Source organism: Miniopterus schreibersii (genome assembly GCF_964146895.1).
Source record: "Miniopterus schreibersii genome assembly, chromosome: 3".
NCBI classification, from domain to species: domain Eukaryota; kingdom Metazoa; phylum Chordata; class Mammalia; order Chiroptera; family Miniopteridae; genus Miniopterus; species Miniopterus schreibersii.
The window spans coordinates 56,293,580-56,365,668 of NC_138103.1; the positions used below are offsets into that span (position 1 = coordinate 56,293,580).

The 72,089-nt window shown below is 38.4% G+C and overlaps 1 protein-coding gene and 1 long non-coding RNA gene across 3 annotated transcripts; one reads left to right on the forward strand and one right to left on the reverse strand.

Moving 5' to 3' along the window:
* Window positions 1–18,606: 18,606 nt before the first annotated feature.
* Window positions 18,607–37,141, reverse strand: LOC308554310. The gene is made up of 7 exons (XR_013998390.1): window positions 37,063–37,141; window positions 33,905–33,980; window positions 30,936–31,041; window positions 28,903–29,032; window positions 27,934–28,068; window positions 19,801–19,861; window positions 18,607–19,561 (listed from the first exon to the last, which is right to left on the reverse strand). It is a non-coding gene; the product is annotated as an uncharacterized lncRNA (long non-coding RNA).
* A 97-nt stretch (window positions 37,142–37,238) lies between these two features.
* On the forward strand, window positions 37,239–51,878 carry ARRDC3 (arrestin domain containing 3). 2 transcript variants are annotated; one of them, XM_081131445.1, is made up of 8 exons: window positions 37,239–37,788; window positions 41,682–41,763; window positions 43,572–43,719; window positions 44,795–44,897; window positions 45,420–45,676; window positions 46,015–46,177; window positions 46,454–46,608; window positions 49,118–51,878. In XM_081131445.1, exons 1-8 carry the CDS (start codon window positions 37,509–37,511, stop codon window positions 49,172–49,174), a joined length of 1,245 nt encoding a protein of 414 aa, XP_080987571.1. In that variant the 5' UTR covers window positions 37,239–37,508; the 3' UTR covers window positions 49,175–51,878. The 2 variants fall into 2 exon arrangements, 1 of the variants encoding a protein (XP_080987571.1); XR_013998389.1 differs by having other exon boundaries at window positions 37,282–37,788; window positions 46,416–46,608.
* Window positions 51,879–72,089: the final 20,211 nt, after the last annotated feature.

Below are 72,089 nucleotides of genomic sequence, written 5' to 3' on the forward strand. Positions count from 1 at the left end.
AACCTATTCAATAAAATGTTTTAAGAAGCAAATTACAAAATACTATCTATATACAATATCATAACATTTTAAAAGACACATAATCACGAAAAATAAATACTGGAAAGAAATTCACCAAAATGTTAATCATGGTTATTTCTGGCTTTGGGGGTTCTTGTTGATTTTTTATTTTGTCCTTAATACTTTACCACATTATCTATAATAAACATAGTATTTTTGTAACCAGTACAAAAAGAAGGAAAAATCTGGATTCTAGTGATAGCTGAGTCAGCTCAGCAAGTTGCTTAAGCTCACTCAGCCACAATTAGTTATTTAACCTAAAAGAGTGGGCCAATAATTGTGCCAACTTCACTGGGCTGGGTAAAATTAAAATAAATGATATAATACATGTAAAATTCTTAGCTCTGGTACATGAGTAAACAGGAGTTTGAAAAGACAATCTTAAGGGACTGTACAGGAATTTCAAGTTTTCCCCTCTTTTTTATTCTTAATTATTTTAACTATCAAGCCAGCCTACCCTTGAGTTCAAACTCTCCTAAATCAAATAATTGTCTCAATAACTTGTGGGAGTTTGCAGAGCCAAACAGATAACTGGCTGTGGCCCATGCTGATATTTTCCACAGGCTGCATTACACACTGGTGGTTTCAATAAATGGTCATAATGACCAGCAGGGGAAAGAAAAGAATTATCTTCTGAATCCACACTCTTTGGGAATTTTACAAAGGAAACATATAATTACTAAAATTTGGCTGGCATATTGAATCTGGTGTGTTAAGAAAAATCATGGGAATTCTAATGATAGAAAATGGTCCAGACCTTGGGTTTGTATGTCATCAAATAAGAAATAAATCCTTTAAGCACAGCACTATAATGAAGCCATGTTTTACTTCTGGGTATACTTTAGTCATTTTAACTAGAAAAATATAGTTGCTCTGTATAATTATTATATTTTCATTTTTCTTAGATATATGTATCATTGTTAATCAGGTAAGTAGTCTGATTGAAAACATTCAGAAGTTCAGAGATGCCCTCATTCCTTTCCTCATTCACCCAACAAATACTTACTGATCACTTATTATGTGTCATTCACTATGTAGGTACTGAGGAAACCAGGAAGGTCTCTTCTCATGCAGCATAGAGCACAGTGAAAAAAAGTTATTAAAAAATTACACAAATAAATATATAATTATAATGTAATTGATACCACAATGGAGACGTAGTATGATGCTAGGTGAAGAGTAGGGGGTATGGAATTAGAAGCATCAAGCTTTTAAGGTGCTGAGAGTTCTCTAACATGATCAATGTTTCTCTTGCTCCCTTTCCCTCCTCCCCTCCCCTCCCCCTCCCCTCCCCTCTCTCCCTCTCTCGCTCACTCTCATGGCATATCCACACCCATGCTTTAATCTAATGAGTTGAAAGTGATAGGGGCACATATTGTTTGCAAGGGCGCCCATAACAAAATGCCACAGACTAGGTGGCTTAAACAGAATTATTTTCTTCGCACAGTTCTGGAGGCTGGAAGTCCAGGATCAAGGTGCCAGCAGGGTTGGTTTCCTCTAGGCTACCCTCCTTAGCAGATGGCTGCCCTCCCGTTGCCTCTTCACATGGCTGTGCATGCCACCCCTCGTGTCACTTCCTCTTCTTATGACACCAATCACGTTGGATTACAGCCCCACTCTAAAGCCTCATTTAATCTTAATTACCTCTTTAAAAACCTTATCTCCAAATAGGGTTATGTTCTGAGGGCCTGGAGGTTGGGATTTCAAAATGAATTCTGGGTGGACACAATTCAGACCATAACAGGGTTGGGAAGCAGTGGCCACATTTAGCTGGTCCAGTTACGCATTGCTCAACTCCAGAAATAGGTCACCCACATCACAGTTATCAAAACTTTGTGTATGTTTTAATTAAAAATTTTCCTGAAGAAAGTTTTATAATTGAAAACTTCCTGGAGGAAAGTTGACGGTTTTCTGTTTCCCTCCCAAAGGACCCTTTGGACTAGCAGGATGTTTTGTGGTAAGAACCTTTCCACATGGAGGGAGCCCACTAGAGTAACACCCCTGGCCTCCATTTGCCCTGCCTTCCTCTCACTCCTCCCTTGAAGAGTGTGTATTTTGGATGATTAATTTAGAAAGAGCTTCATGAAGGTCTTATGTCCACACTCACCTAATAGAGGGAGTGTGGGATGCAGGTTAAACAAGCAGCTTCTTGAATAAGATGACCTAGGCATAAGCTCCAGTCCCACCACTGTGTGACCATGGGCCTTATTTTACATGCGTGTGCTTAAGATTCCTCATCTATAAAACAAAAATCATAAATGTACCTACTTTTTAGGGTTGTTGTAAGGATTCAATAAGATTATATCTTTGTATAAAACACTTTGTATGAATAAACATCCAATAAAAAGCTTCTCTTACTATTTCTGCATAGATTTGGGGATTGCCCTTCCATCTCCCTTCCCACAAGCTGAGGAGAAACAGATGAGAGCCACACTGATAATGATTTAAATGTAGTTCCAAGAGAGCTACAACTACACTCTATTACATACCAGATACCTGGCTCCTGGCACGGAGCAGATATTCTAGACTTGGTGAGTGCATTTCCTAAGGGAATCAAGGCCAGACAGCAGAATTCCAGTCTACAACGTAGAGTGGGGTTTTAGTCTCATTAGTCAATATATCCTCTAAACTGCCTAGTATGGTATCTTGTTTCTAATAGGCACCAAAATATTTACTGAGTGGCTATCAGGTTAAATAAACAAAATATATTAATATAATTTTTATCGTTCCTTTTCTGGGTGATTTTTCTGTAAAAAAAAAAAAAAAAACAACAACAACAACAAAGGGCTCTTTGATTTATGGGAAGTTATGTGTGATTTTAAATGCCTGCTGTGGCATTCTGGAGATGAATAGTGGTGCTAGATACACAACAATGTGAATGTACTTAATGCCACTGAGCTAACTGAACTGTACCCTTTAAAAATGGTTAAAATGGTAAATTTTATGTTACATAGATTTTGCCACAATTTGAGGTGAAAAAACTGTCCACTACAGATCTACAGTGAGAAGGGAAGCTATGCTACTGAAACACAAGGTTGTTCTGAGAATCAAGTAAGATACCAGAATGCCTGGCACGTGGCAGAAGCTCAATAAAAGTTAGTTCCCTTTTCCATTAGTTCTACATCGAAACTGCTCCTGGTGGTGACAAGCTACCAGAAATGCCCCCTGTAGTTCCTATTGCCAGATTAAAAGTTTTATCTGAGGGGAAAAATAATCTCCAACCCTTGTAATGCTTCATGTCCTGATACTGCAGATGGTAGTGAGAACCCTTTAAAAGAAACCCTACAGCTTGGTCTCCATTACAGTCAACTCTCATAGCATAAATTATAAAGTATCCAAGGAACTGCTTGAGACTATTAAAAGAAGACATGTCATTCACTACCCATTTTGGACAGGCTTCTGTAACATTTGTTTCAAAATAACATATATTTTTTTTCAATTACAGTGAATTTATGTGCCTCATTATAAAGCAATTCTGTAGGAGTTGAGGGATTATAATGTAGAGTCATTAACTCTTTCTTCAGAGGAAAACCACAGTAACCTACAGAGAAATCATGAGAGATGTGAATAAGACTTTCAAATTTAATACACAGCCAATGGTTTATTTTTTTTTTAATATATTTCTACTCACCTACTAATCAGTGTCAAACTTGACTATTTTTTTTAAATCAATGTATTCTTGATTGTCTGAGTTTAAATAAATCATGATATGATCCTGAGAACTTGGCAAGATCATCAATGGCTTTACATCTGGCATCACACACCAGCTGCATGTTGAGGGAATGAGAAGCTCTTCTATTTCCTTACCTTGCTTCATTAGTGAGTGTGTGGCGATGCACGCATCACCATGTGCGTGCAGGCTCAGCTCCCCATATGGAGAGGCATGCAGCAATGTTATCAAACCCATGCATCATTTGCTATGATGCTGAACTTTCAAAAATAATAAGATATTTTTACTGAAATATGTTTATCTATAAATTGACATCTTTTTATCAATAGAGCTATATATCTAACGTATATTGAGCTGTCACAGTTGAACATGTGCAGAGTATGGTACCCATCTTCAAGTAACCATACAATAAAAAACAATAATTTCCTTGCCATATCTATGTCCAACACATTTTCTACTTAGTTCATGAAAACTATATTACTTACTGGAAAAAATATCTGTACTGTGAGCTTTGAGTTTTATAGTTATCTAATTAAAGGAATCTTTACAGTGTCTTCAATCTCATCTCGGTTATTTGCCTTATATTTGCACATTGTAAGTTTAACAAACATTTCTTTTTACTAATTATCTGTCACTGTGTAACAAATTACTCCCAAAATTTAATAGCTTAAAACATCAATCATAATTTACAGTCTTGAGGTTCCTGTGGCTCAGAATCTCTCATTAGGTCACAATTTAGGTTCCAGAGTTACAATATCTTAAGGTTTGACTGACTGGAGGATCAGCTTCCAAAATTGCTCATTCATGATGGGCAAGTTGTCTCTGACTCTTTTGGCAAGCGGTGTCTGTCCTTTTAATGTGAAACTTTCTAGAAATTTCCTTAAATATCCTCATGACATGACAGCTGAACTCCCCTAGAGTGATTGGTCCCAGAGAGCAAGGCAGAAGAGGCATTGTCTTTTAAACCTAGCCTTGGACATCACAGCCTATCACTTTCACCATATTATATTGCCATTCAAACCAAACCTGGCACAATATGGGAGGAGACTATACAAGGTCTTGAATATTGGAGGTCTTTGAGGGTCATCTTGAAGGCTGGCAATCCTTTTTTCTAGCTCTAGACACTGTTATTGCACTATAATTCTGCTCCAAACCTGATACAGTTTATTATTTATTTATTTATTTTTAGTAAATTTATTGAGGTGACATTGTTAATAAAATTATATAGGTTTCAAGGGTATAATTCTTGAAACCACACTCTTAAAACATTTATGTTCAAATTTATAAGCTTCCATTGTACATAAACTTACTTTGTAGAAATCTTATTTTGCACATGTTCACTTTTCTGTCTTGACTGAGTGTTAAAATAGCAACATAAAAGTAAAAATAGAGGTTCTCAACCATAATAATCTAATCAATCTAAAAATTATAAACACATCCACATTTAACTAAAAAGCTATTTGATCTAATAGCAAGGTTATTTGTAATTCACTGAAAGCACTTACCTAATAATGAAAAAAAAGTCACTCTAAGTCACTGGTTAAAATTATAGATCAGAGAACTTATTCACTTATATGCATAACTATGGACACAGACTTTGGTATGGGGAAGTCGTGGGGGGGGGTGGATGCGGGGTGGAGGGGATCAATGGGTAAAAAGGGGACATCTGTAATACTTTCAACAATTAAGATAAATTTTAAGGAAGGGAGGGAGGGAGGGAGGGAGGGAGGGAGGGAGGGAGGGAGGGAGGGAGGAAGGAAGGAAGGAAGGAAGGAAGGAAGGAAGGAAGGAAGGAAGGAAGGAAGGAAGGAAGGAAGGAAGGAAGGGACAACCTGAGCAACTAAGAGCTGGTTGGGGCCTAGCTCCAATAAGCAGAATATTTCATCATTTCTCCTGGGACACAGAGATGACTGACCACAGACAGGCACTCAGAGTTACACTATAGGGGTCATTCTCAAAATGTGGATCCCAGACCAGTACATCACCTTCATGTGGGAACTCTTTTGATATGCAAATAATGAACCCCCATTTCTGACCTACTGAATCAAACACTCGGGATTAGTCCCAGCAATTCATATTTTAACAAGCCTCCAGGTAATTCTGATATACTCTGAAGTTTATAAACTCTTGCACAAGGGAACAGGATTTGGCTCATTATAGCACTTCACCTCAGGAGGTACTGTTTCCTTGATACAAGGTGAAAACAAAAGCAAGAAAGTAACTGTACTGGGAAAGCTAAAGAAAATGATTCATCACCAGCAGGGAAAAAGGGGGCGATCTCCCCAGCCCAGGTTGGGCAAGGACAGCTTACATGTCCCCGAGGGTGGGCTCTGGGCTGAAGCTGAAGGGGCCCGCAGCATCAGTGCCCTCTCCCGTTGTCCCCACGTGTCTCCCCACCTGCCCCGGACATGTCACCCACTGTGCTGCAGCCCAGACTGCACTGCAGAACACCATGCCCAGCTCAGCAGAGCCCAGTTCCAGGGCACCTGACCAATCACAGGCATTCGAAACAACAGAAACCATCACAAAAGAAGCCAGGTGAATAACCCACTGAATGATCATGAGTCGTCACTCTCCTATGCACATTGCTGTACAACCCACATTTGTTTGCTGACAGTGTTAGTTGTTAACCAAAGCCATGAATACTAACTCTAAATGATCCAAAAATAGACTTAAAAATAGTGAAACTTACCGTATCAGTTAGCAATGAATTTGGTAGGAAACAACATATGCCTAAGATAAACACATATTACTCATTCTAGTCAGGCACTTTAAAGAAAAAAATAAAATTTTAAAAAATCCAGACTCTGGTAATCACTGGAATATAAAGCCCTGGTGTAAAACAAATGGTTCATTATTCAAGTATACTCATGAACTTGTTTAAAATGTAACAAACCCTACTACCCTTACTGTTTATACATTCTAATGAGTTATTAAAAACAGTATACAAGTTCATGTCCAAAGCCATCTGAAACCATATTTTTTTTTCTAGATTTCAATACATGAATTTTAAAACTTAAATTTCTCATAACAAATGACCAATGTTCTTATCATTCTATCATATAGAATCTATTTTCAAACTTTTTATTTTCTTCAAAGATTGAGAACACCAAAACAGGAAGAAATATTTTAAAACAAGCCCTTTTATTGAAGAAAAACTGCAAGCCCTCTCATCAGTAGCAGAAGATAGTCCATGAGGTGGCATGAAGAAAGGTAGCTAAGCCATGGACAAAAGCAGACTTCCAGCTACAGAACCTTACTCAGATATCAGTGATGCGGGAGTGATGTCAAAACTCCTCAGTGAGAGGCTGGGAACGTGAGTCACATAGGTTCACACAGGGAAAGGGAAGGGGAAGCAGTCCCGGAATTCCATCCACCAAAGCTATATAGGTGACAGCAGACAATTCTCATTCTCATGTGCTTAAGGTTTTTCTTTATTAAAACAATGATACCCCCCCCAAAAAAGCAATGATAACCCAGAGAAGATACTGACATTGGGGCAGGGGGCACCAGACCAGCAAATTGTTTCAATTTAGTTCAAACAGTTCTCTTTCCAACTTGCTGTATTCAGACACCTAATTATATCACCATATGCTTTGAAAAGAACATTTTTCACTGCATCTAAAACAAGCATATGGTGAAATATTTTCCAGTGTTATCTTTTAAATGAAGTGAAGAAGAATTGATGTAGTATATAATACTTCTAATATATAAGGGGCTTGAAGACCTTTGAAATATAACATCAGAATAGATGGATTCATCATTTTCCTGACATATTTTTGCATGTTTGATTAATTAATTGGTGTCTTGAGACTATGTCATTTTATATCAAGATTTGAATGTACATGGGTTAATTTACTAGTGAATGTCATTTTAATTGGATTCAAAATTGGGGTATATATCTCTGAGGATCATAACTGGTCAAAGTAGTCAAAAGTATTAATGCACTTCAGAATATTAATTTATTTTCCAAATGCCTCATGGCCCTCCTGAGTTCATAGATTCATAGAAATTTTCCTCTCAGCACACACACATGCACATACATTTGGGTGTTATAAAAGATTAGTCAAGCCCAGCCGGGTGTGGCTTAGCAGTTGAGCATCAACCTATGATCCAGGAGATTGCGGCTGGATTCCTGGTCAGGGCACATGCCAAGGTTGTGGGCTCGATCCCTGGTGGGGGGCGTGCAGGAGGCAGCCGATCAATGACTCTCTCATCATTGATGTTTCTATCTCTCTCTCTCCTTCTCCCTTCCTCTCTCTGAAATCAATAAAGATAAAGATATATTTAAAAAATTTAAAAAAAGATTAGTCAAATGTTAAATTAGGAAATGTAAAAAAAAATTATCATAGGCCTTCTGTTCCTGATTTTTAAATTAGTTTACTGAAAATGCACATACACTATCTAGGAAAAATTCAACTGTGTGTTTCTTGGATGTCTACATCTATTTTCTATCTGAGAGAAAAGTATCTACCAGTGTTATCAAATTAACCATTTAAACAACACATTTTGCCCGGCCGGGCATGGCTCAGTGGTTGAGCATCAACCTAAGATCCAGGTGATCGGGGTTCAATTCCCGGTCAGGGCACATGCCTGGGCTGTGGGCTAGGCAGCTGATCAATGACTCTCTGATCATTGATGTTTCTATCTCTCTCTCCCCCTCCTTTCCTCTCTCTGAAATCAATAAAGATATATTTTTTAAAATAAAAATAACGCATTTTTCTATCTCTTTTAGGAATGTGGTGTCATGATATCTGCTAATTTTTTTTCATCAGTACTTTTGTTGCCTTTATGAAACCAATGCTTTCTTGACTTTCCAAATTGCTTTATCAAGAACTTAAAGGCAGCAAAAGAAAAGCAATTTGTTACCTACAAAGGAGCTCCCATAAGGCTGTCAGAGGATTTCTCATCAGGAACTCTACAGGCCAGGAGAGACTGGCATGAAGTATTCAAGGTAATGCAAAACAAGGATCTGAAACCAAGACTACTCTATCCAGCAAGGCTATCATTCAAAATAGGTGGTGAAATAAAGAGCTTCCCAGACAAAAAAAAGGCTAAAGGAGTTTATCACCACCAAACCAGCATTGCAGGAAATGTTAAAGGGACTGCTGTAATAAGAAGTAGAATGCTTGGTAAGGCTGCCCTGTGAAGCCATTCAGAAAAGAGCTTTTGTTTGCTAGCAGTTTTTTTATTACTGCTTCAATTTCATCAGTTGTTGTTGGCATATTCAGGTCTTCTGATTCTTCCTGATTCAGTTTTACATGACCTCACTGATATGTGGAATCTAATAAACAAAATAAACTGATGAACAAATAGATCCACAGACATAGAAGCATGGAACAGACTGAGGAATCTCAGAGGTAAGGCAAGGGTAGGTGGGTTGGCAGGAAAATATTAACCAAAGAACTTATATGCATATTATGCATAACCCATGGACACAGACAATAGTGTGGTGAAGGCCTGGGGCAGGGGTAGGGAGGGAGGTAGAAGGGGTCAAGGGGGAAAAAGGGAGACATCTATAATACTTTCAACAATAAAGATAAATTTTAAAAGAAAGAAGAATATTGACATTGTCCTTTATTGTCTAGAGAGGCTTTACTCGGTCGGATTTCCAGCCTCCAGAATCATGAAAAAAAAAGTTTCTGTTGTTTAAGCCACCCAGTCTGTGGTACTTTGTTATGGCAGCTCTAGCAAACTACTACAGCAGGTAAATTATTTTACCCTACAGTCTGATTCTTCTGAGATTTACTTAAGTCCTGGCAGTGTGCCCCAGTGGATTTGTAATGAATATCTGTTTGTAATGAATATCTGTTATTTATCTTGTCTCCCGTTCCTTTCACTTTATTTTAATAACAGTGTCCTGCTCTTTCTAAGGGCTTTCATTTTGTGGGGTCTTGATGGGTCTGCAAGCGAGGAAGAACACATGATCAAGACTATGACATCCTAAGATTCCTTCCCACTGCAGTTGGCCCAGGGGAGACTTCTGAGCCCAAGCTTACAATCAGTCTGTTTCCCTTAGGATCTGAACCTGCAGTAGAGTCACACAGGATAGAAGGTATTTGGAGCCGAGGCATTTCTACTCTATTGCCCTAAAGAGATTCTCCATGAGTTCTCACCATAGAGATTCCTGGAGCCACCCTGGTTGTTGACTTTCCCAAGGTCTTGAATTTTTACTTCTTTCTCTGCTTCTGAAGCAATCCATTCTCTTTTTCAGCCTAAGCTCACTAGAGACCGTCTCTGTTCCTTGAAGCCTAAGTTATACACATATTATTTTGTATACCTGAGTCACTCTCATGATAGTTTCTTAATAAATGAGTTAATTATATATTCCTGAGCCCATTTTGGAAAAAAGTTTGAAAATGCCCTGCCAAGCAAAACTCTCCATCACACCTATTCCATGTAGGTAGGTGACAATGCCATTTCACAGATGAAAAAGGTCAAAGAACTTTTGCAACGCTTCAAACAGCACTTGCTAAGAAAATTAGGAGCAAGAGAAAACAGTACATGGAAAACTCGAATTGCAGAACTATAGAATTTGCTCAATAATCAGGTTGAAGTTTATACCTGCAGTGTAGTATACACAGCTAACGAGCTGGAAAGTGATTGAGTACAGTAGTTTCGCAACAATAACTTTGCCCTACTGAACTCTCACACACCAAAACCAGAAGGTTTCTAAAGAGAGAATCTACCTCATTACCGATGTGACTTAACATTATGACTAGGTAAAAGAATTTTAAAATCACTTTCAATAGTAGTGCTTCCTAATAATCCTATACAAATGCAAAGAAGTTCTGTCCTATTTGCTAAAACAGTTATTTTCCAAAATGAAAATTACTTATTCTGCATTAATTATTTACATCACTCACGCTTTGTTGACAATAAGTTTACTTTAAAAAATATTTTCTTAATCCCATATCATTCACAATTTAAAAACTGGGGGAGAGAAACAAGATGGCGCGTAGGTAACAGCTGCACCCGCAGCCTCCTGCAGCCACATCAAAATTACAACTAAAATACAGAACCACCGTCCCTCAGAGCCTCCTGAGATCCGGCTGCACAGAAGCCCCACAACCAGGGAACTGAAGCAGCATCCAGAGCGGTAGAAGGGGGGGAGACGCGGGCGGGTCGGGGCTGAATCCCGGAGACCCGGCAGCGGGCCCACACCCGGTGCCCAGTTTAAACCCAGGAGGGAATCTCGGTGGTGGGGGTTTTATCAGAGGAGCTAGGGGTCCCAGCCCCACATCAGGCCCCCAGCCCAGGGCTCAAGGGCCAGAAAGAGACGTCCCCACAACCTCAGGCTGTGAAACCAGCGGGCACTGTGGCTGAGGGTCGCGGAGGCTGCGGGAGCCCCAGCAGCTCCTCTAAAGGGCCCGGCACGGACTCGGACGTTCCCTCTGAGCCCAGCGCCGGGCAGCAGCCTGAAAGGACCCGGGACACTCGGGGGGGGAACTAACCTGCCTGAGATCCGGGCGAGAGGCGGAGGGCGGCTTCCTCCCAGGCAGAAGGGCTGGCGGAGGCCATGGCTCCTTTGGCGAGTCCTCCCAGCACACAGCCGGCAGGCAGGCGCCATATTTGAGTCGCCAGCACCTGACTCACACCTTTGGCCCCGCCCCGTGATTCCCGGAGGCCCCGCCCCTCCCCACCTGCAGGCTCATCCAGGCTGTTTCCAGGGGCTTTTCTGTGCAAGTGGCCTCTGGAGCCTCATGCTCAGGACTTTCCTAGAATCTCTCAAACAAGCAGCAGCGGGCCCCATACGGCTTGATAAGTGGCCCCAGGCCTGGCACTAGCGGCAGCTGCACTGGCTCATAGCTTGGCCTCTCCTGGGCACCTCCAAGCCCAGCACAAGTAGCAGCCACCTACGGTTTGCTGAGTAGCTCATGCTGGGTGGCCCTGGGCAAGGCACTGGCACAGGCTGACTTTGCACCTCCCAGGAGGCCCCAGAGACAGTGCACCTGGTGGTCAAACTTGACCACGCTGGATTACAACCCTGCCACATCCACGAGTGACACACTCAAGGGGCACACTTGGTGAACACCAAAGCCCCACTGAAGTCAATCCTGCTCCATAGGGGTGTCTCCAGCACAGCAGCTCTCTGGCTGTAGCTGCAGCTGGTCCTCACAGCTGATTGGCCTGGGGATCAATTCCTCCCACTAACACTAACAGCAACCAAGGCTCAACTACAACAGGACAGTGCACAGCCCACACAGGGGAGCACCTAGAAGGCCCAGCTCAGGTGACTGGGAGGCTCAACCACTGGACCCTACAAGACACCTATGACACAAAGCCACTCTACAAATTCCAGGAGACATAGCAGCTCTACCTAATACATAGAAACAAACACCTGGAAGCAGCCAAAATGTGGAGGCAAAGAAACATGTCACAAAGGAAAGAACAAAAGAAATCTCTAGAAGGGGAACTAAATGAAACAGATCCAAGCAAGCTAACAGATACAGACTTCAGAATTTTGTTTATAAGGATGTTTAAGCAGACTATTACAGAAATAACTGAGAAAATCGATAACATAATAAAGTACCAATTTGAAATGAAGGCTACACGAACTGAAATGAATAATTTACAGGGAGTCAACAATAGAGTAGAGGACGCTGAGAATCAAATCAGAAATTTGGAACATGAGGAAACAAAAAACTCCCAACTAGAAAAGCAAAAAGAAAAAAGAATCCAGAAATATGAAGATAGTATAAGGAGCCTCTGGGACAACTTCAAGAGGCCCAAATTCGTATTACTGGGGTGCCAGAAGGGGAAGAAAGAAAGCAAGAAATTGAAAACCTATTTGAAAAAATAATTACAGAAAACTTCCCTACCTGGGGAAAGAAATACAAGTCCAGGAAGCACAGAGGGTCCCAAACAAGAGGAACCCAAAGAGGCCCACAGCAAGACACATCATAATTAAAATGCCAAAGGTTAAAGACAAAGAGGGAAGCTTAAAAGCAGCAAGAGAAAAGCAATTAGTTACCTACAAGGGAGCACCCATATGACTGTGAGATGATTTCTCAACAGAAACTTTGCAGGCCAGAAGGGAGTGGCAAGAAATATTCAAAGTGATGAAAAACATGGAACTACAAGCAAGATAGCTCTACCCAGAAAAGCTATCATTTAGAATTGATGGTCAGATAAAGAGCTTCACAGATAAGAAAAAGCTAAAGAAGTTCATCACCACCAGACCAGCACTACAGGAAATGTTGAAGGGTCTTCTTTAAGAAGAAGCTAATGAAGAAAAGAATCTGACGAACTAAATAGATCCAGAGACATTGATGCATGCAAGAGACGATCATATTTCAGAGGAAAGAGGGAAGGGGGTGGAGGGTGGGAAGAGATTAACCAAAAAAGTTATATGCATATATGCATAACCCATGGACATAGTCAATAACAGGGTGAAGGCCTGGGGAGGGGGTGGGAGTGAAGTGGAGGAGGTCAGTTGGGGGGGGGGGCGATGGGACACCTGTAATACTCTCAACAATACAGATAAATTTTTAAAAAATAATAAAAATAAAACTACCTAGAGTCAGATAATACAATTAAATCTCTGAATTAACATAACCTTTTTCTGCTCAAATTCTTTTAATTTTTATTGGCTTTATTAGGGTAACACTGGTTAATAAAATTATATAGGTTTCAGGTGTACAATTCCATCATCCATCATCTGTATCTTGCACTGCATGCTCACCACCCAAAGTCAAGTCTCCTTCCTCCACCATTTCTCCCCCCTTAACCCTCTTCTACCTCCCCACCCCCTTCCCTCTGGGAATCACCATACTGCGGTCTGTGTCTGTGAGGTCTTTTTCTTTGCTTAATCCGTTCATTTGTTTCACCTCAGCACCCACCCTCTCCCCTCTGACAGCTGCCAGTCTGTTCTCTGCATCTATGAGTCTGTTTCTATTTTATTTGTTAGTTTATTTTGTTCATTATATTCCACATATAAATGAAATCATATGGTGTTTGTCTTTCTGTGACTGGCTTATTTCACTTTCTGCTTAAATTTTAAAACATCAATACAGCTTTCATCTACTTTTCCACCCTCCTTCAATAATAGAAATTAAATTTCATTACCTTTTTTTTTACACCTGGGAGATTTTACTTGAGGTTTCTACTTTTCTTTACCCAAAGAACTGCTACAAGAGTTTTCAAAAGCTTTATGAGCCACAATCTAAACTGATTTGATCATTCATGAAACTAGCACCATATACATGGCCAGTGTGCTACCTTAATTAGTAAGTATTAGTAATGACCCTTCGCATTCCAGGGAAGTAAATCACCTGAGGGAGGTTAACTAACAGAATCATCAGAAAAGCCTTATCACCATGTCCTACACCTAAGGAAGTTGGCAGGTGTCCCTATTACCAGCCTCAGAGCTAATACCTACTTATTTCCCTCAACTCCAAGTGTACAAATAAAAACCTCTCCTTCCCTCCCTCTCCCTATCTTCCTACCTTCCCTTCCCCTTCTCTTCCTCCCCGTCTCTGCTGTTTCTCTCCACTGCCTACATCCTGAGTGCCAAGAACACATCCCATCCCTCTCTCCCGCTTTCTCCGCCTCCTCTCTTTCAGTTTCTGAATGCTTCCATTTCAATGTTCTGGATGAATCAATCCCAGTTCAACAAATTAGCCCCCATATAGAGACAAACATGGGCAGAGAAAATGGTTATGACTTACAAGGCGCCCAAAGTCTCCATGGTGCTTTTTTCCTTTATGTAACAGCTAACATTGCCCCAAACTCCCACACTAATAACCACAAGAGAAGTGTAAGGCCTGGTCTCACAGATCAACTCTCTTAAAATACATGCAGCTGCTGTGGTAAGTTAACACATGAATAGCCGTTAACATGGTAAGAGGTCATGTACCAGGGAGGAAAAGCCCAAGCTGTAAGTAGCACAGGCCCAGACATTTGGTTCTGATGTGATGCAGTCATCACTAGAATCAGATTTAAAGGCAGGAGGGAAGGACTGAGGTGGTACAAGAAGTAAGTTATGATCTGGAAGGGGAAAAGAGGGCTGTGCAGACAGGTGAACTATTCAATGAGACTGGCAGGAGCAGACCCATGTTTGTATGGCATGTGAGGTTATACACTTTTAAAAATTGTCACAAAAGTGAATATTTATTTAGAATGAGAAAAGAAATAACTACTCATATTTTTTAAAGCTGACATAGCTGACAGACTTTTTAACACTGTTTTCTACATTTTTTATCTGCGTACTTTTTGACCACCTGTTCAAGTGACAATTAGGTCCTATCTCCTAAAGAGAGAATGGAAAAGCAATTCAATCTTTCTTTTAGCATGGTTGGCAGATTTGGAGGTCTTATTACTGATAGATTCTAAAAGTTCCCTTTAATTTCACAGCGTCTGCTACATAATGTCACGTAAATTTTTAGCGTTTACTTTTTTCATATTTGACAGTCTCTCATGAAGTTTCTTTCATACATGACTAGTTCCTGGTTCTGTACTTTTCAAGCCTTGTTTCTCTCCACTGCCTACATACTTCCAGTGCCAAGAACACATTCACATCACAATACGTCCCTGGCCTTGCACCTTCAAATCCAGCTGCCACTATGGGAAGCAATTCCCATGAAAGAACAGTAGTTTTGGTTGCGAAACCACATGTTAAACATGGAACTAACATCAGCAGCCTATTTCTTTTTATAACATTTCTCTGTAACCAAGTCACAAGACACTGAAGCATTTAGGGTATCAGCCAAGTCTACACCCACTTTTAACTGTACGTTAAATGAAGTAAATCACTTGAGTTTGCCAATAGCTTCCTCCTCACCAGAGCCACTGCTTCTTGTAATCTGGCTTTTTCCCAGGCCTTTTTAGACAGCAGTACTTACCAAAGTGTCATGTTATTCAGAAAAATCAATGAAACATTAGATTATATTTGTTTCAATAAGTAAATTCAGACTCAGCTGCCAAACAAGAAAGGCATTCCTTCTAATGCAAACCAAAATCAGTTTTATTTATTTTTTTTATTTTTTTTAAATATATCTTTATTGATTTCAGAGAGAGGAAAGGACAGGGAGAGAGAGAGAGAGAGAGAAACATTAATGATGAGAGAGTCATTGCCAAAATCAGTTTTAAAAAGACACTGTTCACGGAGTGCATGTGCTTAACCAGAATATCCTGTATTCAATGCTACACACAGCCATGCGGGCAACTGCGGATGTATTCATTTGCAGGCAGTAGGGGGACAACCTACCATTCACATTATTTCATCCTTATAAAATGTAATGTTTTCCCATAAACTAAACAGTTTCCTAAAGAATTGATCATAGTTTCCAAAGTGCCTAATATAGAAGCCAGATTTTGAAATCACGACATAAACAGTATTTCCATAGAGTTCATTGAAAAGCATCTGTTTACACTATTCTTAGGATGGTTATGAAATTTCCAATTTGTGTCACAATGATTTTATAAAATTAAAAAGGGCTGAATTTAATAATTTATTAAAACATGGAGACCTAAAAATACCTCTTTATCACTTATTTGGTGATCATTTCCTTTAGGAAATTCCTATAGAAAAAAATGTTTGGAAGTTCAAGACAAAATAAATATGTTTCAAAATTCCCTTTGATTACAAACAATAGTAAAACATTACTTAAAGGCATCTATTCTCAATCTTGGGTGCATATTAGAAACACCTGGGAAGCTTTTAAAACTGCTAATGCCAAGGCCACACTCCAGACAAATTAATTAGAATTTCTGCATATAAGAACCAGGCATCAGTATACGTAAGGGTCCCAAGTGATTCTTATATCTGTTAAAAGTTGTGAACAATTGCTTTACAGAATATTTACAAACAGCTGGCAAGAACAGACAAGAATACATTTAAGAATATTTGCTATAATTTAACTCAGAGGGAAAAGCTGTACAAAGTACCCAAGTCATTCCCACACTCTCCAGATGGCAAGAGATCCTAAAAGTAAAAAGAAGATTCAGGGTAAAGATTATTTCAAGGATGTGGCTATAAAGACTTTTTGTTAAGAATTCAAAAAATTGACCCTCTCCACTAGACAAACAGGTAACTAGATTGGGCCCACCTGGCAATCCAGAATAATCTTCCCCCTCAAGTACTTAACCTTAATCACATCTGCAAAGTCCCTTCTGGCATGTAAATTAACATACTCACAGGTTCTGAGAGTTAGGACTTGGACATCTTTGGGGCACCCTTTTCTACCTACCATAATCCTAAGTGCTCTAAGCCTTCTGTTCTCCTTTGTAATGGGAATATCTACTGTGGTGACCCTATCTCTGTCCTACCAGGGTATGTGTGGGAGGGGGGGTAGGGAGGATTGACAGTGGGAAAGAGGGAGAGACAACCAATCTCTTTAATGCACAGGTCTTCAGAGCAACTGGATCTAAACTCAAGGAGCTGTGCCCAGGCAACCAGATATGAGGAGCCCCAGGCACATCTAGATCTGATTTAGATGAAGAACTCCTGGATTTTGAGCTGATGCTGCAGTAGAACGACATTTTGTAGGACCTTGGAAGGGTGTGTATACATTTTGCAAGTGAGAGGGATGTAAACAGCCTGCATCCAGAAAGCAGACTGAAGATCTGGCACAAACTGAAGATCACTACAAATTCCTTATACTTTTCCTATTGACAGGTAGAGTCTACATCCCCCACCCTTGAATTTTGAGACTGCTTTGAGCATCAGAGTATTGCAGAAGAGATGCAATGTGACTTCCAAGGCCAATTATTGTTCCTGTCAATAACAGAATGCTCGTAAAACATGAGTCGATTGAGCGGATAAGAAAAGGACCTACCCTCTGTAGAAGTCAGGGAAAACAGTTACTTTAAATATTAATGATTGTATTCAGTCACATAACCATTTATTGGAGGTTTAATATGTGCTAGGAGGTATACATGTTTTATAATTGTATTTTATTATGTTCATATAAAATAAATACTATTATCTACACTTTATACATAACAAAAGAGAGATTAAGTAATGTGAACATAATCATACTGTTAGTAAGTGGCTTAATGGGTATCCAAACCAGGGTGCATCTAATACCAGTAGTCTCCTTCCTTCCTTTCTTCCTTCCTTCTTCCTCTCACTTATTTTTAGCTTCCTTTTAAGTTAGTCATATAAATGGTCAAAAAAACCCACAAACTGTGCAAAAGAGTGTATAGGGAAAAGTACATTTCCCTCTCACCTCTGATCCTAGTCTCCCACTCCCCTCCTCAAAGAAAAGCACTGCTCCTAGTTTCCTGTGCATTGTTCTAAATACATCCTTGGCACATACAAATATATGAGTGCCCTTTTTACACAAACAGTAGTGTTTTAAACATAATTATTCAACTTTTTTCATGTAATCATTTGTCTCCAAAATCTTTAAACTATATACTGCATTGACACATACACGCGCACGCGTAAAAACTGAGAAATCTCAAAGTAATATGAAGCAGTCTATTTGATAAGCAAAACGTTCATATGGTCAGCCCGGCTGGGTGTGGCTCAGCGGTTGAGCATCAACCTAGGATCCAAGAGATCGGGGTTCGATTCCCGGTCAGGACACATGCCCGGGTTGCGGGCTAGGCAGCCGATCAGTGACTCTCTCGTCACTGATGTTTCTATCTCTCTCTCTCCCCCATCTTTCCCCTCTCTGAAACCAATAAAGATATGTTTAAAAAAAAAAAATTCATATGGTCAAAACAAATCAAATATTTTATTCCTCCACTGTCTTTCAATTAAATGTCTTAAATACCAGTTTATCTCTGTCACAGTTTAGAGGTATCGAGTATTATGTTCATTAGGCATATGAAAAAAAAAGTGATGTAACTTAAGTAGTAATATTAAAGATCTATTCAAAGTATAGACACCTATAGAATCTTGAACAAAGGATAAATGGCAGAGGTTTAGGTCTGACATTATTTACTGATTTTAAATAACCACTAGAGAAAAAAATATGAGAAATATACAAAGAAAATATATGGACATTTTCCACAGAGTTATGAAATATTTCTTCTTAAACATTCTGAACCTATAGCTAATTACCACATAGAAAAAAATTATCTTAGCTATCCCTTATACTGAGGTTGCGTCCATCTATTATTGATGCAAAATAAAATTTGAGCAGAAGTTTTCTGAAGAGGTAGCAGAAAAGTTTTATTAGTATAAAAGAAAATATATATTTTACAAAAGATAAAAGATTTTGCAGTACAAAAGATTAATTCAGTACTTCAAGAATCACTCTCCTGCAATAGGCATTTATGTTCAAAAAGATGAGAAAATTATCAAACTGCATCTTTCAGGATAAATTTCTCCAATAAATGTCATACAGAATAAAACTATCAATTAATAAAACCTATCTTTCCTTTAGTAATAAGAGAAAAATGACCCAAATGTTTGGTTATAAATTTTTTATCACACCTGGGTAGATTATACATCAAAATGACACCCTAAATAATATATATACATGAATAATTCACATTTGTCTTCGTTTGAATTTCCCCCAGAAGCATACTTTGTGACAAAGATTCTAGTACAAGTAGTTGATTTGGGAGGAGATCTCAGGAAACACTGTGGTGGGTGGAGTGGGAAGTCAGTGAAGGGGGTTTCAACATGGCAGTTAACACTGTAAGCAACCAGACTTGATACCCAAGGAGGACTCTGACAGTTGGTAGAGGATATGCCCGAGCATGGAATGAGGGAGCTGGGTATTTATCCACCGTCATCAGTGAAGGGCTGCTCCTCAAAGGCGTTGATTCATGGACACTTCTGACAAGCAGCGGCACTCAGACCAGAGAAAGCCCTCAGCGGCGCTCAGACCAGAGAAAGCCCTCAGATAGATCTTTCCACCACAGGGGTAGAACCTGAAGGGATATGGACAGTCTCTGCTATAATATAATATTTTAGACCATTATCTGTTAACATTATCTGTAAAGGTTCAGAGAGTAAATACTTTAGGCTTTGTGGGCCATTACAATCTCCATTGCAGCTGCTCAACTGTGCAGTCGTAGCACAAAAGCAGCCATAGATAATACATAAAAAAATGAACATAGCTCAACAAGGACAGTCAAAAGACAAGGTCTCTGATAGCAAGTACACTGACCTGGTTCCCAAGGAAGTCACAAATGCAGGTGACCCAGACTTGCAAAGATGTGATGAAGAAGCTATTAAAGAGATAAAAGAAAAGACAAGAGTGGCCTTAGAAAAATCCATATCACAGAAGGTAGCTGTGGCCATGCCAGTTAGAGCAGCTGATAAACTGGCTTCTGCTCAGTTTATCCGATACACACCATCTCAACAAGGAGTGGCTTTCAACTCTGGAGCAAAACAGAGGGTTATTCCAATGGTGGAAATGCAGAAAGATCCAATGGCGCCTCCAAGGTTCAATATTGTTAAGTCCCCAGGAACCACCTTTCCTCCCGCATCAGTCACCTGGCTAGGAATGAACAACAAAAGTGGGAGATTCCTCCTAGCACGTCAAACTGGAAAAATGCAAAGGGTTATACAGTTCCATTAGACAACGTCTGGCTGCTGATGGAAGAGGGCTGCAGACAGGCCAGGCTGATGAAACTTTTGCTAAACTGGCTAAAGCCTTCCGATCAGCAACATAGAGGGCCTTTGGTTTGGACAAGTTTTGGAAGAAACCAAACAGCATGGTGGCTCTAAAAGACCCTTAGAAGCCACTCCAAAGAATATGAGCATGAAGGCAAGAAGAAGAGGCAGGAGCAGATACACCTCTTTTCAAAGTGAAAGGTCTATTATCCATAACCCTAGTGATACAAGTCATATGGGCCAGGATAAAAACTAAGTCTGGGTCTCAGCAGTACTTTATATTACGGGAGAAAGGGGGGATAAGAAATTCTACTTTGAACTATTTAGTTTTTTTTAAAGTGGATTGTGTTTGTGCTTCTCCCACCTTTTGGCATTTATAGAACATACTGCCCCACACATGAAATTAAAACCACTTCCTTTTGTTTGGTGTTAGTACTTTGAGGTTCATATTTTGTGTAAGAATGACTGCTTAGTCTGGTTAGGGCACATACCCAGGTTATGGGTTTGATCCCTGGTCAGGGAGTATGCAGGAGGCAACAGATCAATGTCTCTCTCTCACATTGATGTTTCTCTCTCTCTCTCAAATCAATTTAACAAATAATAATAGCCCAACTGGTGTTGCTCAGTGGTTGAGTGCCAACCTATGAGCCAGGAGGTCACAGTTTGATACCTGGTCAGGGCACTTGCCCAGGTTGTGGGCTCACTCCCCAGTAGAGGGCATGCAGGGGGCAGCTGATCAATGATTCTCATCATTGATGTTTCTATCTCTTCCCCCCTCTCTTCCTCTCTCTGAAAGCAATGAAAAAAATAATAATAATTAATAATAATAATAATAATAATAATAATAATGACTGCTTATGTGTCAAGTTACCCAAACCACAGTGAGAAGGATGTTCACATATTGGAATTGTCCTGCCAAATGATGTTTGCCCCCGTTGTGCTCGTTTTAATTTGGAGTAGGGAAAATAAGTGCTTGCCTGATGCGCCTATTTGTTTCAAATAAAATAAACAAATAAGCAGTTGCACTCATTCTGTTAAAAGAAACTTGGCTTTCTCCCAAAACATTAGTATGTATTTCCTTAACCTGTTAGACTTATTTCTTAAGCAGGAAAACTGAGACATTTTCTAATATGAACGGTGGTTGTGGGGAATAAATGAGACTATCTACTAAAAGAAAACATCTAGCACAATGCTGAGTACAATGCAGACAACTAGCAATGTTATTTCCAGCTCCCTTCCCCTTCTCCTTCTTGGTTTTTGAAAGTAATTTTTTTATTAAGCACACACATACACATGCACACACACACTCCTAGCTCAATCTTTTAAAGAAATGTGAAAAAATAAAATTAAATTTTATTGACCATAGACAAGTCTAACCTCTTTTTGCAAAAGAATCTTATTTTATATTAAGAAAAAGGTGGCAGTTTTGTTTGTGTGAGGCTCTCAAAAATAAATCAAGTACAAATATAAAAAACTCACTCAAAATTGAAACTCTGTCATATAACTATAGGTAACCTACTATACAGAAATATATCTTTGTTTTATGTGCAGAAGTTCTTTACACTAACATTTGAGATACTTTTACTTACTTAGTTAATGGTATTTATTAGAAAGTGTAAAATAGTGTTTCTTGAAAAAGTCTCCAGAGGGAATCTGAAAAGTTAATGCTTGACCAGCAGATGGCACTAACCTCTCAAAAATCTTTGTGCCAGGCAAAGAAAACAGCATTCAAAAGTTAAATTGGGTTAATCTCTCCCCACCCACCTCATGGATACAGACCACAGTGTGGTGAAGGCCTGGGTCGGGGGATGGGGGGTGCAGGGTAGAAGGGGTCAATGGGGGAAAAAGGGGACATCTATAATACTTTCAACAACACAGATAATTTTTTTTTTTAAAGTTAACTTACAGCTGGAAGTTAGTCAATTGCTTACTGATATTTGTGCTTATATGTACACCCATCTTGAAGATTCACAGGAAATTATTTCCTACAGGTCAAGACTCCTTTATGTGATCCTACTAGACTCTTGCTTTGCTGTTCATATTTTAATCTATCCAGTAGAAAAAACATTTCTCACTGTCCGACCTTTATCACATAAGCTCAGTGAAGAATTTGTTCATGTTAGGCCATGAGTAAAGAAAAAATACTAAAGTTACGTCCACCTCTCAAATTTTAGTTATTTTAAATCCAAAGTAACACTGTAGAAACTGATTTAAACCAGCTTTTTCAGGACCATTAAGATTTGTGGCAGGGCCCAGCCACGCATGGCTCAGCGGTTGAGCATCAACCTAGGATCCAGATCACGGTTCCATTTCCAGCAGGGCACATGCCGGGGTTGAGGGCTCAATCCCCAGCCAGGGGTGTGCAGGAGGCAGCCAATCAATGACGGCTCTCTCATCACTGATGTTTCTCTCTCTCTCTCTCTCTCTCTCTCTCTCTCCTTTTTTCTCTCTGAAATCAATAAAGATATACTTTAAAAAAAAAAAAAAAGACTTGTGGTAGGAAGTGGAAATACTTTAGATGTATTAATGAGACATGGAAATGCCATTCTTGAGGACTGCATATCTGCTTCTTCCCAAAGGAGTTAAGGTATAGCACAATGTACATAATATGTTAAATTTGATGTGAACAAAACAGAGGAATAAAATAAAAATCAATACTCATATTGCTTATATGTGCATAAGGAAATTTGAAAGCGTACATAAGAAAACATTAACAGTGGTTACTTGGTGGGAGAAAGGTAAGTACTGAGGAACCAGGAGGCTAAGAAGACTTTATAATCCATGTTTTTTGTTTGTTTGTTTTTTTAAATATATCTTTATTGATTTCAGAGAGAGGAAAGGAGAGGAATAGAGATAGAAACATCAATGATGAGAGAGTCATTGATTGGCTACCTCTTGCACACCCCTGACTGGGGATCTAGCCCGCAACACGAGCATGTGCCCTGGCCTGGAATCGAACCCCGATTGCCTGGATCCTAGGTCGACGCTCAACCGCTGAGCCACGCCCGGCTGGGCTATAATCCATGTTTTTATACTTCTGTTAAAATATGTATCTCTATTGTCATTAGATATTTTTGTTTTTCAAAGTCATTCCTTAACCGAGTGACTCCATCCCTTTCCTCCCTAAAGGGTCCAGCAAGCTGGCTCCTCACGCCTCCTAGTAGTCCCCAGAATCTCTCATTCCATTCTCCTCATAAATAACCCAAAACTTTGCCCTATGCTAAATTCTACCTCCAAACCTACTTCCCAACTCTTTAGGGAAGTAACCAAAACAAGGGCCTTTCACGGAAGGAAATTCTCCCTTATTGGGGGAGGTTGGAGAGGGTCTGACAACTACACTTAAGTAGTTTATTAAAGTATTTTTTCTGAAGACCTACATTCTCAGCCTAAGAGAAACTCCAAGTGGGGTTTCCTCCACCTCATGAAGTACTCATTTACCCACTAGTGATGCCCCTCCTTCCACACAACACAGCATTATCCACCCTGTGACCATCCCCGGCTCTTCATTTTGGGGAGTCCTGATATGCATGGGTCACCATCCCTTTTATCTAACACTGAACTAAGCTACATCTACATCTCTCTCTAAACAGGCCAAAGGCTCTGCACAAATTGGAGAAACACTGAAGAGCTAGTTAAAACTCAGGACTTTGGCTCAAGCTCAAGATGAGAGGGATAAACAAACCCTGCCCAAATGGAATCTAGTTCTCATATATTTTCCTGCCTTTCTAACTAAAGCCAAATGTTTGAATATTTCCCAAATTACCTCTCATGAAATTTATTGCATTGTTTTTCCTTTCAAAAGCAGATGAACTTATATTGACATTGTTAATAGGTTTATCTCGATGCATACTACTTTTTCAGTTTGTTTGTCATAGGGTATCATGAATCTCCACTGTGGCTGGCCTGGTGGAGATTCTATTCTTTGATAGACTGACTGACACATCTGCTCCCTGGGCCACATGTGTACAAAAAAAAATTATGGGAGCCCCCAACTGATCAGAGTACTATCTCACACAACTTTTTGCCATTATTTTTATTCCTGCCATGGATATAGGGAAGCCAGGAAAAAAGAATCCGTGAGATTAGGGAATAGTTAACATCAACAGTGGGAAAAGTGAAGTCTCTGACTTGACATATTTCAAAATAGTACTAACAATGCTAAATACTTCAGTGGTGAATTTCAGAATTCACTGTAGGTGTTCTCCCATTTTATTTCCACAATTTGAGACAGACATAATTATTTCCATTCTATAAGTCAGGAAATGAAGATTCAGAGATGATAACCGAATTTCCTCAGATCACACAGCTAAGAAGAAACCAGCCTGTGAGGTGCCTGGATTAGGCTTCTCTTCAATGATCTCAGAGCAAATTTCTGTGATTATTAAGTTTAACAACTCTATCAGCAATGGGTATTTCCAAGTTCAAATGAGTTTAAAACTTGATGAGGCTATCTAATGCCTCAAGAACAGTATCTACAGAGGTAGGGAATTCCAGAAAATAAGAGCTAAAAAGGTTAATTTATTCTGACAGAAGGATGATTAATACAAGGTAAGATTACCTGTCTCTAATTAACCTAGTCCATTATTGAGTTCTTACCAAGAATATGGATAGCAGAAAAGTGACTAAGAAAGAATTCAGCTAAGAAAGTTTAAAGAGAGTATCATTCTGGGAATAATAATCATTATATTTGTTAGCCATTGGGAATCCTTAAAATTATCTTAATATTTAAGCCAGAATCTAAAATACTTCTTTATTCAAACTTCTTTTAAGGGGACTATGAGGCTGAAGATTAACAAATACACTTAAATATCTACTAAAATTTTTAATTGTATTTCAAAGGTATTAAAGGGAAGTCTGTTTTGTTTTTTTTAATCAGTGACAATCCTGCTTATTACATTCAAAGCCTTTTAATGAAAAGTTAAACATTGTTACTGAGCTATATTCTTGACTGAGCAATGATTTAATAATAGGCCTAACTCCTCTCCCTCACTCTAATAGCCATCTTATACCTGCCATATTCCAATAGGAAGTCAGACAAAACTAATACAACATTACTCATTAATAGTACTTCTAATGACCTTGGAAAACCAATGCTGCTCTAAAGTTCCCTAACTTAAAATCTTAGACACTGAAAAGGATCTAGTTTGCCATAACCCGTGGGTAAGTTTGTGGGGGTTTATGGTGGGTTTTTTTCATTATAGACTACAGTATCAAATAAGAGTGAAGGATATTATTTAGTTTAGTTTTAAGCTATAATAATAGAATGTTGAATGGAATTTTTCCTACTGTCTTGGAATTGGCTATTCTAACCAAAAAAATGACAAAAAGACAAAAGAATTCCATGTTTTTAAAGACCTCTCCAACCATTTAGGACAAAAGCCTTCCTGAGGACTTATTCAGAGGCAGGGGAACCACTTCTGCTACTTCCAGCCAACATCTCAGCCTGGGTAGGCAGAAAAATATTTCCTCTCAGCCCACCAGATGCCAAATGAAGGCAGAGTTTCAATGGAATACGAAATGTGACTGCTGGCAAGGAGAAGATTCGCAGTCCTCAACCTAGGTGATACTTGCAGAGGCAGGGACCCAGAGACCAATCCAAAGCTTGCCTTCAAAGTGCAGCAAGCCCTGTGAGGGAGTCAGGGGGAGAACTTTACTTGTGTCCCTTGAAATCTGGGAGCATATCTGAACACCAAGAATTGTGCCTGTTTCTTTTCTGGAGATTGTGAAGGAGGAGCACTTGCTGGCTGAGCCAAGGAAAGTAAGACGAAAAAGACCATGCTATAGGGATGTTAAGAAGGAGGTGAAGGAAACTTCTAACCTATTCCAGGTTTCCTAATTTACCAGAGAGTGCAGAGGAGGACTTTCATGTTTGACTTAATATGAAGGAATACAGAGAGGAGAAGAGAAAGCCAAAGCCCTGGGGTACCCGACAGCTGTTTCTTAAGGGAGTTGGGATGTAGACCAAAGGTGGGCAAAAGGAAGACATGGGTGTCTGTAGTGATGTGGTGGACCAAAAAATTGCAGAAAGTTATGAGGAGACCACCACATCCTCAGTGACCCCCAGAGCAGCAATAGAATCATGTACAGTCCTCTGGGGAGGGGTACTTCCTCATCTCCAATAAGCAACCCCTGCCATCTCTCATATTTCTCCTCCTCAACAAAGTACTTAGATGCTAGTAGAGGGAATTGAGAGGATTACATTTGAATCAGATTTCAGATTGGATTTTTACACTGGAGTGAAATTAGTTTGGTTTTGCTTTGTTTTTTAATAACTGAAAGTGATGAGAAAGTTGTGGAATGTGCCCAAGAAATTATCTTGGGATATTCTATAAAGCACTATTGGGAATTGTAATTGGAAAAAATAAAAACATTATTGTGTTAATATCCACCAAGTAGAGTCTACTCCATAAAACTCTTTACACTAAAATGTTGGCTCTCTAAAGCAGGCTAGGAGAGGTGGGTTTTTTTCAGGAGGAAAGGATTACACACTATTCAAACCTATTTGTGTCTTGACATTAACTCTATTAATTTTATTATGTCATTATTTCTTAGTCTTTGTTATACAAATAAAAATATTTTCTTTGTATTTAAAAAAAGAACTAAACATTTCAACATTCAACATTCATTCATTCATTTCATTTTCTTTTAATGTTCAATGATATCTGAACTTTTTATTGTTCAATGATATCTGAACATTTTATTGTTCAGAACTTTTTATTGAACTTTTTATTGCCCCACCAAGGGGTGCCCCACTTCTGCTGCCTCTAACACTTGAGAACTTTGTTGTCACTGACTTCAGACACCATGCACAACCCTGTGGGTGGTGGTCTTTTGGATGGATTGTATGGAGTGGCTGTTGTCCAGGGCTTCAAGAAGATTGAAGTACTCCCCTTCTTCCAGCTGGTGGCGGTAGGTGGCGATCTCAGCCTCCAGCTTGACCTTGATGTTCAGAAGGGCTTCATACTCCTGAGCCATTCCTTCATTTCAATCTCCCTCTAGCCAATATCCTCAACTTAATTTGCCAACTCTTTCTATTTAACTGTTTGCCTGATAAAAACTGCCTTCTCATTCCTAGCACTGGGGGCTGCTGGAGAAAACACTGTAACTGTTCAGGTTGGTGTCTCAACTGATTTCCAGTTTCTGTTCTCAGATCCTCCGTATCACTCAGAAATCTTTCTGGTTATTTTGCTCATTTCCCTTTCTCATTCTCTAGTGATTTCAGAGCTCTCCACTTTCCTCAAATCTCCAACTAAATCACTCCTCAGCAATGTCTGCACAGAGAAAGTAAAAGCCATTGGATGGCAATTCACTTCTCTTCCTGCCAAAAAAAGTTTCAAACCAACCTGTATTGAACCCATTCTTCCTCCCATCCCCCACTCTCTATTTAAGGGGAATGTGGTCTTCATACTTAAAACTAATCCTCAGGATTGCACTCTAAATCCCATCCTTTCTACCTTCTGAGAGAAGTGGCTTTATCAATTACTTCTCTTTCATATTTTTAACCTCACCCTCTAGATTGGTACCTTATCCAAAGTCTTTCCTGAATGAGTCTCCTTTTAGCTTTTGACCTATTTTTCTTTTCTCATTCACAACTAAATTGAAATAGTTGTATACCTACTCTGCTCATGGAAGAAGGTGGGGGTATGCAGAGAAAAGTGGAAGCAGAAGGAGAGTCAGAGCCTACCTGATACAGGGTGAAGGCAGCATCTCAGAAAGGTCAGTCCAGCATGGAGAAGTTAAGCCAGAGCAGGGTGAGAACACATCCACGTAGAGGGACAGGTTGGTGTGGCCGCAGAGCCAACTCAGGGGAAGAGCGCATCTACATAAAAGAGGATGGCAGTGGAAAGGAGAGATTGATTACACACAAAGGGATCGATCAAATAAGTAAATACAATAAGGCCAATGGGAGCCAGGTTTCTCAGTGTCAAAGAAGGGGTTATATATAGAAAGGGAGATAATCAGAACAAACCCTGAAGTGCTGGATTAGAACTGATGGTATCTGTACAATCATGATTAGACAGACAGACAGATGACAGATTATATAGATAGATGATTGATTGATTGATAGATAGATAGATGCTAGATGATGATAGATAGATGATACAGATGATAGATAGATAAATAGATAGATAGATAGATAGATAGATAGATAGATAGATAGATAGATAGATGATAGATAGATAGATAGATAGATAGATAGATAGATAGATAGATAGATAGATAGATAGATAGAACGCAAATGTGTGTATACATTATCCTAGCTCTCTCCGCTGAGAAATCCTTGAAGCACTACACTCCAAAATAAAAGAGCACATCTAATGCCCAGATCTTGTATTCTCAATGTCATTCTCCACAAAAAAGATTCTGGGCTAAAATGGCTGATTCCAGGGCTAGGGCAGAGGAAGTAAAAGATGAATTTGTCAATATCCTGTGCCAGAAAGGAAGTCAAAAAGTGATGAAGACATGTCAAGAAAACACAGAGGCCACATGGAAGGGGCTTCTAGTAGCTAGATCGCAAACAATTTGAACATCATGATAAATAATGATAGTAATGAATTAAGGCCTAGAGGTTTTCTTTTAATTATTAAGGGAAAATTAATTCATCTTTTCAAGAGTTAAATTTATACAAACAAACTTAATTCACAGTACTCACTGTTGCTCATGCTTTCTGATATCTTGCAAGTGTCCAGAATGTTACATCCCATTTCCATTCATAAATCGATAAAAATTTGATTCTCCCCAGCTAATATTGAATTATTTTCCACCTAATTATTTGGTTGTTTCTAAAATAAAAATATATTTTAGGATATATAAAAATTCATTTTAAAATAACATATATTTTTAATCACCAGGGTTTCACATACCCAATTGTTGAATTTACCAAACCTATGAATGAATACGTATTTGTCTTCAGAAATGTTTTTAGTGATTTTAATTTCTAAGAGAGACAGCATCTATACATAATCTCAATATATACAGCAAGTAAAATATATAATCAAGACCTTTGAAATTAACCTTTCTGTTACATACTTGCAAAGCTGTTCAGAATACTTTGTTAAATGTCAGCTATGAAACTATATTAAAAATACAGAAAAAGTTTCATTTAACCTCCCCAAATTCTTACAGTCAGTTATTTTGCCCTCTGCTATGGCACACAACTGCATTTTTTCCTAAGCAATCAAAAGCAGGCTGGAAGGCTCTTTGTTCATCAGTTGTAAATAATATGCCAAATGTAATATTAAGTAGAAAAATGCTGAAAAGGGATATATGTATTTTTAATATGATTATTACTTTCCAACCACAAAACTTTATTTTAACACAGGCCAGTAATTCTTATTTACTTTGACTGGGATTGGACAATAATACATCATGATGGTGCCCTTTTGGCCACCAGCATACATTTACAAAATTATGGTCTGAACTCAAATCTTGTGTTTAATTCATCAGTCTCATGTGGTTTCACGTGGTTATTTGGAAAAACTTCGCACAAGATTCTACAACCTTATGATAAAAAATTGCTTAAAATAACATTCCATTATCAATTTATCCAATATCAATAAACATTTATTGAGTGTGTATTATGTGTCAAGCACTATGCTAAGTGCTGGAGATATAAAAACGATTAACACTTGAGCACTAGATAGGACATGGAGAGCGCACTTGAGAGGCTTGGAGTATTGTGAAAGAGACAATAAATGTAAAAACTGCATCAAAGACTATTTAGGAATAGGGTTTTTCAAAGGTTCTGTGAACACAGTAAAGAAACACATAATCCCTACTAGGGGAGAGGAGAATGGTTACAGAAGCCTTCTTGTAGGAGGAACTGATAAATAAGTCTACTGACTTGCTGGCAGATCTTGCTTGCTTGCTTAAGAGCACAGGTTCAGCTAGCACTGCCTGTTACTAGCTACATGAGATTGGTCAAGTTACTTTATCACTCTAAGTTTGTTTTCTTGTTTATAAAATGGATATACTGTAATAGCATTACGTCATAGGGCTGTTAACAGGACCAAAGAAGATAAAGAGCAAAAACAATTATGGTTAAAAAGTAATAATTATATTAAAATATGCTAGTATTCTGGGTGTTATACGATGATCTCTTTCTCATTCACACACACACCCCATTTAGTGTACAGCCTGGTGGTTTCTGGACTTCATGGCCAATTTATAAATGTCCTATTACTCGTAAGAAAAACACTGCTTCACCCGGCTGGGCATGGCTCAACAGCTGAGCATTGGTCTAGAATCCAGGAGATCGGGGTTCGATTCCCGGTCAGGGCACATGCCCTGGTTGCGGGCTCCATCCCCAGTTGGGGGTGTGCAGGAGGCAGCTGATCAATGACTCATCATTGATGTTTCTCTCTCTCTCTCTCTCCCTTTCTCTCTCTGAAATCAATATTTATTTAAAAAACACACACAAAACACTGCTTCATCCCACCAACCCTGACCCACTCCTCCCATCCTCTGTTATCAGCCAGACTTCCCAATACCCCAAAAGGCTTGACTTCCTGTCGTTACTAGGCATGCCTATGCCATGTCCATTCTTTGGATGCAAGCCTAATCATTGAGGAGTCTCTGGACTCTGACTGCCATAACTCTCCTCTTGTTTTTCTCTGTTCCCACATCCTCCAGAGGATGTATCTCTTGCCCTTCATCCTCACACTACTCTCTGAGGGTCTTTCTTACCTTTGATTTTGTGATTTGTATGCAGTCCACTTAGCCAGCATTGTCCTCCAGTGACTGGCCACCAGGAGTCAACGGCCAGCATTTCATCTCTTTGGAGTGAACATCACTGCAGAGACAGAAAGAAAACAATGTGATTAAAACACAAAAGTATTGAGGTTTGTGAAGATGAAAAAGGCTAGCGCTAGAAATGGAAAAATGGTATGGCCTTTTATTCCTTCCCACATTACCTTCTTTGGGATCTGACTCTATTTTACAGTCTTTCTCCTTCAACAATCTCCCATTAGCCAGCTATCAAGTGACTCTTTCTGAAAGGTTCTTCTTTCCCTCTTCATTTGCAGAAAGAACTAAGGGAGGGGGCAGGGCTCAGCTCAGTTTCTTTTACATTCATTCACCTTTGCAAGGGCTTCTACCAAGTTACAACAAAATAGATTCAAATAATAGCAAAAATAGTAATAATAAATGGAAAATTAAAGTTAAAAGACTTCTCCCTTTTCAAGTAGCCCACTGGTAGAAATAAAGCATTTCTTATTTCTAAGAGTATATGTAAAATATATGATTTGGACAATAGAATTATTATGTAAAATGCTATCTACTGCAGCTTCCAAATTTTGTTTTTAACCCACACCCCATAAAACTATTTTGGTGCCTGGGCTGGTGTGGTTCAGTTGGTTAGAGCATCATCTGTGCACAGAAGGGCTACGGGTACAATTCTAGGTCAGGGCACATATCCAGGTTGCCATGGTTGGAGTTTCCTATGGGAGGCAACTGATGATGTTTCTTTCTCATATTGATGATTTTCTCTCTCTCTCTAGAATCAATGAAAAACATACCCTCAGGTGCGGATTATAAAAACTATTTTGGCTTTACCAAAGCATTACTCCCTTTTTTTTTTTTTTTTTTAATTGATCTCAGAGAGAGGAAGGATGAGAGAGAGAGCAACATCAATGATGAGAGAGTTGTCATTGATTGGCTGCCTCCTGCACCACCATGACTGGGGATCTGGCCCACACCCGGGGCATGTGTCCTGACAGGGAATAGAACCAAGATCTCCTGGATCCTAGGTCTATGCTCAACCGCAGAGCCACGCCCGGCCAGGCTACTCCCACTTTCTATAGACCAAGACAGATTAGGTTATTTTAATTTCTAAATTATTCATGATTTAATTCTGTTGCTTACTTTGGCTATTTTGCTCTGTGTGTGTGTACCTCGGTGCCCATAAAACGCTTCCTATGTTTCAAAGTCCAAAATATTAAAGCATTTAATTTCTTTCTATCAGATTTTCTGCAACAAAATGATTTGAAATTCATACATAAGTACAAAAGTGTTATATCAATTTGGCACAGAAATTTTCAGTTGCTTCATGATTCCACTAAAATGTATTGATTTAAGTAGTTTATACATGAACTAAAGAAATGTTCATGCTAAACAACAACTATAAAACCAATTGCTGATTATCCAAATGTGACTTTTCTAGAGCACAGATTAAATGTGTGAGTTTAAGGTTTAGCTATCCCCTAACCTGTCTCCTGACCCAGGAACAAAAGTTCATTTGAAACACTTAAAATTCTGGAGGCAGTGAGTCCTCAGCAAACTTTTAAAAAACTTAAATTGCCCCTCTTCCTTACAGCTTTTCCCCAACAAACACTTCTTTCATCATAACTTCTTCAATGTGGTAGCAAGTAAATTCCCCAACAACAGGAAAGACAGTAACATGAAAACTGAGCTGATCACAGATGGGGAGAAATAATAATTCTCTCTTACAATTTTTAACTTATGATAACTTAAGGATAATAATTAACAACAGTAAATAAAACTAACCTTAAGGAGAAGATCCTTGAAAAGTGCTTCCATTAAATGGTATTGAGAAGCTAGTGGCAGTAAATAACAAGTCTGGGGTTTTTTAAATCATTTATAATAATTTTCTATTCATCGACAGAGAAAATACAGATGAGTGGAAGGACAACATTCTCCAAGTAAAATATCAAATACAAAATTTGTTAGCCAAATATGAACTTGATATTAAAAAACTGAGAACTGGTTCCTTTCAATTATACTTTGCCACTAAAACTCAATATCCACCAAGAAAATATTAGCTATTATAATTAGAATGCTTTTACCCTTGTTACATAAAGCTGTGCTTGGTCAAAAGTCATAAAATAGTTCAGAAAAGAAATTTAGCATTTCTGATCCTCCTTGTAGGCCCAATGCCACTTGAGCCTGAATGAATAAATGTCCCATACACCTATTACCAATTCATTTAAGTTAGCAGGCCCTAAATGTTACAAATCTGTTCAAGAGACTATCCCCTGGAGGCACTAAATAAATAGCCAAAGAATTCTCCATGATAAAAAGCATTATCATAGCCTAAGTGGCAATGCTCTTCTTTCTTAGTTATACATCTATTCTAGATGGAAATGTACCAAAATGTTGACAATGGTATATCTCTGGGTGGAGGGTAGAATTTTAGATTATTTTATCTCTATCAGATTCTCTGTATAAAATATATATAAATATATATTTTTTAATCCTCACCTGAGAATATGTTTTTATTGATTTTTAAATGGAGAGGAAGGGGGGAAGAGAGAGAAACATTGATTGGCTGCCTCCTGTACATGCCTTTACCAGGGACGGAACCTATAACCCAGGTATGTGCCCTGACTGGGAATTGAACCCACAAACTTTTGGTGCACAGGACGATGCTCCAACCAACTGAGCCACCAGGCCAAGGCATTTTAAATCAAGAGGTCAAAAATAAAAGATTAAATGGTATTCACATGACACATATCACAGTATTTTTTAATGAGGAAGAACAGAAACCAAATTTGGTACTGAATTTTCTCATAAAATCCATAAAACATTTAAATGTCTATTAAGAATTTATGAAGGCTGCAACAAACAAATCATATAATTAACTTTGAAATATAAAAAACAAGTCTTACTCATTTTGCTAATACTATAGCAAAACTTACCTCTCCAGCTTCCACACCGAAGTCAAATTTGTTGCATTCTGAAGATGTTAAATAGTTAAGTCAGAGTTACAGAATCCTGAAATACAGAATTAAGACTTAAAAAACAAACAAACCAAAAAACCTCCCTTACTTCTATAGCACTCAAGCCTGTTGTGTGTTAGTTAAAATGAGAATTAAGCATGGATTTCATGTTTTTCTTTAAGAAACAGGTTCTGACTGTTGGTATGGTTTTTCTTACAATCATACACCAAAACTTTCCGTTGAAATGACTTCCTTTTTTTATATAACAACTGGGTATTTTGATATAATAGGTGAAAAACTCCAGACTTGGCAGTGGAATAGCCACTGAATTAAAAATCCAAGAATCAAATACCATAAAAAGAGATTTCTATTTAAGCTCCGAAAAAGCTGTAGAAAGGGGAGGAGTAGTTATTCTGTCCCGTTGGAATTTTATTAAGTTATGCCAACTGAATCTGGTGAAGGGGTTAGAAGAAGAGAAAGGAGATGACACAGCAGTGGGATGTTGTTCTGGGCAGAGAAAGCAGCATGTAACTGCACGTTGGCAACAGTGAGAAGAGCTAACAAAGGGGACAGATTACTTGACAGGAGTATAGCGAGTTAGCAGATGAGTAGGAGGAGGTGGCATATGAGACGTAGGCTGGGGTGCAGTAGGAGAGATCCTTGGTGGTAAAGGTGAATAGCTTAAATTTAGTGCAAAATACAATAAGGGCCGAGTGAAGCAAGTCCGGGAGCCCAAGATAACAGCTGCAGAGCAGCATTTGGAGCTGTCTAAAGGATAGACAGACAAGGAGCCTTTAAGGGGGAGGTTATAAAAGTCATAAGAGAAAACACTCAAAATTTAGTCTTTTTTTTTTTTCTTTTAGAAATAAAAATATAAACAAGGATTTAGAGGCACCAGAGTTGTTTGTTTGTTGTTTGTTTGTTTCTGGTGTTTTCATAATTTGAATAAATAAGAGGAAAACAAAATGAAGGAACATCAAGTTCAGGCACTTCACAAAGCCGAGCCTTATAACCAAATCCAAAGAGAAGAAAGGTACAAATTAGGGTAAGTAGGATCTTCAGTAAAAATGATAGGGGATAAAACTTTCTTGGCAACTTGTCAGTACTAAAGTGTTGAGGGAAGACACAGTAAAAAGACAGTAAAGAAAAACAGCAAAATAAGTAAAATACAATGATTTGTTATATCCTAAAAGCTTCAAACAGAAAGAATAATGTAAGATAGTGACAGGAATTAATCACGTAATGTGCTAAAACAATTTTCCAAACTACAAGTAAATCTCTAAGGATTCTTTGTGTTGAAATACAATTCTAGTTTTTTTCAACAGCTGATTCTTTTTTTTTTACAATTAAGTTATATTTCAACTGGAGAAATTTTACTAAAAATTCTTAAGAATTCAGCCATTGTTCACTAAAACTTAATAATTTAAAGCAAATTTAGTAATGAAGACCTCATTGTACACTACACTTTTAAATTCGTTCCTAGCCCAATGTTATTTGAATGCTTAATAAATATTATTTGCCCTTAAGGCTGAGAAGCTGACATTTTAGCAAATTCACCACTTTTACCACTAGGTGGCGAAAAAGCCCAAGTAGTATCTGTTACCAAAGCTAATACTAGATTCCAAGTACTTTAACTAGACTTTCCACCAGGTGTCAACCAAGAGAGAGAAAAAATAGACTGAAATTTTCTCCACTCAAATACACAAATTCATAGTTTTATGCATAACCATCTAAACTCTCAAAAATAAATGGCCTGCCCATGAACTATCCAAATATTTTGCATATTTATATCCTCATATAATGCTGAGTCCACGATATTGCTTTGTCAACTAAAATCCAACTAAATAAAATCTCATTTCCTCCAAAAAAGAAAAACAGCAAGTCCAATGAGTTTAGTTTACTGTGACACATAGGTTCAACCTATCCAAATATATGGCACAAAAGAATCTAAAATGTTTTAGACGTGGACAGCCAAAACTCTTCAAAGTATACTTGGATATATAAGTCCAGATTGATATTTTTTCTTTCTATATTTCTCTAATAAGCAGATCTGTTGATTGCAAAAGTCTAGATAAGTTTGTGCTGTTATGCTTCAAATCTCAGTGTGATTTTATGAAAGCATTGCCATTTGTTACCAAAGCTTTCACAATAAAGAGACACAAGTCTCTTAAAGACACAAGTCTGCCTTTAAGATGTATTAGAATTATTTTGAACAATCCAAGATTGAAAATTAAAATTAGAGCTTTACAGAATTAAGCCCTGTTTATAAACCAAATCATGCTTTTTAAAAACCATGTTATGTGCTTCACTAATTTCTAACAAAGATTTTCCAATCTTCTTGTAAACACCACGTCAGCTAAAACACTATGTCATGCTGCCTCTTATAAGGTGGTACTTTTTTAGGCCGAACTCTATTCTTAATCCTCTGGGCACAGGAGTTATAATAATGTCATACCCTGCAGATCTAGCTGTAGGTGGTATCTTAAAAAGGACTTTTTCTTCCTTCGAGGAAGTGGTCAAGCCTGTCTTCCCCGTAGTGTCATCATGCAAACTTGGTTGTTTTTCGTTGCTATCTAGTTAACAGATGGAAGAGAAAGCAGTTGAGGAGAAAGCAAAACCTACTGATTAAATTATGCTTGCTTGTCTTCCTTGCTCTTTATAGTATTCTCTTTTAAGGTTCCTTTGGCCTCAAATGAGTTCATTTCCACCCTGCCTGCAAAGGCCTGTTTTGTATTGGGTTTTTGTTTGGGGGTTGTTATTTTTTCAAAAAAATATCCAAGCCAAGAATGCTCTTGTCGGAGAACATTATTTCTTGTCTGGTTTTATTACCTTTTCTTTTGAAATTCGTTAGATTAAGCTCAGCAACCAGCCGCTTGCCCAACCGGTTATTCCCCTGCCCCCATCCCTCCTCGCACATCACTTTTTCCTCTTCCCGGCCAGGCAGCGGTCAAGACCCCGCCGTGCCCGTCAAGCACGCCTCGGGCCGGCCACGCAGCAGCTTAGCCTTACTTGGCTCTGCAAGCAGCTCCCCATCCAACCCTTGTCCCCCAGTGCCCCCCTCTGCCATTATCTTTAAATAGAGCGTGCTCGTGAGGGGCTCCGGACTGCTCGTCGAGGGTTTACGGTAGCCTGCCTACCAATAGGAGCCCACAATGAAGAGAAGTCAGGTTCAGCCTCCCGGCAGCCCCAGTGTCTTCTTCCCCAAGCTTTGCACCTACTGTACCCGCGAGCGAGGGAGCGAGCCCGGCGCGGGGGGGCGCGCAGGGAGGGCCGGCGGCTTCCCGGCGTGCGCATGCGCACTGGGGTTGTTTTTCACAAAGCTGCTCTTTAAGTGAGCTGGCAGCGCTCAGCCGCCCGTCTTTGTAAGGAGACCACTGAGGCCGGCAGGAGCGCGGAGCGGGAGCTTCTCTGCTGCCCTGACTTTTTAAGAAATCTCAATGAACTATTTGTAAGGAGTCACTGATCTTGCCTGTAAGCTTTTTCCACGGCAAAGACATCGATCGGTGTTACGTGAAGATCACATTTTATATGTGATCTTGACTTTTTTGTCTTACATTATATTTTTATAGATTTTGTTATAAACATGGTGCTGGGAAAGGTGAAGAGTTTGACGATAAGCTTTGACTGTCTTAATGACAGCAATGTCCCTGTGTATTCTAGTGGGGATACAGTCTCAGGAAGGGTAAATTTAGAAGTTACTGGGGAAATCAGAGTAAAATCTCTTAAAATTCACGCAAGAGGACATGCGAAAGTACGCTGGACCGAATCTAGAAACGCCGGCTCCAATACTGCCTACACCCAGAACTACACTGAAGAAGTAGAGTATTTCAACCATAAAGACATCTTAATTGGACACGAAAGAGGTAAGTTTTTATATTATTCAGAAATCATTAATCCTGTTTTCTTTGGGAATGAACCTTGTAATTTTTCTGAATTAATATAATTCTACTCCTAGCATAACACGTAGCAGTTTGATAAAAGATGAGCAAAGTTGGAAGATCCGGATTCTCCTTGACATTCATCGTGTGTTAAGTCGTAGCGCATGCAGGCATCTGCAAAGTGACTGCAAACTGCACTTACTCAACTACCTCCATACCCGGCTTGGTCTGTGGCATACGCACTTGCCATCCGTTTGCACCTTACTTAAATTCTGCTCAAACTCGATTCACTAATTTCACCAATATGTTTTCAACTGAATTGCCAAAAGCTGCAGTCCAATGTTAGATTTTTTTCCCTTGTACTCTGCAACCTTAGATCTTAAAAAATAAGTTTCAATTAAGAAATGTAATAACATCTTTAAGTGGGTTAATAGGGGTATATCATTTTTAATATTGACATGCAAAAGACTTTAAAGGATTGATCATTGTTCTTTGATAAAGGGTTTCTGTGGCTTATTTTGACATATGGTATCAACACCCCACGTGTTTATCCCCTATTCTTTCCAGTTTCTTTAGAAATATATGTCAATCATTCTCTATTTTAAAGGACATTATCTATCATTGTGATAGGTTTCAAATCAGTTTTAGAACCCATTTAGGGTAATTTACCTTTCCGAGCATCATGCTTAACTTTCAAGCGTGCATTCAATGAAACCCATGCCAGTCAAATGAAATTGAAAAGTATTCAGCACATTGGATTTGATTTTTGGTTGGAAAAGTGAGATGAAGGGTTGTCAAACGTTGAAGTGGTCCAGAGATTTCCAATCTATTGTTTAAATCGTTACATTGTGGAAATATAGAAGACTCTAAGCTTGTTTTTCTAAGTTTCCACCCTTTGTTAGAAGCGGTTCAATCCTGTTTCGGACCAGTTCTGGGGGGTGGTGAGGAGGGGCGCTTGTTCAGCTCTCAGCAGATTGGTTGCACGCGTCAGGTGGTGGCGATGACTTAATTCTTAGACCAAGAAGAATATAGTGTTAAAACTGGTTATGTAATTTTGCACTTCTCCTTTTTAATGCAATATTTATTTCAAATGTGGACTATTTTCAAAAAGTAGAGCACATTTTTACCTTCATTTTTAATATTAAAATATGCACATGCCTGATGGAAGTGCTAATTGAACTAAAGCAAGTGTAGAAATGAAGGATGCTTTCAGTTACAGCAATGCACTATTTTTTAAAATATTCAGATGAGGTTAATTCTTTAGTTAGGTTTTCAGTTACACATAGGTAATTTGCATCCTGACATAATTTCTAGTTAATCTCCCCAAGCAGTTACGCTGATAAGAAGCGCTAATGCCTAATGACAGTCATTGTATTTGTTGAAAAGCAGACACACGAGTTTGTTTGAACCTTTCCGGATATTGCAGCTTTTTATAAAATGGAGAGAAGAAACAAAGGTTTTTTAATAGACTTTAGACTGTAGAATAACGACTTCTGGGAACAAACACAGTTTTATTAGCTGCTCTATGGTTTCCTGGTAGAATAAACTATGTGCCTTGTAACCCCACGAAACACCCCTCAATCCCTGCGAAGCGTGGACGAGCGCTTAGCCTGGAATAGTTTCAATGACTTGAAACTGGGACCTCTCAAACTAGCCTGGTAATTGAGACCCCGCCCCGGGCGGCCCGCGATAGGCGGAGCCGCGTTTGTTAGCCTGTTGCTAAGGCGATGCCAGGCTCTGATTGGATTGGGCGCGGGCGGGTGGGGAGAGTGGGTCGTGCCGGTTGGGGCGAGGCTTGGAACCGGTGTGCGCCGGTAGAGGCTCCTCCGGAGCGGTCGCCTCCGCCCCTACTCGCGTCCCTTCCCGGGGCTTCCGGAGGTGCCCGTGTCACATCACGTTCTGTCGCCCCACCGTGGCCTGTTCGGGACCCCGAAATAAATTCTTTCAGATGTCAGAAGTGTAGATGAGAGAAGCTCCTGCTGGCTTTACAGGTGCCGAATGGCCCTGGGCGCAACTTCAGCGGACAGTGCTATTCAGAGGGTTCGCAGGCCCCCATTTTCCTATTTTTACGAGTGGAAGATGTCAGGTGTCTTCTGTGAAAGTTTCTCTCTCAGCTAAAACAAAGGGTGTCCCCCGACCTGTGTAGGCATCTGGCCGGCTACCTTGACTGGACCTGAGGGAGAGCGCGAGGCAGGGCAGAAGGGAAGGAAAAGGGATGGTAACATCAAAAGCTGGGTGGGGGCCTCGGCCAGTATTCCCTCCCCCCACCCATTGTTCCCTGTCCCGTGTGTCCCCCCCCCGCCCCAGTTTCCCTCACAGCGACGGTAAAGGTGTCGGGGTGGCCCGAGCCAGATCGAACCGGTCGCCGGCTGGGGCGTGTAAAGCGGAAGCGCGCGGCTCGGTGGCCCCGCCCCGGTCCAGCAGGCTAGGCTGCGCGGGCGCGCGCGCGGGGCGGCGACGTATGCCGTATGTATAGCGGGGCGCGCGGGCGGCGGCGCGCCGGCTGGGATCTGCTCGCGCCGGTTTAGGCCGGTCCTCTCCTGCTCCGGTCTAGTTCTTGATTGACAGCCCGGCAGTTGTTTACCGCGGCGCGGCCGCCGCCGCTCGCGCAGCGAGACTGCTGAGCTGGCACAAAAAGGGAGCGAGACGGGAAGAAAGGGAAAGGGAGGCAAACTCGGGGTGCTTTCGAGGACAGCGAATTTCAGCGGCCCCGCTCACCAGCCAGTTCTTGGTGCTGAAATCCGTTCGTAGGTTTTGCACAGCGGACGAGGAAAATAGTACTAAGATAAAGGCGCATCATCGTGGGTTTTGGATAAAAGGTCTGCATAGAGGCGCATTTTCCTTTTTCCTAAGGGAAGCGTCACGTTTTCGGTGTATACTCGGTACTTTGGTGAGGGAAAGTTAAAGGTAATAGCCCTTTCGTCAGCTTTCAAGATAAAGGGCTGCTAATGATAAATATTTCTACACCGAGAAAATTACATAATTAAGACATTTATGCAATTATGTAGTCAGAACACTTAAAAGAAATCATTTTAAAAATCCAGAATCCCCCCCCCCCGCGTTTTTCTTTCGTTAATATATTTTGGAGACATTTTTTAAATAATCTAGTTGACCAAAAGAAATTGGTATCTGAAATGAAAGGTTATCCCTTTTTTTCAAGCAATTGGCAATAACCTAGTTAGACTACATATATCAAGGATGTGGGACAGACAGACAGTGTTGTTGCCCAGTTAGGCACCGTTTAAATCTGAGATATATTTTTTACATATGTGCAAAATTTTAGCTGTTGTTAGGACAGACTGGTTATTGTCATTTTAGGTTCAATAAAGAATTTATATTTTTAACTATGAAACTGACATTAAAATCACTGAAGTGGGGTTTTTTTTTTAGCTCCAACATCTATTTGACAGAAAGTCTTCTAATGGTTTATAATTGTAACATTCACATTTGTATCAACTGATATTTTTAAAGGCTTACGTGAACAGTTTTCATTTTATATAGTCTTATATATAAGACTATATATCAATTTATCAAAATTCAAGGAAATAATTGGAGAGACAGATAACATCTTAGCATGAGATTTGAGAGCTGAATCTTTAGTTCAGCATATTACTCCATTAGATACAGAGGCCTATAGTCCAGGTCATTTTCCATTAAAGGACACCCACGGGGTCTAAGTATTAATTATCCCCATTTTACAGATGAGGCCACTGAAGACCCAGGATTTTTATTTTACCCAGAGAAGTGATGAAGTTGAAATTAGAACGTAGATCTCTCAGACCCTAAAACTTGTACACTTAATTATGTGACCATGCCACCCTGAAGAGTGTGTAAAGGTTTAATAACAGGTTTTTTTGTTTTCTCTTTCTGTGTTTTAGATGATGATAATTCCGAAGAAGGCTCCAACACTATTCCTTCAGGAAGGCATGAATATGCATTCAGCTTCGAGCTTCCACAGACGTAAGTATTAGAAGTAACAGGCACTTTTCATAGACATCCATTCTTTTAGAATTAAAATTCTAAGTTTCAATATTTTTAGTTTAAAAAAAAAAAACCCTTTTCATTACTGAATCTTGCTAAAGGAAAACGATATACTAAAAAAAGCTATTTTATAATGTAGTGTGGCAAAATTATAGAAAGCAAAGCTTAATTCTTAGTACTTTGCCTCAAGATTTATGAGGTTTTTAAAACTTGAATAGCCTTTCATTTCACACAAGTGAACTGAAAGGTGCTAGTCAAATAATTAAGCACTGTATGCTTAGTTTATCATCAGTTAGCATTAACAGAAAAGGTAAAACATATCAAGTCTCTCATAAGAAATTTATAAAAATTCAGTAGTCTATCTTCCAACAGCAGTAAACTAAGAACACAAACATAAGTAGGAATATCTCATCGTTAGGAGTGATGTTCTTTGGCTCTGAATTCAGTAGCTTCTGTGTAAAGAGCTATTGAGAAGGTCACACAAGAGATTATGACCTGGACTTTAAAGGAAACATCCATCCTAGATACCTTAATGTAAGGCTTGGGATGTAATAGGAAAGGAAGAAAGAAAATGGTATAGACTTAGTGTAATAAAAGATTCTTAGAAGAGATGATAATTTTTTTTAAACAATGCCTTTAGCAGATATCTTGATATGCAAAGTGGCACTTACGCTTATTTTGCAGGATAAACTTGCATTACAGAAGAATTTATTAAGTGCCAAATGTACATAATTCTATATTTTTGTTAATTCTAGTACTACGAGTTGTTTTCTGTGGATAGAGTTTATAAATGGTATTTTTCAGTATTCTATTTACCATATTACTTAAGAACATCATTTAAAATATGATGCCCTAATCTACGTTTCTGAGAGAAATATTTTTAGTCTGTGAATGCAATAAGGCTAATACTGGGCCTGAATATTTTCAAAGGATGGAAGTAATTTAATATATAATTTTAAATTCTACCTGTAAAGCATTCATTTAAAATAAACTCTAGAAGACTAGCAAAAGACTGCATTTTATTTCTCCCTGCTATACAAGTTAATTCAAGAGTCTAAAATGACACCAAAAAAAAAAATTGTAAAAACACTACTACTTCTCATACTAATCTAAGTTAGCACTCTACCTTGTAAATAACTGAACATTGGCATTTTTCTAATGAAATTATGAAAAAGAGACTAAACTCACTAAAATAAAATCTTTCATGAGTAATAAAATCTGGCAAAGTTGCAGGTTCTGATTCCCTTGGACTTTGTGAAATGTGAAATTTTTGAAACTATAATGACTATTCTAGGCCTTTTCTAGACCTTCTTAATTAATTGCTATAAAAAGAGATGATGATTCCTAACAAAAAAATAGTAGAGCACTGTAGGGAATTTGGTCTGAATGTTTAGCCAGTGTCTGTAACGTCTCAATAGAAATAGTTAAACCATTCTTAGCTTTACTTTTAAATTAAATTCTTGACCTTTTCAAGAATTGTTCATTTTCAGATTTTCATAATTTTGCCACCAACATTAAAAGCAGCTTCTTTGTTTAAAGGGATTGTATTCTTCTGGCTTTTTAAAGCAAAATTTCTACATTTACCTACTATTGGTACTTGGAAACAAGTTTTTTCCCCAACGACTATCCCTTTGGAAAATTTTTAAATTATGTGTTTGATACCTCACTGATATATAAACAGTACAATACATAAACAGTACAATATATTAACACTTCTATGCTGACCTACTGTATAATTACTTGAAAGAGGTGTGAGATTAATATATTGACCTTTATATTTTGCACAGACCACTTGCTACCTCATTTGAAGGCCGACATGGCAGTGTGCGCTATTGGGTGAAAGCCGAATTGCACAGGCCTTGGCTTCTACCAGTAAAATTAAAGAAGGAATTTACAGTCTTTGAGCATATAGATATCAACACTCCTTCATTACTGGTAAGAACTGACTGAATTCTTCATTCTTTGTTTTTGGCATATCAATACTAAAGAATAATCACCTAAACTGTAATTTTGTAATTTTAAAATAGTGGTTTTATTTTAAAATTCCATAAGTACTAATTTTTAAAAAAATAACAGTCAAGGACACACAAACTCATGAAGAATATGATCATATTTTTTGATACTGTGATAACATTAAATTTTAAGAGTAAGACCAGTATATGGTATGAAATATCTCTTACTCAGAAGAAAACAGCAGTAACAAAAAAATAAATCTGTTCCCTGGATAATTTTAGTAGATGAGGAACAGTAGTATTTATTATTATGAGACAATATCATTTAATTTGAAAATATCATAATGTAAAATTTATATTGCTTTGCATTATTCCATGTAGGGATGTCAAACGATGGGGAGATTATCACTTTCATGAAAAAACTTAATTTCATCTTAAAAGAAATCCTTTTTAATTGTATTTTTTCACAAGATTCAAATTTGACTTCAAAAACATTAATTGGTTTAAACAAATGATAACATCTTTAAGCAAATACAAATTAATTTTTTAAATGTGCAGTTTTCCCTTTTTTATATGTTGATTTTCACATTCTCAAAGAAAGATGTTAGCATTTGGGATTTATAACCAAGTTGCTTTCCAAGCTGCATTTTTATTTAAGGCAGTTTAAATGTAATGTGGAAAGGGTTTTTTTGGTTTGGTTGGTTGGTTGGTTTTTAATTAGCATATATATATATGTGTATATATATATGTATGTATATATATACACATATATATATATATAAAAATAGTGTGGGCTAAACTATGTTTATGGGATATGGTATTAAGTAAGCCCTGTACCCTTTTTTCTTTAATTGAACAGAAACTTATATATAAAAACAAAAATAATATAATTTAGAGCCATTTGTTAGTTACAAAAAAAAAGGATATATTTGGCCACCAACAAAAAGGAGCACTGTTTTAATTTTAAATTCTCCTAGAATTTAGATTGTGTTTTAAAACATTTTATTACTCTCCCTACTCATACATTGATCTTTTTTATCTAAATTTATTTCTTACAGTCACCCCAAGCAGGCACAAAAGAAAAGACTCTCTGTTGCTGGTTTTGTACCTCAGGCCCAATATCCTTAAGTGCCAAAATCGAAAGGAAGGGCTATACCCCAGGTATGTATGAAGTGGATTCCCACAAAAAACAATCCTTTTTCACTTAACTTTTGTGTTTAAATTTATAACATTTCTACTAAATGCAAACATGAAACAGCATTCTTTGGTAAAATAACATAAGTTGTGCTTATCCAGTTTTCTTTCATAAATTTGAATGTAGTCTCCTTTTTTATTTATTTTTTATTGATTTTTTTTTAGAGAGAAACCTCAATTTGTTGTTTCACTTATTTATGCATTCATTGGTTGCTTCTTGTATGTGCCCTGACTGGGGCTTGAACCCATAACTTTGTTGTGTTGGGACAACGCTCTAACCAACTGAGCTACCCGACCGGGGCCTCTTTTTTAAAGAGCTACTGTAAACATATAGTTCATTTTTATAACTCTAAATTAGTTGCCACTCTTAGAACAGTTTTTCATCTGTGTAGTCTGCTGAACTTTCCAGTGTTAGCCAGAGAATCTACATGGGGGGTTTGATTTTGTTTTGTTAACAGGTTTTTTTGTGTGTGTGTTTTTCCCCTCTAGGTGAATCAATTCAGATATTTGCTGAGATTGAGAACTGCTCTTCCCGAATGGTGGTGCCAAAAGCAGCCATTTACCAAACACAGGCCTTCTATGCCAAAGGGAAAATGAAGGAAGTAAAACAGCTTGTGGCTAACTTGCGTGGGGAATCCTTATCATCTGGAAAGACAGAGACATGGAATGGCAAGTTGCTGAAAATTCCACCTGTTTCTCCGTCTATCCTCGACTGTAGTATAATCCGTGTGGAATATTCACTAATGGTACGTATAAATTTAACGGGTTTTATTTAAGTCTTAAGGTCATGATATCATTTTGTCTTACATCCAGGATTTGATTTTCATATTCCATATGTGATATATAAAAAGAAATATAAATCTTTATATAGTTTTAATTGTAATTATTAATTTTACCTGATATGTATGTAAATGTACAATACAGTATTATACATGATGGACAAACTTTTTTTGTATATCATATGCATATAAATAAAAAATTAAGTAAATGAGGACTTCAGACAACATTAAAACTGGGTTATTAGTTTTTAAAAAGGAAATAGTACTTGGCATTTTTAAAACTATCATCTCTTTTTACTGTTTAGGTATATGTGGATATTCCTGGAGCTATGGATTTATTTCTTAATTTGCCTCTTGTCATCGGCACCATTCCTCTACATCCATTTGGTAGCAGAACCTCAAGTGTAAGCAGTCAGTGTAGCATGAATATGAACTGGCTTGGTTTATCCCTACCTGAAAGACCTGAAGGTAATTTGATACAATGCATATCTAACTTTTTAAATCTTTTATTATTTTCAAGAATATAATTTTACTTCTTATGTTTTACGATTAAACTTTTGTCTATACCTAAAAAGACTATATGTGCCCCTAATGTTAAATTTAAAACATGTATCCCCCTAGTTTTGAACACAAAACAAATTATTATTATTTTACCTTGATATTTCTTTTTAATACCTACTATTCTGTGTATTTTGACATGCATAAGAACATGCTGTTCGAATTGCGTGTATCTTTTTCCTTCAGCACCACCCAGCTATGCAGAAGTGGTCACAGAGGAACAAAGGCGGAACAATCTTGCTCCAGTGAGTGCCTGTGATGACTTTGAAAGAGCGTTTCAAGGACCACTGTTTGCTTATATCCAGGAGTTTCGGTTCTTGCCTCCACCTCTTTATTCAGAGGTAAGCACCAACTCCTCAAGTATAAAATGGGCTGGCTGTCTTACATTGCAGACTTTTCAAAAATACAATTAGATTCTTACTATCATGATAATAGAAAAACATAATTTAAAACCATAGATTAAAGGTTAGATTAGGTTTGTCAATATTTACTAAGTATGACCCAGAAGTAGGACTGTTCACTTCTATTATTGGGGAAATAAAAATAATGATCTCACCTTATGCTTTCAAAATGCTAAAGTAATTGTGTGTGTGTGTGTGTGTGTATGTATTTTTTTTTTTTTAAGTATATCTTTATTGATTTCAGAGAGATGAAGGGAGAGCGAGAGAGAAATAGAAACACCAATGATGAAAGAGTCGTCATTGATTGGCTGCCTCCTGCACACCCCCGACTGACCAGGAATCAAACCATGATCTCCTGGATCCTAGGTTGATACTCAACCACTGGTGGGCAATTCTGGCGTATTTTAACATTCTCAGCCATGAGGGAAAATAGCATACTTGCAATAACATCTTAACATTCCTACACTGTTAGATTATTTTTACTCCTCTCATATTGATGGCAGCTAAGCCCTTATGTGAATAAAATACGGCCTTTTTTTGGGAGGAGCTCGTAGTCTGGTGAGAAAAACAAACTTAGAAGCAAAATATTACATAACAATGAGAAAGCAATGCGCAGTTCATTTGAGGATCAGCTTACTGGGCCTTGGGAATCCCTGAGAAAGATGATTAAAAGTAGTGCTCAGGTGTAGTAGTTCAGGCATGAAGAACAGCATGTGAAAAGGCAAGTAAGTGGGAGCGGGTGGGGGATGCAGCAATTTCAATTCCAGGATGCTTCAGAACGCGTGTATGCATAATACACATTTTGAGGGGCTTTAAAGTCAGCCTTGATACCAATATAATACCAAATAATTTTGTAAATCACTACGATTAGCTTTTTCCTTTGGTTTCTGTAATTTAGACAGGTATTTTACAGTGAAATATTATTACCAAGTAAGACATAAAAGGGATTGTTGTACTCTTCAACAAATTGTTCTCCCCACCTTCTACCCCCAACACCATGACGAAAGAGTCAACTTTCCTTTGGATGTAGCTAATATGAGATGCACTTTATTCATTGATTATAGGATATTCACAGTCTGTCCTTGCAAATTCTTGATTAGACATAATTTTTCTATCCAACTATTCCTATTCATAAAATTTTCTATTAGATGCTAAAAATGTTCTCCCACTTGTTGCAGATTTTCTTATCACATTTTTATTCAGACATTTCTGACTTGCTTATTAAGTCAGTTGTTTCTCATTGGGTCTGAGGCTTCTTCACTGTCCAGGCATTTTAAAAGAATGGCAATCTGAATATCCACTTTTAAGTAATTTGTCTTAAAATTCTAACTCCTTTTTAAAATGAACTAAAGAGCCCGGCCGGGCGTGGCTCAGCGGTTGAGCGTCGACCTAGGATCCAGGCGATCGGGGTTCGATTCCCGGTCAGGGCACATGCCCAGGTTGCGGGCTCAATCAATGACTCTCTCATCATTGATGTTTCTATCTCTCTCGCCCTCTCCTTTCCTCTCTCTGAAATCAATAAAGATATATAAAAAATAAAATAAAATGAACTAAAGATAATTAAGAGAATTAAAAATCTTTAAAACCCTAAATTGGTTCAGATTGTGGTTTAATTAACTTCTAGCCACATCAAGGGGGGCTCAAAATGCTATTTTAAATTTTTACTTTTTTTTCTATAAAGGATAGTCATTAAAAGAAAGAAAAGTTATTTAGCTTTTTATTCTTCAAAAATGTGTTTTACCTAAAGGGTCTGAGGTACTTTGGATTGTCCCACATGTAAATACAAGTAAAACAAGTAATACATTTCAGTAAAGGAATGTATTAAACCAACAACTTGCCTTCCTGTGCCCTTTCTCTTTGTACCTGAGAAGCGACGAAAGTACATTCACTTTTATTAAATGTATGTGTGTACATGAAAGTCACTCCAGGAACAGAGAAGGTCTGATGGGTTCAGCATTACTATTTCTTGGTACACACTATTCCTGGGCCCTTTCTAAGCTTTTATACCCACTAGTTAACTACCTCACATAGCACCAAGAACATTTTTTACATAACTGCATTCTTCCTAAAGCATACAGAAGAGATGAGTTAACTTTTTTATAAAAAGATGAAAGGAATACGAGAAGAGATCATTACTAAAAAGATGTTTTCCATTGTGTATTTGAGTCTTAAGTACTTGTAAAACTTAAGTGCTGAGTAAAACTCCATTCAGTGATAAAATTTATTAGCTTTAGTGAAAGAACTATTCAGGCATATTTTTATGACTTATATTGTTAATGTAGTAATTGCATATCAAGCACTTTATAGATAATACTAGTACCGTTTCCTCCCCATACTAGCTGTGTATGTTCTTTCTAATTAGATTTCTCAACTAATACTCAAAATCTTAGTCATTTGCTACATTCTTACTAGACTTTATCAAATAACTTAATTTTTTTTCTCTTTCTAGATTGATCCAAATCCTGATCAGTCGGCAGATGATAGACCATCCTGCCCCTCTCGTTGAAGAAACACATGGTTAAATCAAGTTGATGTGGATTCCGAACTGTATCTCTTCCGGCTGAGGACAGAGAAGTATCTTGGAGACACGTTTTCAGAGGAAGTGGAATTGCTTTTGCCCAGAAAAATGGCAAATACATGAAACAACCAGTGATCAAGCTTTAGAGGCCTATGGCAACATTCTGGGACTGCTCCAACATGCTTGAAGATCTAAGCTTTTCTTCTTTAAAACTGGCACATACCAAGAGCAGTCTTCTTAGCCTATGGTCATACGTGTCAAGACACCACGTTATAAAGAGGGATGGTTTCCTTCTTTTGATTTGAAAATTTGCACATGCTCAATGCTTACATTGTGCAGTTCAATGTCACTACAGCTTTTTTTTTTTTCCATTTATGCCAGACTCTTGATACTCTTATAAAACTTGTTTGTGGTCAGCACAACAAGAAACAAAAGAAAGCTTTGAAAAAAACTTTAACATGAAAAAAAACGCACTGACATTTTTTTTTTTAATTTAATATAGCCTGGACTTTACCTGCGTATGCACATGCTCAGAATTGTCCTACTAGGCTGACCATGTATCACCTCTTCAGCTTGGATCCTATCGTGGATTTATTTACAAACATCAAATGCCTTCAAGCCAATCCTTCTTGCTGTATGTTTTGCAGCCTACTGTAGTAGATACGCAACAGATATGTGGGAGAAGAGATGAGAGGAGGAAGCTAATGACTTTGTCAAGATTGTATACCTTCTTGGTTTCTTTTAAGAATTTGTTGCCTTTCTACTATTACAGCAAAGCAGCATTTTGTTACTGACTGCCTAAAATCACTTAATCTCAGGTGAACGCATCACTTGCCAAACTGTTGGAATGCTATTTTGTGTTTTGTTGCACTGTTGAGTTTTTTTTTCGTTTGTTTGGTTGGCTTTTTGGAGAGGGAAATTTGGAAGAGGGACATACACAAAAGTGATAACCCACCCGCATTCCCTTTTTATCATTACATATAAAAAGAAACTAGAAGAGCTAAGAATGAAGTAAAGAAAGGCAGTATGGCAGGCACCAGCAAAGAGTTAAGGGCTGTTGCTCTTAAAAATTATTGTTATTTTTATTGTTTTAAAAGTATGGAAGTTTTCCAGTCATGAGAAAGGAGGAGAAAATGCATTTATTTTTATACAGAGTTACTTAATTACCTCCAAACACATATGTTGGAAATCATTTTTGCTGGTGCAGAAAATTTTAATGAGCAGGAACATATATATATGTATATATCACACACACACACATATATATATATATGTTCAGGTTATGATTAGCTCAATTTATACATTTCTTATCCTGCTAAAGCTTGACAGAGCTTGAAAACCCAAGTTTATTCTAAAAGTGTATAACTTCAAAATTATAAATACTAGAATATATGCTGGAATAATAAATGTTTTATATTTTTGTGGGGGGTTTTTAATGGAAGTATTTTTTTCCATTACCTAAAGAACATTTTGCTAAACATGAGAAGTCACTGACTTTAAGTATATGTAGATAAGATAGAGGAAAATTATTACATCAGTAAATTATAGTGTATATTAAAGATAACTTACAGTTGGCTTATAACAAATATACCAGCATTCATGATGACACCTAAAACGGCATTTTCTGAGGTACCAAGTGTACTGATTGTCTTATTTTAGAAGGAATTCAGCTCTGATGTTTTTAATGAAAATCAGCATCTCTGATGTTACAACATATGTGTTGAATGGGTGTTACATCTATCCTGCCATTTAACCCCACAGTTAATAAGGTGACTGAAAATAATAGTAACTCTGGCCTGGTGCTTGACCTGGTTAAATACTGTCTTAAAGCTTCATACAAAACAAATAGGCTTTTCCATAAGTGGCCTTTAAGAAAACATGGAAGACAATTCATGTTTGAAAAATGCTGACAGGGTGAAGAAAGCCCAGTGTAAAAATGAATCACGTTTTAAGTGATTCAGTTAAAGGGTTTGGGCTCCCGTAGCAAATTAATACTAGATAATAAGGAAATGGGGGTGAAATATTTTTCTATTAAATCATTTTGTGAATGTCCCCCTCAAAAAAGCTAATGGAATATTTGGCATAAAGGGCATTTGGTGGTTTTATTTTTGTTTGGGGGGGATTGTCAGAAAATCCCTTTTCTTTTTTATGTCTAACTTCTAGGGAACAATTGTTGATATACATAGTATTGGAATACTTATCACATATACTCATAAATAACACATGAAAGCAAGAATGACCAATATTCTGGTAATTGGCACTGGGTCACGAAATAAAATGTGATAAAATTTTAAGTATATAAAACTTTATAAAATAAAGTTTTATTTTCCCCATTAAAGTATTTCTTTATTTTTATTTAGAGGCATTACTTTACTCTTTCCTAAATATTGGTCAATTTCTGACATAAGATGTGAGGTTCACAATTGTATTCCAGTATTCAAAATAGATTCCTGCTTTTTCAGTTAGGAAAAGTAAAATCCAAAATGTTAGTAAAACAAAGTGCAATATTAAATGTTTGCTTTATAGATTATACTCTATGGCTGTTTGTAATTTCTCTCTCTTTTTTCCCCCCTTTTTTATTTGGTGCTGAATATGTCCTTGTAGGCTCTGTTTTAAGAAAACAATATGTGGGAAATGATTTGATTTTTCCTATTGCTCTTCCTTGTGGAAAATAAAGTGTTTTGTTTTTTTTCTTTTTGTAAAATTGGAGATTTATTTGAATCTTGATCATATTAGTAACTCATCATACATACAAACACTATTAAGTCTACAATTAAACTCTTCAGCCATTCTGAAGAATTGCTTCTTGACTCTACTAAAGAAAATTACTGAAGGCTTAAAGGAATTTTGAATACTAATTATTGTTTTACTTAATACATTATTAAGGTATACATACTTCCTTATAAAACTTGTGTTACATATGAACCAAACTTAACAAGGTACAGTAGTTTCACTTAGATACCAATTCCCTCTCACTGATATGTCCAAGTTTCTAGAGCTTCAAGAGCACATAAATTTAAAAGCTACCATATTATTCGAATCTTATGAAAACAAATTTTTTCTAACTTAAAACTAAATTTTTGAGAAAAATTTTCTCAAAGAATGTCTGAATTATACAGTGATTTGTAACATTAAAAGTACTTCTGGAGTCACATTTAGAATTTGTCTTTTAGTGTTTATACATAAAAGGGTGTCCTCTAAAAAATGTTTATACACTTTGAGTAATTATTAATTCCAATGGGTTAAGTCCCAAAAAAAGCAATTGATCTATCAGAAAAAGTGTGTATACATTTTTTGGGACACTATATGGATGAGCTATCAAGTTGAATATGTGCCTTTATGATTCTCCCATATTCTCTAATGTATATATACATAAAAATGTATTGCAAAGAAGCAGTTAGACGTTTATAATCAATTTCATAGAAATGTACTGTTATTTTTGTTCATTCAAAGCAAGCAATCTGCCTCAGCCAGTGGGGCTCAGTTGGAAAACTGTCCTGTACACCAAAAGGTGGCAGTTTTCGATTCCTGATCAGGGCACATATCCCAGTTGAGGGTTCAATCCCTGGTCACAGCATATATGGGAAGCAACCAATGTTTCTCTGTCCTCTCTCTCTAAAATCAGTTTTTAAAAAGCAAGCAATCTATACAGCATCCTAATACAATAAGGAAACAGGAAGAGGAATTATAGCATAACAAGAGGAGACCTAGGTTCTGTTTTCTGTGACTAGAAGTTTCTTTGAACAAGATGTGTGCATTTTGATTTCTTCACCTACAAAGTGGAAACATAGCTATCCAAAGTTCTCCTCCCTGAAGGTATGAGGTTATAATACATCTTTAGATAAAGAAATAATGCTCTAAGTCAACTATAACATTGAAAATTAACCACAGTTCTTCTAAATTTGCATTAGAATACTTTTAGACTGATTTCAGTACCTGTCTCAAGTTTAAGAGTGACAGTTATCTGGCTCTGCTTTTGCATTAAATCATCTCTACTTATCAAACTACCCTTATTGTGGCCAAGATTGGTATATTTATTAGGACTTTTGATTGTAACAGGGAGAAACTCAGACTAGCTTAAGTAAAAAACTATTAAGTAATTCCAGGGATAAACTATTAAGCACATTTAGATTCAGAAATCCAAATAATGCCCTGAGGACTCACTCTTATCTCTCATCTGTTCAAATAGCCTTATTCTTTCATGTGAGATGAGCCAGTAAAGATGACCCCAGCTTTTATAGCTCACGGAAGAAATGCCATTTGGAGTCCTCAAATCACTTGTTAGGGGACATTCTGATTGTCCAATATGTGAGTCATGTTTTATGCCACAGAGAATGGGTTTCCCAATAGGAAGAGTTCTATTTCCAGAAGAAAGGAGAAAAGAGGTCACTACATTCTTGCTTTTTCAAGTATGGACTCCCCACCACCCCAAAACCAGTAGTAATGGCATCACCCAGGAGCTCACTAAAAGCAGAATATCAAGATCTATCTCAACTTCCAGTCAACACTGAAGGTAAGCACAGTACTCAAATCCTCCCACAACCACATCAAAAATATAATTACAGAACATTCAGAACCACCTGGAATCTAGCTGAATATAAGTCCTACAAGTAGGGATTTAAAGAATCACATTGAGACTGGTAGGAGTGTTGGAGACTCGAAACAGGCTGGTCCCACAACCATGTGTAGTGGTTTAAAAGAAGGAGGGATGTCTTAGCTGTGGAGATGTCCCCTGAGGAATGAGGGGTCACAGCTTCACACCAGACCCCCCAGCACAGGCTTCTAGTGCTAGGAAGATAAGTTCCCATAACTTCTGGCTATAAAAACCAAGGATTGTGGCTGAAAGAGAGGGTTTCTAGCGTCCCACATACAGTTCCTCTTAAAGGGCCTGTGCACAGATTTACTCAGACTCTATCTCTCTGAGCTCCAGCATTGAGGCAGCAGCTAAAAGGGAACCAGTGACATACAAAGAGGAAGTGAATTATCTAGCATTAGAGCCAGAGCTGTGGGGACAGCTTTCTGCCAGACAAAAGTTCTGGCAGGGGCCACTGTATCTTTTTTGAGACCGCCCCTCAACAAAGCCAACAGGTGGACACCATATCTGAGTTTCCATCAACCTGGCTCACACTGTTTGCCCCACCCTGGTGATTCGCTGATATCCCACCCCACTCAAGTTTGGCTTTTCCATACAACTGGCCTCTCTTGCCTCAGGCCTGGCACTAGTGACACTATTGGTTCACAGCTTGACCTCTCTGGGCACCTCCAGGCCCAACACAAGTAGCAGCCATCAGTTAGATTGCTCTGCAGCTTGCACTGGGTGGCCCAGGAAAGGCACAGGTAGTGGCTGACTTTGCACCTTCTTGGAGGCCTCAGAACCAGTGCATCCAGTGGACAGCTTCACACCACACCAGAGTACAACCCTACCACCTCCACGAGTGACACACTCAAGGGAAGAACTCGATGAGCACCATAGCCCCACTGAAGCAAGTCCTGCTCTGCAGGGTTGACTCCTGCATAGCTTCTCTCTTATAGTTGCAGCCAGTACTTGCAGCAGATTGGCCTGGAGGTTAATCCCTCCCAGTGACACCAATAGCAATCAAGGCTCAACTACAACAGGACAGTGCACACGGCCCACACAGGGGGCACACCTTGAGCACCCAGCTCAGGTGGCTGTCTGGAGGCTGCACCACTGGCCCCTATAGGACACCTACTACACAAGGCCGCTCTACCAAGTCCAAAAGATGTAGCAGCTCTATGTAATACACAGAAACAAACATAGGGAAGCCAAAATGTGAAGGCAAAGAAACAGGTTCCAAATGAAAGAACAGGAGAAATCTCCAGAGTAAGAATTAAATGAAATGGAGGCAAGCAAACTACCAGATACAGAGTTCAAAACAATGGTTGTAAGGATGCTCAAGAAACTTAGTGAGAACTTCAACAGCATGAAAAAGGACATAGAATCTATAAAAAAAGAACCATGAGAAATGAAAGTACACTAACTGAAATGAAGAACAAATTACAAGGAATCAACAGTAGAGTAGATGATGCCGAGAATCAAATCAGCGATTTGAAATGTAAGGAAGCAAAAACACCCAATCAGAACAGCAAAAACAAAAAAGAATCCAAAAATATGAAGATAGTGTAAGAAGCCTCTGGGACAACTTCAAGCATACCAACAACATTCACATCCTGGGTGCCAGAAGGAGAAGAGAGAGAGCAAGGAATTGAAAACCTATTTGAAAAAATAATGACAGAAAACGTCCCTTACCTGGTGAAGGAAATAGACGTGTAAGTCCAGGAAGCACAGAGAGTTGCAAACTAGATGAACTCAAAGAAACCCACACCAAGACACATCATCATTAAAATGCAAAAAGAGAATCTTAAAAGCACAAGAGAGAAGCAATTAGTTCCCTACAAGGGAGCACCCATAAGACTGTCAACTGATTTCTCAACAGAAACTTTGCAGGCCTGAAGGATGTAGCAAGAAATATTTGAAGTGTTGAAAAGCAAGGACCTACAACCAAGATTATTCTACCCAGCAAAGCTATCATTTAGAGTTGAAGGACATAAAAAGATCTTCCCAGACAAGGAAAAGCTAAAGGAGTTTATCACCACCAAAACAGTATTACATTAAATGTTAAAGGGTCTTCTTTAAGAAAAAGAAGAAAAAAAGGATTAAAAATGTGAAAAATAAGATGGCAATAAATACATACCTATCAACTATTGAATCTAAAAATCAAAATAAACAAACATGCAGAACAGAAACAGAGAACATTGTGATAGTTGCCAGATGGGAAGGGTGTTGAGGGAATGGGTGAAAAAGGTGAAGGGATCTGGAAGTACAAATTGGTAGTTACAGAACAGTCATGGGGATATAAAGTACAGCATAGAGAATATAGTCATTAATTTTCTAATAACTATGTAGGGTGTCAGATGGGTATGAAATGTATCCTTTAATAAGTTATATAATGTCTAATTACTGGGGTGTATACCAGAAACTAATATAATATTGTATGTCAACTGTAAGTGAAAAATAAGAAAAAGATTTAAAAATAAATAAAATAATAAAGCTACATGTTTTTAACTCTGAAAAACAAAAACAAAAATGATCTAACCCAGAATATCAACCCCAAATACCTGTTTACATGATTCCCAGGTGATTTGTAACTACAGTAAAGTTTGAGAAGCTCTGCAGCACACCAAAGAAAAGTAAGAGATGAAAACACTAAGCAACTTTGTTTTTATGAATCCCAAGCTGTAACTGAGTTGAGGATTTAGGGCACTTAATAAGTGAAAAATATACCAATTTCAATCCTAAAACATATTTATGGCTTGATATTTTTGAGACAGAACTTTATAACTATTGAGATGGTGGCAATTATATGCCTTTGGAATTCAAATTCCTATGTCAACAATCCAGCACTCCAAAACTTCCATGACTGAATGATGAAATATTTTGCCTTTTCATTTCTTGATTTCAAAATAAATATAAATGCGTCAAAAAATTGATACATTTTTCAATTTATGAGAAAAATCTTATTGATATGGCAGGTCTTCAAATAATGTCCTTTTGTTATAATGTTGATGAGAAAAAATATTGATTCGTGCCAGGACCACTGTCTGTGTGGAGTTTGCACGTCCTCCCCATGCCTGTGTGAGTTTTCTCTGGGTTTTCCAGTTTCCTCCCACATCCCAAAGATGTGCACATGAGTTGAATTGGTGTGTCTGTTTCGTCCCACTCTCAGTGAGGGTGGGTGTGGGCCTGGGTGTGAGTGTGCCATGCAATGGAAGAGAGGCCTGTCCAGGGTATGGTCCCACCTTACACCCTAAAGTGTAAGGACAGGCTCCTGCCAACCTTGACCTGGAATAAGTAGGTTGGAAAAGAATGATCTTACTTGTTTTATTCATTTTTCTTAAATGTATGCATAGCTCACATTTATTTCAATGTTTAATATTAGTATTTGGGGTCTTTATTTAGAAGTTTGGTGATATGTTTGTGACCAGAAATATGCCGTGGGAACTTAACTCTTGTTCATATCAATTGACCTGTGGTAAAATCAGTACCGTTATACACCGTTTTACTTTCCAAGAACTTATGGGTGATGTTAAGTAAGGACTTACTGTTACTATATAAGGAAATTTATTTTGACTTTTGAGGAATGCAGTCTTCAATCTTTTTAAAAAAAATAGTTTAAAGAAAATAAACCAGGAGATGTGGTAAACACATGAATATGGAAAGGTCACTTCAAATCCCAGACAACTAGCAGTTTAAAAATCTAAAAGCACATGTCCAAAAGGGAGTAGAACTATGACCACTGTCTTTGATTGTTGAACGGCACAAAGTTAAACATATATGCAAGAGAATATTTTTTCAAACCAGCTTCACAAATACCAACTTAGATAAGTGTTAAGAGGTTATATAGAGCCAAAAAGCAATAAAGTTGCTTTATAATAGTTTCTAGCACTTCTATGTTAAAAGTATTTATATAGCCCAATGTGATTCAAGAAAACAAATGTTTATAACATTTATATTAAGAAATTCTGATACATCATAGCAAATTCTACTGGAAATGGATTTTTGCTACTTCTAAATCCAAGATCTGCATAACCTCTCAGCATCAATTTCCAATGCAAACAAAATAATTATTACCTGTGGCCCTGGAGGATCCCAGGGAACATCAATAAAGTTAAAAGAGTGAGTTAGAACCTCACTTTGTATAATTTAGTGATCTGTTTACTAGTTACACAAAGCAGTCTTACCAGTTAACAGAGGATGTGAAAGATTAAAATATACTTCCCTGATTTTTAACCTTATAAAATGATGTTAATTTTGCCAACTCAGAGACCTAACAGTAATGATACTAGTGAAAGTCAAAGTATTATACACTGTTACTACTTTGGTTGATGTGAATTCTTGCAAAAAGGAAAAGCTATCTGATTCTTATAGCATATAGGAATTTTTGTACTTGTTAGGTCATTTTGTCAAATGAATTAATAGCTTAACTACTGGCAAAAATGAAAAGGAAAAAAAAAAAGTTAGAATAAGCAGCCAGTTTCTGCTTTGTTTGTTTGGTTTCATTTTTAGACACCTTCTAGTGCAAGGCATACTTTTATAATCCAGACATCTTTAACAGGTGTGAATCCTAAAGAGCAGTACTCAAGATGTTTAGAATAATAGGAAAATAACAGGAAACTAAGACACAGTACATGCATCATGCAAACAAACAGTATGCTGGCAACCTAAAAAAGCACACCTGACCTACAACATCAAAACCACACGTGCATTCTTCTCCAGATTACTCATTCCAAAGTTGCAAAAGCAGCGGAGAAATGTTTCCTCCCCTTCACTATCCTTCCTCCCATTGGAGTGAGAATCGAATCCACGACCCTGCAGCCCTCCAGCGGATGCTCTAACCAGTGAGCCAAACTGGCCAGGGCTGCTTATCTATTTATTTATTTTAGATCCAGTTGTCAATTGATATGTATTTATTGCCATTTTATTATTTGGAATCTAGGATTCTTGATTCCTGATACAGTGTGCTTTCTAAAACCCTGGTTACTGGATAACATTTTGGCTAGCTTTAAAGAACATGGTGTTCTTTTACTGTTTTTTGTTTGTCTCTTTTATTATTTCTTTTTCTCATTTTTTAAAAATGTTTATCCTCTTTGATCTTTTACTGTTTTGAAATAAAGCAGTGGCCTACATAGTACTACAAACTAATCTCTAGAGTGAAATTAAACTATGTAAGTTTAAAGCTACATTATTATTTCAAATATAAAGAGATGACAAATTTTGCAATACTGTAAAATTCTGAAGACCAGAGCCTAAACACAAAGCTATGGCACCTTAATTCTATTACCTGAATTTGGTTTTATAAGACTTATGGCGGCAAACATTAATTCACAGAAGGAGCAGCTGAGTCTTACCTGCTATAAGAGTCAGAAGGGTGAAACTCCTGAAGATTTGGCTAGTGCTCAGGAGCCGCTGTAAAGTCGCCTGCCTGCTTATTTATGGTAAAGATGCTGGTGACCCTTCCTATATAAAAGGAGGGAGGAAGTTGATAAGGCAAGTTGAAAGGTTTCTCTGAGGGAAAGATGAGTATTTCTCTGTTCATCTTAGTATTATTTCAAAAATAATCTTCAATTTAGGGTTAGTTAACACTAGATTCTTTCAAGAGGAAAAAGCGAACAGTGAAATATCCATTTGGGACAATGTTACTATGATGCAAAGTAGAAAAACCTGAAGAAAAATGCAGTCTAAAGTTTTGGCTACAATCCCCACTTACTACACACTGATATTTCCTTCCAGAATACCCTTGGCTCAGCTCTAATGGAATACAACACAATTGACTTTTGTTACCTCTTAGGGTTTTATCTACACCATTCTGTGCCTCTTTGACAGTTAGCTTTGTTGATTCAATAAAGGAGAAGAAAATTGTCCCAATTTAAGGAAAATCTATTAACTTGTTTAGTTCTCTAAGGCATTGTTCTTCAGTATGCTGAAGCACTAGCTTACAAATAACATCATAAAAATCTAAACACTCTGACCAGGGAACCTGGAGCGTATATTCATAAATTAGGGGAAAGATTGTATGCCTTAATCTTTTTCCTTCTAAGGGTATGCAGTAATTTGTGGGGAACTGGAACATGTGTTTTTATCTTTGGCTTGTCATATAAATACCATCCTATGAAGCTCCTACAATATGCAGGGTACTGTGCAAGGTGCCTTCATATACATTATCTTATTAATCCTTGTAGCCACGTTCAAAGATAATTATTACATCCATTTTTTTGGTCAGGGAAACTTTTTAAGAAAGGTTGAGCAACTGTCTCAAATCACACAGCTGTCAAATTAAAGACTAGTAACTCACCCCCAGGACTGTTTGGATTTAAAGCCATCGCATTTTACTATAACACTACATATCCTGCTAGTTAAGCCTTATCTGAACCAAGGCTTGGTCTTCAGAAAGCCCCCAGTCAGCATGAAGCTCCTTCATCGGCACCAGGCCCCACAGAACGAAGCACTAGCACGGTCAATATTGCCAGTAGAAGAGGCTGAAGGGTGTGAAGTCCTGGGTGAGGTGGTGAGGGCCTTAAGAGTCCGTAAGGGAGGAGTAGGGCATGCGAGGGCAGACTGCTGGAGGTGGCCTTCACGCTGGTAACTAGGGCCCGCCTGTCAGCCACAGCAGCCGGGACAGGGAGAGGGGACAGGGAGAGAGGAATGACTTGGGAGACAGGACCTGATTCCAAAGGGAAACCTAGGTCACAGTACAGCGCCGTGCTCTCCCGGGATCCTTGCCCACAGTCAGATGGCTCCTCTGGAAGCTGTGCTAATGAGCCCCTTCATGAGATGGGAGAGCATTTCAGCTAATTATTTCTTCCGTGTGGGAGCAATAAATAATGCGCAAAACAATTAAATGGGAGCGGGAAAGCCGCTGGACTTCACTAGGCATTTCGGATCCTAAACTTCTATCATTCACTCATTCGGCCGTCACGGAAACCAACAAATGTTCATTTTTCCATAGCACTAAGTGCTGTGCATGCCCTGAGAAAATCAGAACTAAATCCATTAAGTTTTCAGTACTTTTCCATCATTATGCCGTTTGCTATTGCTAGATCCTTCAGGGTGATGATAATAATGGCTATTAGCTCTCTTTCCATACATCTCTCTACATATTTTTCCAAAGAAATAGCTTATTTCCTTAGCTTCAATGATCATCCCAATGCTAGTGATTCAAGTATCCATGATCTCTGACCCTGCTTTTCCTCATCTTTGTCCTATTCTCCATGACATCACAGGTGTTTTACTCAGTAAGTACTCCAAGTTCTAAGACTTGGTGTTTCTAAGATAAACTCATCTTCTCCATGTACTTCACCCCACCCCCATACCTTCCCTCCTTCTGGAACTTCTTACCTCAGTGTAAAGCACCACTCTTCTCACCCATCCACGCCACGCCTCATCATGAAGTCCTCTCCATGCCAATCAGTTACAGTTTTCTCGGTCTTTTCTCCAAGAACTCTATGGTCCCTGGCCCTTTCCCGCCATTCCCATTGCTAACCCCCTGATCTAGATTTTTATCCTGTCACAGACTTCTTACTTTCTTCCCCCCATTCCAAAATCCCAGTGTAAGCGTCAACTCCTCCATAAAGTTTTCTGGACTATGCCAACCTTCATTGATCCCTGCCACTCTGTTGTTTTCTCAGCATTTACTCTACCTCACAGCATTTGTTCTAGTTTATGATCTACTCGCCTTGCCTCCCAGTACTTCATCCCACTCCACTCCCCTCCCAATTATCACAATGCCTGATCCAGCCTGAGTACAGTTAAGATGCTCAAAAAATACTTGAGAATGATTAACATTTGGGCACTGCTGAGTACTAAAATCACCCTCTCCAATTCATATGTAGAAATCCTAATGCCCAAGGCAACTATCTAAAGATAGGGCCTTTAGAAGGGAAATAAGGGTAAATGAGGTCCACAGGGTAGGGCCCTACTCTGATAGGACTATGGCCTTATAAGAGGAGGATGACCTCTCTCTCGCTGCCTGTGAAGAGCTAACCAAAAGGCAGCCATGCACAAGCCACGTACCAGCAGGTAGAGAGCGCTCACCAGAACCCAGTCATGCTGGTACCCTGATCTCGAACTTCCAGGCTCCAGAACTGTGAGAAAATAAGTTTCTGCTGTTTAAGCTACTACTCAGTATATCATATCTTTTTAAATTTTAAATTACAGTTTACATTCAATATTATTTTGTATTAGTTTCCATTAGTTAGCATAGTGGTTAACCAGTCACATACTTTACAAAGCGTTCCCCCTGATATCTCCCGCACCCAGTGGGCACCCTACGTAGTCACTACACCACCTTGCTTCCTATGCTGTACTCTTCAACCCCGTGACTATTTTGTAACTTCCGATCTGTACTTCTCAATCCTTTCGCCTTTTTCAGCTAGTCCCCCAAACCCACCTCCCTTCTGACAACCACCAGTCTGTATCTATGAGTCTATTTCTGTTTTGTTTGTTTGTTTATATTGTTCCTTAGATTTCACATAGAAGTGAAAATATGTGATAAGGCAGCCTGAGCTGACCGGGAATGAAAAGAAGTTGATGTTACCAGTATTTCTTTCTTTCTGCTTTCATGATTAAGGTTTTTATCCTTGTGAGGAAAAGAGAAGGGCTTCCACACAAAATACTTTTTCTCTGTATGAAGCAGTAACTGAAAGGATGGTCATAATTAGGGAAAATTATTCCTGGCTGTGTAACGTCTAAAAAACGTTTCTCAGTCCAGTTTTCTACGCCTTCTTCATGGTAATAGTTTTCTTTACCCTGTAGCTGTTGCCATGAGGTATGGATGAGCTAATAGAGAGGAAGCCCTGGATAGTGTAGTCATGATAACCTGGTCACACAGAAGCATTCAAGGTTGCACACATGACCCAGAGCTCACCAAAGGGATATAAGAAGAATCTTGTGAGAAAATTCTGTGAAATTTCCTTGCTCTCACCAAAGAGTTGTCAGGACGGGTATTCTCTCTGCCAGAGGAAGTTGTATGAACTACTCCAGCTGTTTATTTACTGTGTAGAAAACCAGGCTAAAAATGAAGCAGACACAGAGAGGCGCAGAGCTGGAAACTTGATCTGATTATGGCTGAAGCCTGACCTCCCCCTGTGCTTTTTGGTCCGTGAACTAGCAAACTTCTTTCTTTGTCAGTTTGAGCCCGATTTCAATTACCTGGGATCAGAAACATCTTTCTTATAGACAGGACAGCTAAGCCCATCACAGTGAGGAAATTATTGTTCTCGGGGGAAAACTCAGATCTCCTCACTCTTTGTGTTTCAACCGGACCCCACGTACTTCGTAAGGACATTTGCCCCTACTCTCCAGCGCCCGAGGCGCTTGGCTCTGAGTATGCTAAACCAAAATTATATTACTTTGTCCTCTCAGAACAACAAACGAAGGCCTCTGAATGGAATAACGAGAACAGAATAAAGATTCGAAGAGGAAAGGCAAGGGCATATATTTAGGAGAATCAAAACCCCACTAGGAAGAACTGAAGAATAGTTGTAAGACCACTGAGAAAAGCCTGGGTCCCACTTTCTTAGCAGCAGAATGGCAGTTAGCAGTGTAAAAGTAAGGTTTTCAGGTAGGTTGTTCCAATCCTTTTTACCACAACCTAAAATAAGAAATACATTTCACTTGGCAACCTAGAACACACATACAAAATAGACATATAATTGAAACAGAGACAAGTGATTTTATCATAGGGGTGTAGCTTGATATTTTCTATCAGATTCCACTGTTTTATCCTATCTTATTGTTATATCTATCTATAGATATAGATAAAGACATATAAAATGCTGGTTGTGACTCATTAAATAGATTTTATGATCCCCCTAATCAGTTATGGAAACCATTTCCAGATTCAGTTATTTATCTCAAGTCCTTTAATGTCAGTTAAGATGGTCATTCCTTGGGGATAGACAGGTTTTGATACTGTTAATATGTTCAGCATTTATGTGTTTACTTTGTGCCATACTCTGTCACTTTGTACATGTTTATTACTAAGCAATTGTTTTCTTTTTATTGCAGGTATATGGTTTAGTAAATCTCTAACTAAGCTGTCGATTCCATAATTAATCTGATAAACAACCTAAAGCCAAGGCGTTATTGACTAGTAATAGATTAATACATCCCTGTTTCCAGAAGGTTTATGTTTTTAACATGCATATTCCCCAAAAGAATTTAAATATTTTAGAATTTCAGAGAGTCTGGCAGGCATATAAGAGAAATTTAGGGAACAAGGTGATCACTTTGACCCCTAAAAAAACACCCTTTACGGAGCTGTCTCCGACTCTGAGTCTGACAATTTTCTTCTAAACCTAGCAGGCATAATATTCCCTATGGCAACCTCTCTTATTATTCCAGTGAACAGAGGAGTAACCAAAAAAAAAAGTATTACATAGACATGAAGTCTAAACTTACTAGGTCATTTTACAAACTCACAGCAAACACATTTAGTTTTTTAAATCAATATTTTTATTCTAAGAAACATGCTCTATTTCACATTTTAACATCTCTGATATTAGAAAATATCTTACGATCTTTGTTGGACAGGCAGGAATCATGATGCATTTGTCTTTGACTGTACATACACAAACTTTGGTTATTTCTGCTGTCAAGACTGGAAAAAATATTCTAACCCCATGTCATGTTAGGACCATCCAAGTTGCAGTTGTTATCTAAAAACCTCCTGTTGATACCTTTTGGTAAGTTGAAGAAAGTCGCAGCATCAAAATTTGTAAATAGGTGTCAGACGCTTGGGGGGGAAATGTATAACAATAATTGTAAAGCAGTCTTTTTGAAATTACTGCATCAACAACCACAAGCATTGATAAATCTGATTCAAACATGAATCTGAAAAGCTGTACTCCAGAGAAATTTTAGGAATACCTTATTAATTATATGGTTTCTATTTTCCTTATTCTTTCACTAGGAAAAATAAATAATAATTCTAAGTGATAAAAAGAATTGTGTCATAGTTTGTCACATTTTTTTCTTAATAATACCTAAAATAATGATTTATCTTCAAGTCAATGACATCTTGAAGTCTATGAATTTGATATTTTTCATAGAAAGGCAAACAGAATCAGAAAGACTAAATCACATACACACACACACACACACACACACGTTTCCACTGGACCAGAAGACAGGTCTTTTCTATGGACTGCAATATTTTGCCTCCTCTTTGGTGAGCATCTGGGCATGAACCAGTTTCCTAAGGCTCCCTTTAGTTGAAGGACTCAATTTGGAGACAGTATTTGCCACCCATGGAAAGTCATGTGTACATTTTCCCTAAGACATGGTGCGTAAGTAATGTAAAATGACATGGCAAAGATAGTGTTTTCTCTCCATGTAAATCACTGTGACTTGATTGCCCAGATTGTAGGCAGAGACTGCAGCTGTGTGAGACACAGACTGTATATGTTAGAGGGAAATTGCATGGTGCACACGCTCTGTCTGCTATGACACTTATGTTCCATCAGAGCCTATCAGCCCCTAGAGAAAGTCTCATGTTTTTGCTAGATTGTCATGCAAAACACAGTGCAAAATGTTCTGATGATCTCTAGATTACATTTCAGTGCTGAGCTTCAATGATCAATTGTATAAACGAGTGATCAAAATCTCCCAAGCTTTTAAATTCTCAAAGTGCCTAAAGGGAAGTGCAGTTTGATCTCACAGTGTCTCTAAACTCAGATTGCTATAAGCCCCTGCTAGAATGCAAGTAAATATTTCTTTGAAACAAAAAAAAATGTCCTGGGAGAAAAGTTGGAAACAATATAGGACTCCTGGAGTGTTGTGATGGTGCCGAAGTGCTCTGGGTGGAAGGGAGAGGCCTATCAAAGACTATACTTTGTAGTCTACATTCAGAATGCAATGTTTTCTGAACATTAAAAAAAATTAAAAACAATAAATCTTTCTAAACTCCAGCTATCTGCCAATAATGATTTGGAACTTAATCACAGACCATTCAGTTGGACATATCTATGGAAGGAAAAGAACAAATCCAAGAGAATTTTTCTTTCCATGAGGCCTCTGAGAGCAATCTGCCAGAAGGACAGTTCATGGTTGTAGGAACTTGGGGGGGTGGGGGCAGGGACAAGGGAAAACCTTATGTATTATAAAGATACTAACAGATCCACTCTCTTTTTTTTCTCTTCTATTTATTGGAATGATATTGGTTCATAAAACCATACAGGTTTCAAGTGTACAACTCAATGAAACATCATCTACACACTGCATCGTGCACTTGTCACCCCAAGTAAAGTCTCTTTCCGTACCCATTTATCCCCTCTTTGCCCACTTCCACCTACCTGCACCCCCTTTCCCTCTATCACCATACTGTTATCCTAACAGATCTAGTCTCAATCAGACCAATGATACTAAAATCCTTATACTAATTTAATTTTACCTTCTTTAAAGAAAGTTATGAACTATTTAAAAACAAATTTAGGGCTAGATTTTCCACCCCCAATGTAATCTCAATAGCCAGTCAAAGTTAGAGACTCTTAGACAGTAATTTATTCACCACAATTTTTTGCCAGTCCTAAATATAAAGTGTTAAATGGAATCTCTGGTGCCTTAAACATAAATTATTTTTCATGTGAATCTAAAATATCCAGGCCCTATGTTCAAGAAGAGGAAAAAATCCTCATCTGCATTACTGTCTGTGTCTGTGTTTGCAATGTGCTTGCTTCCTCTCAAAGAAATGTTATGTAAATAATCAGGAGCATATCGCAGTCATTCTGGGAGATTATGTCAGAGTTAAAAGGAGAAAATCTTGAGAAATATCCCCTTTAAAAGTTCAGGCCAAAAAAAAGGTGTTTTAGTGTATTTTCTTTTTCCCATTGTGATAGAAGGCTTAAAGAAAACGTAGTTTGAAATAATGAAACAAAATTTGGTAATGGAAAAGCCCCTTTTTCTAGATCAGTATCCTGTTTTCCTTATTATTTGTACAAATTGACATTTTATTGAAGAATACTTCCTAAAGCATTCAGTTTTGTTGTGTGATTTTCATCTTAATTATTTTCGGAAAAACTATTCTGGAAATTCTTAACATCTTTTTCAGAGAATTTCAAACAAATGAATCTCTAGGTTCATATAGACCAGTGGTTCTCAACAAGGGCGATTTTGTGACTCTCCTACCTTTGCCAAGCCCCTACGGACATTTGCCATTGTCTTGGTCCATTTTTCATTGTCATAACTGGGGGATAGGAGGAGGTGCTACTGGCATCTAGTGGGTAGAGATCTGGGAAACTGCTAAACACCCTACAATGCACAGTACAAGCCCCTATAACAAAAAATTATCCCATCTAAAATGTCGACAGTGCTGAGTTTGAGAAACCTTGATTTCTCTTTATTTGAAATACGTAATGTGCTGCGGGGCCCTGAGGACACAATTTAGTGCACAGAGATAGAAAACTCTTCAACAGACCATTTTGGCCATGTGCACTGTCAGCACCCTAGCCTATCCACCATAAATTCTTGCTCGGACTTCTCTGATAGCTCCCCACTGGCCTCCCTGTTTCTACTTCTGCTCTCTCTATTCCATTCTTTCCTGGAGCAGCCAGAATGGCTTAAATGATGGGTGGCTCCCTTTCTGTAGACTGTATAAGGTCAATGTCCTATGAGACCCTGAAGGATCTACTTCCCTCCACCCTCCTCTCCCTCCTTCTGTCTCTCCTCAAACCATAGTGGCCTTTGAGTTGCTCATATGGCCATGATTCCCTGCACCTCAGGTCCTGCCAGGTTTGCCCCCACTCCTCTTTATCCCTTCTTATCTTTCAGATCTAACCTCAGTTCCAAAATTTTATTTAATCCATCTGCACTAGATGAGGTCAATCTGCTATACACTCTCATAGTCCTGTGTACTTTTTTCTTTGTACTATATATAATTTGCATTATACACTTGGGTAAATTTTTTTTTTTTAATCCTCATGGGAGGATATTTTTACCATTGCTTTTAAGAGAGAGTGGAAGGGGGAGACACAGAGAGAGACATCAATGTGATAGAGACATTGATTGGTGGCCTCCCACATGTGCCCCCAGGGCCAGGGACTGAGCTTGCAACAGATGCAAGTGCCAGAATCTAACTCGGACCCTTCAGTCCGAGGGCCGATGCTCTAACCACTAAGCCAAACCGGCTAGGGCTACACTTGTGTAAATTTTTAAAAATAATATCTATCTGTGCAGCTGATCTTAAGTTTGTCAGTACAGAGTCACTGCCCTAATTTGCTCACTGTTCCCTCTCCAAGGCCCAGCAAAGTACCTGATATAGTAGCTCAATTAATATTATTAAATGAATGAATCCCAGGTTTTGCATTCTAGGATATTAACACATATTGACGGGGTTGGAGTAAAAAACGTCTCTTCTGTTTATCATACCTTAATGCACCTGCTTGTTATGGAAGGGGAATCATCGCAAGGCATCATTTCAATGGGAAGAGTTTAGCTCAAGTGTTAAACTGCTTTGCATAATAAAATAAAAATTAGAAGGTTTTTTATTTTATTATGGGAGAGGAGAGACCTGGGGCCTTAAAACTATAACTGGGAGTGATGAATTCTAGAGTCAGCAATTCTCTATGCCAGGGACTAACTGCTAGATTTTAGGAGAGTGATGGTAATGATTTTGAGGATGTTCCCTGTACTGTACAGCTCTATAACTCTTTGTTGTTAAAACGAATTCCAATATAACCTTTGCAGACTCGACCTTGTATTAGCGGTGCTTTGTGCAATGGGAGTAATCCAGGCTGTGTCCAATGTTAGGAACAGGATGGAAAAAAGATATCAGAGAAGGGCAGGGACTGAGAGCTCAACAGATAACAGCAAATTGGAATAGAATGAAGGGACATGAAAGTCGCTCAAAGATCACTGGAGATATTAAGATAGATGCTAAGTTTCCCCCATATGTATCAAAAGGGCTTGAGTCGATCCTATGTCACTATTAGAGGTCTAGTTGCTCCCCAGCAGGTGACACCTGGGCGCTGGCATCTGGGAAAATAACAATGTGGAGTGACTAAAGGAAGGGTTAAGCTAGGTGCTATCTAAGGTCTCTTTTTCAAACATTTCCTCTCTTTTTACTAACATAATTAAAGGCTGCAGCATGAATCTGAGAATAATTGCTTTTAATTTTGAATGAGTGAACATTTCCTTTGGCCCAAGTGTTATTTCTTTTGTTCCTTAAACACTCATCTGACAAACTGGCAAATGGAAATCACACTTAGCCTTTATTCTGAAGTTCCCTTTAATCACACTTAGCCTTTATTCTGAAGTTCCCAGAAAGGTTTACGACTTCCTAACTAAAAGTCACCAAGTGACTCACTTGGGAAACACCAACTCCAACAGGGTATGGGAAAAAGAGCTGCAACTTTTTCACATTTAGTGTTTAAATGGTACTGTTAGCTAACATCTACATGCTAGGTTCTGTTTTTAAGTGCTTTCGTATATCAACTCACTGAATGTTATCAACTCTGTGAGGTAGGTACTATCATTATACACATTTCACATAAAAAGAATTTGAGGCACAGAGAGGTTAAGTAACTTGCTCAAGGTCACACAGCTAGTAAGTGGTAAGTCAAGATTAGAACCTAGGCAGTCAGCCTCCAGAGGCTGGCTACACACTTAACCAATGTGCATTTATACTTTAATCTAATTAAGTTCATACTGATTGGTAGGCTTTGGAGTATATGGGTACAGTGCTCAGTAAAACACAGATGACATCTCAGTTAATGCCACCTCTGTCCTTCGTTTGCTCAACCCAGAGACACATCCATGGATTCTGTCTTTCTCTTGCATCCCACATCTAAACTGTTAGGAAACTTCTATCACTCTATCTTCAAAATACACCAAGATTTTAACCATTTCTCACCATCCTCACTACTACCATCATTGTCTAAGTCACTGTCACCTCCACACTGGATCCGGCACTAATCTCCCAAACATTTTCCCTGCTTCCACCCTTGCCCTCTAACAAGGTACTGTATTCTCAACAAGGCAGTCTGAGTGACCCTTTAAAAACAAAAGTCAGATCAAGTACCTTCTCTGCTCAACACCATTCAGTGGTTCCCTATTCCATTCAGAGTGAAAGCCAAAATTGCTACAAGGTCTAGGAGATCCTGTACTTCATGGTAACTTCGCCTCCTCTCACTCTCCCCCCCACACACAATGATCCAGACACACCTGACGACTTGCTCTTCCTCTCCTCGAATATTCCACACAGGCTTTCTGCCTTTGGACTCCTGCACTGGCAGATTCCCTCTGCCTGGAATTCTGCATGGTCAGTTTATTTGAATAAGTCTTTATTCAAATAACAGGCTTATTCTTAAAACCTTATTTTATTTTTCATATTTTTAATTTTTCTTTTCTTTTTTATATTTTAAAATTTTCAATTACAGTTTACGTTAAATATTATTTTGTATTAGTTTCACATGTACAGCATACTGGTTAGACAGTCACATGCTTTACAAAGTAATCCCCACAATACTTCAAGTGCCCATCTCGTACCATACATAGTTACTATAATATTGATGACTATATTCCCTATGCTGTACTTTACATCACCATAACTGTTTTGTGACTAACAACTGGTACTTTTTTTTTTTTTTTTTTTTTTTTTTTTTTTAATATATTTTTACTGATTTCAGAGAGAGGAAGGGAAAGGGAGAGAGAGATAGAAACATCAGTGATGAGAGAGAGTCATCATTGATCGGCTGCCTCCTGCATGCCCGCTGCTGGGGATCCAGCCCCCAACCCGGGCATGTGCCCTGACTGGGAATCTGTGATCTCCTGGATCCTAGGTCAATGCTTAACTGCTGCCCTGGCCTATTTATACTTCTTAATCCCTTCTCTTGTTTCACCCAGGCCCCCAACCCCCTTCCTTCTGGCAATCATCACTCTGATCTCTGTATCTATGATGTTAAGAGAAGAAATTATTCTGGCATTATGTCGTATCAGTGGGAAATATCAAAGCATAAGGATATTAAAGTACTAACTACGCTCACAAATTTTATTTGTAAAAACAGGAGTTTCTGCATCCAGTGGCAAGCCTAGGCATAATGACAATTTTACTCTGAGCCTGCAAACAGAATAGCACTTCTAGGAAAATAAGTGGCACACCACTTAAATTTGAACTTGCCAAACCATTTATAACATCTTATTAAATTAGGCTGGTAATGCTTTTCTGAGGATTTTCAAGGATCATTGCAATCATAGCATAACATAAGCTTCACAATTTAGCACTTCTATATCAAAATACTGGGTAACATAAAACATAACAGTCCTAGTGAAACAGTTCAATAAATATTTCAGAACAAATTCCTCTCTCCATGTTGCTCCCTCAGCACTTTGTACCAATCTTCATTTTACGATCTACTTACTACATGGCATCATAATTATATGCTTACATCCTTCCGTCCCACCACAATATGAGTGCTGCAATGACTAGGACCCCATTTTACTCACTTTTGCATGATCTAGTACAGTGCCTGACTCACAATAAGTGCTCGGTGAAAGTTATTGAATAGATTTGTGAATGGATGGATAGATGAATGGATTCATGATTGACTAAATGACATTTGCCATATTTGAGGTCTTGAAGGTGAAAATGGGTTGAATGTTTTCATTTCCGCTTTGTTCATATATTTAATACACATTTCTTGCGTATGGCTATGTGCCAACCACTGCACTAGGGACAGGAGACAGGGCAGTGCAAAAGGTAAAAGAGGTCACTGTCTTACAAAACTTAATGTTTTTGTATATTTAGTGGAGAAGAGGACACTAAATAAACACATAAATTACTTCAATTAGTAAATAGTGTAATGGAAGGGGAAAAAACAGGATCGTGTGGGCAGTGACTGGACTAGAGGTGAGGAAGCTCCCTGAGTCGTTGACATTTGAACCAAAACCTGGATGATGACGGGGAACTGGTCATGCAGATCAGAGGGTCACTGCCTCAGCCCCGAAGGGACGCATCCTCCTCGGGCTCACATGTCATTGGCTAGCCCTGGCCACATGGCCTCGGGGGACTACAGGTGGGCTGGGGGATAGAGTCTCCTTTATGCCCAAGGAGGAGGGAGGACAGGTCATGGTGGACCAGCAACATCTACCCAGTGGCTCACAGAAAAGAAAACGGCTAAACAATAAGTTTGCTGTTTGAAATACAATTAGTATTTAGTATTCAGTGTGCTGTAAAAGACCAGAGGGACAAATGTTCCAGGCAGAGGGAGCGGCAAGTGGCAGGCGCCTTAAAGGAACAGGGCAAGGCCAGCGCGTGGCTGGAGCAGTGTGGGAGGACACCAGGCGCGAGGGGGTGCAAGCAGGGCTGCGGCTTCTACTCCCAGCGCACTGAGG

Coding starts and splice junctions, on each gene's coding strand:
- ARRDC3 (XM_081131445.1), top strand. CDS start 37,509: ATGGTGCTGGGAAAGGTGAAGAGTTTGACGATAAGCTTTGACTGTCTT. Junction 41,764..43,571: donor AGCTTCGAGCTTCCACAGAC/GTAAGTATTAGA, acceptor TATTTTGCACAG/ACCACTTGCTACCTCATTTG. Junction 44,898..45,419: donor AAGGAAGGGCTATACCCCAG/GTATGTATGAAG, acceptor TTTCCCCTCTAG/GTGAATCAATTCAGATATTT.